The sequence below is a fragment of the Arachis hypogaea genome, chromosome 18 (genome assembly GCF_003086295.3).
Source record: "Arachis hypogaea cultivar Tifrunner chromosome 18, arahy.Tifrunner.gnm2.J5K5, whole genome shotgun sequence".
Lineage (NCBI taxonomy): Eukaryota > Viridiplantae > Streptophyta > Magnoliopsida > Fabales > Fabaceae > Arachis > Arachis hypogaea.
In genome coordinates, this window is record NC_092053.1 from 15,223,151 (window position 1) to 15,294,395 (window position 71,245).

The window sequence follows — 71,245 nt, forward strand, 5'->3', positions numbered from 1 at the left end:
GTTGCTTTTGTTAGCAACTTTCTTTAGAAAAATAAATGCTTTTGAACTCTTGAGGTCGACTCTCGGGTGACCTTCTGAGTCTTTATTATAGTAGCTTGGTTTCTTCTTGATGTATTTGTTTGTGATCTTTTGGAACTTTCAGGAATCTTAAGAGTGTTGGTGCTTTTGCTGTCCGACCTCTTTTTTGATTGCCTTTGTGTTTGTTTATTTCCTGCTTTGATCGAAGTGACCTTTTGAGGCTAGCCTTGTTCGATTTTTTAGTATTCTCATAGAACACTTGTGAATTGATTTTGGTGAGGTCGTGGCTTTCTTTGGGTCGAGCTGTCTCCCTTCTAGCACACGCCTTCTATCGGTCGACTTCTTTCGTTGAATCTTTCGAGTTGTTTCTAGTAATCCAGTTTTAGTTGGACATCGCCGGGTCTCTTTTTATGGATTTACTTTTTATTAACTCTATCGCTTTTGATCGACTTGGGCTGACTTCTTCATGTCGGTCCCTTCTTAGTTATTTCTAGTAATCCACTTTTGATAAGGGTTGATCAGGCCTCTTTCTGTGGATTACTTTTTATAACTTTGTCGCTTTGATCAGTCGGGTCTGACTTCTTCATGTCGGTCCGTCCCAAGTTATTTTTAGCAATCCATTTTTTCTCAGACCTCGTCAGGCCTCTTTCTATGGATCACTTTTTTTTATAACTTTTTTTGCTTTGGTCGATTGGTCTGACTTCTTCATGTCGGTCCGTCTCAAGTTATTTCTAGTAATCCTTTTTTTAGTCAGGGCTGGCCAGGCCTCAGCTTATGGATTACTTTTAATAACTTTGTCGATTTTGTCGTGATCGGACGGTGAATTTGATCTTCACCTTGCCGACCTGTAGCTTTGTCTTTGATCGAGCAGTGAATTTGGTTTTCACTTTTTGCCAATCTTTGTTGAAATTCGGATGATAAATTCGATTTTCATCGTGGTCGAGCGGTGAATTTGTTTTCACCTTGCCGACCTGTAGAGAGTCTTTCTAGAAGAAATCTGAAAAGTTTTATTCAAATAGAAAGTGGACATACAGGAGAAATATATATATATATATATATATATATATATATGTGTGTGTGTGTGTGGGATTTTACCCTCTTAAGTTAGGTCGTTTTGCAGATCTTGGCTTGGTGCCTTGTTAAAAAACCTTTTCAGGAAAAAGAGTGCACCTTTGGCCTAAGATCCTTTATTACTTCCTAACTATAATACCTTCTTAGGTTGCAGGCGTGCCATGACCTTGGTAGCTCTCGCCCCTCGAGTTCGGACACCCTGTAGTAGCCTTTTCCCAATACCTCTATGACTCGGTAGGGTCCTTTCCAGTTAGCCGCCAGTTTTTCCTTTCCAGGTCGACTTGTTCCGATATCATTTCGGATTAGGATGAGGTCATTGTTGGCAAAACTTCGCTGTACTACCTTTTGATTGTACCTTGAGGCCATTCGACGTTTTAACACCTCTTTCCTGATCCGAGCTCTTTTCCGTATTTCTAAAAGTAAGTCGAGCTCTTCCTTTTGAAGTTAGGGGTTGGCCTCTTCATTGTAGAAGATTGTTCTGGGGGACCCTTCTTCGATTTCCACTGGGATCATTGCCTCCATTCCGTAAGCTAGTGGTGCACGAAATTACAATCAAACTTTTGCAACTCCGCACAACTAACCAGCAAGTGCACTGGGTCGTCCAAGTAATACCTTACGTGAGTAAGGGTCGATCCCACGGAGATTGTCGGCTTGAAGCAACTATGGTTATCTTGTAACTCTTAGTCAGGATATCAATAATTCTCAGATTTGATTGTAAAAAGTAAAAGAACATGAAATAAATACTTGTTATGCAGTAATGAAGAACAAGTTGAGGCTTTGGAGATGCTTTACCTTCTGAATCTCTGCTTTCCTACTATCTTCTTCTTCATGCACGCAAGGCTCCTTCCATGGCAAGCTTTATGTTGGGCATCACCGTTGTCAATGGCTACTTCTCGTCCTCTCAGTGAAAACGTTCCAAATGCGCTGTCGCCGTACGGCTAATCATCTGTCGGTTCCCGATCATGTCGGAATAGGATCCATTGATCCTTTTGCGTCTGTCACTACGCCCAACACTCGCGAGTTTGAAGCTCGTCACAGTCATCCCTTCCCAGATCCTACTCAGAATATCACAGACAAGGTTTAGACATTCCGGATCTCAGGAATGGCCACCAATAATTCTAGCTTATACCACGAAGACTCTGATCTGAATCATGAGGCTAAGAGATATGCATTCAATCTAAGGTAGAATGGAGGTGGTTGTCAGACACGCGTTCATAGGTGAGAATGATGATGAGTGTCACGGATCATCACATTCATCAGGTTGAAGTGCGAATGAATATCTTAGAATAGAAGCAAGCATGATAGAATGAAAAACAGTAGTAATTGCATTAATTCATGAAGAACAACAGAGCTCCTCACCCCCCAACAATGGGGTTTAGAGACTCATGCCATAGAAGATACAATATGAAACGTGTAAAGTGTCATGAGGTACAAGATGAATCACTAAAAGTAGTTTTTATAGTAAACTAGTGACCTAGGGTTACAGAAAATGAGTAAGCTAGGGTGTTTAGTGTAAAAATCCACTTCCGGGGCCCACTTGGTGTGTGCTTGGGCTGAGCATTGAAGCTTTCATGTGTAGAGACTTTTCTTGGAGTTAAACGCCAGCTTTTGTACCAGTTTGGGCGTTTAACTCCAGCTTTTATGCCAGTTCTGGCGTTAAACGCCAGAATTCTTAAGCTGACTTGGAACGCCGGTTTGGGCCATCAAATCTTGAGCAAAGAATAGACTATTATATATTGCTGGAAAGTCCAGGATGTCTAATTTTCAACGCAATTGAGAGGGCGCCAATTGGACTTCTTTAGCTCCAGAAAATCCACTTCGAGTGCAGGGAGGTCAGAATCCAACAGCATCTGCAGTCCTTTTTCAGCCTCTGAATCAGATTTTTGCTCAGGTCCCTCAATTTCAGCCAGAAAATACATGAAATCACAGAAAAATACACAAACTCATAGTAAAGTCCAGAAAAGTGAATTTTAAATAAAAACTAATAAAAATATAATAAAAACTAACTAAAATATACTAAAAACATACTAAAAACAGTGCCAAAAAGCGTATAAATTATCCGCTCATCACAACACCAAACTTAAATTGTTGCTTGTCCCCAAGCAACTGAAAATCAAATAGGATAAAAAGAAGATAATATACAATGAATTTTAAAAACATCTATGAAGATCAGTACTAATTAGATGAGCGGGGCTTTTAGCTTTTTGCCTCTGAACAGTTTTGGCATCTCACTTTATCCTTTGAAGTTCAGAATGATTGGCTTCTATAGGAACTCAGAATCCAGATAGTGTTATTGATTCTCCTAGTTAAGTATGTTGATTCTTGAACACAGCTACTTTATGAGTCTTAGCCGTGACCCTAAGCATTTTGTTTTCCAGTATTACCACCGGATACATAAATGCCACAGACACATAACTAGGTGAACCTTTTCAAATTGTGACTCAGCTTTGCTAGAGTCCCCAATTAGAGGTGTCCAGAGCTTTTAAGCACACTCTTTTTGTTTTTGACCACGAATTTAACCGCTCAGTCTCAAGTTTTCACTTGACACCTTCACGCCACAAGCACATGGTTAGTGACAGCTTGGTTTAGCCGCTTAGGCCAGGATTTCATTCCTGAGGGCCCTCCTATCCACTGATGCTCAAAGCCTTGGATCCTTTTTATTCTACCCTTGGCTTTTGGTTTAAAGGGCTATTGGCTTTTTCTGCTTGCTTTTTCTCCTTTTTTTCTCTCTTTTTTTTCTTTTTTTTTTTTACATTCACTGCTTTTTCTTGCTTCAAGAACCATTTTTATGATTTTTCAGATCATCAATAACATTTCTCCTTTTCCCTCATTCTTTCAAGAGCCAACAATTTTAACATTTATAAACAACAATTTCAAAAATATGCACTGTTCAAGCATTCATTCAGAAAAACATAAAGTATTGCCACCACATCAAAATAATTAAACTGTTTTAAAATTCGAAATTCATGTACTTCTTTTTCTTTTTCAATTAAAAATATTTTTCATTTAAGAAAGGTGTTGGATTCATTCTCATAACTTTAAGGCATAGACACTTAGACACTAATAATCATGTAACAAGACACAAACATAAATAAACATAAAGCATAAAAATTCGAAAAACAAAAAATAAAGAACAAGGAAATTAAAGAACGGGTCCACCTTAGTGATGGCGGCTAGTTCTTCCTTTTGAAGATCTTATGGAGTGCTTGAACTCCTCAATGTCTCTTCCTTGCCTTTGTTGCTCCTCTCTCATAACTCTTTGGTCTTCTCTAATTTCATGGAGGAGGATGGAATGCTCTTGGTGCTCCACCCTTAGTTGTCCCATATTGGAACTTAATTCTCCTAGGGAGGTGTTGATTCGCTCCCAATAATTTTGTGGAGGAAAACACATCCCTTGAGGCATCCCAGGGATTTCATGATGAGGAATTTCCTCATGCTCTTGTTGAGGTCCATGAGTGGGCTCTCTTGTTTGCTCCATCCTTTTCTTAGTGATGGGCTTGTTCTCTTCAATGAGGAGTCTTGACCACAAATTCATAGAAGTGGTCTTGATGGACCTTTGAGATGAATCTCTCCATCTCCCATGACTCAAAGGTGGAAGCAATTGCCTTTCCTTTCCTCTTTCTAGAGGTTTCTCCGGCCTTAGGTGCCATAAATGGTTATGAAAAAACAAAAAAGCTGAGCTTTTCCACACCAAACTTAAAAGGTTTGCTCGTCCTCGAGCAAAAGAATAAAGAAAGGAGGAAAAGAAGAAGAGATGGGGGAGATGGAGGTGTGTGAATTGTTCAGCCAAGGGGGGTTTTAGGTGGTTATGATGTGGAAAAGGAAGGAGTGATGGTTTGAATTTGAGTGGGTGGGTGTAGGTGGTTTATATGATGGTTTTGGAGGAGTAATGGAGGTGATTGGTAGAGGTTATTTTGGGAAGAGTATTATGAAAAGGTGTGAAGAAGTGAGAGAGAGTGAGTTGAGGTTGGTGGAGATCCTGTGGGGTCCACAGATCCTGAGGTGTCAAGGATTTCTCATCCCTGCACCAATTAGGCGTGCAAAACGCCCTCTGCTGCCAATCCTGGTGTTAAACGCCAGGTTGCTGCCCATTTCTGGCGTTTAACGCCAGCTTCTTGCCCTTTTCTGGTGTTAAACGCCAGTCTGGTGCCCATTTCTGGCGTTAAACGCCCAGAATGGTGCCAGACTGGGCGTTTAACGCCCATTCTGCTGCCTTTACTGGCATTTAAACGCCAGTAGGCTTCTCCTCCAGGGTGTTCTGTTTTTCATTCTGTTTTTCAGTTTGTTTTTGCTTTTTCAATTGTTTTTGTGACTTCACATGACCATCAACCTACAAAAATCATAAAATAACAATGGAAAATAGAAATTTAACATAGATAAGTAAAATTGGGTTACCTCCCAACAAGCGCTTCTTTAATGTCAGTAGCTTGACAGTGGGCTCTCATGGAGCCTCACAGATACCCAGAGCATGATGAATGCCTCTTAACACCAAACTTAGAGTTTGAATGTGGGGGTGTTATTTGACTCTGTATTGAGAGAAGCCTTTCATGCTTCTTCCCTTTCCTGTCTGCAAACCATGGTGCTTCCTGAATGGCGAAGAGTTGCTCATCCAGAAAGGTTTCAGAGATCTCAGTAGGAGGGAGGGACGCCCCTGCTACTGGTTCTATCCGGGACAGGTGATCGGCTACCTGGTTCTCTGTCCCTTTTCTGTCTCTTATTTCTATATCAAACTCTTGCAGAAGCAACACCCATCTTATGAGCCTGGGTTTTGAATCCTGCTTTGTGAGTAGGTATTTAAGAGCAGCATGGTCAGTATACACAATCACTTTTGAACCTACTAAATAGGATCTAAACTTGTCAATAGCATAAACTACTGCAAGTAACTCTTTTTCTGTGGTTGTGTAATTCTTCTGTGCATCATTTAAAACACGGCTAGCATAGTAAATAACGTGCAGAAGCTTGTTATGCCTCTGTCCCAACACTACACCAATGGCATGGTCACTGGCATCACACATTAGTTCGAATGGTAATGTCCAGTCTGGTGCAAAGATGACTGGTGCTGTGACCAGCTTAGCTTTCAGGGTTTCAAACGCTTGCAGACACTCTGTGTCAAATACAAATGGGATGTCAGTAGCTAGCAAATTGCTCAGAGGTATTGAAATTTTTGAAAAATCCTTTATAAACCTCCTATAGAATCCTGCATGTCCCAGAAAGCTTCTGATTGCCTTTACATTGCCAGGTGGTGGTAATTTTTCAATTACTTCCACTTTAGCTTGATCCACCTCTATTCCTTTGTTTAAAATTTTATTCCCAAGGACAATTCCTTCAGTCACCATGAAGTGACATTTTTCCCAGTTTAAAACTAGGTTGGTCTCTTGGCATCTTTTCAGAACAAGTGCTAAATGGTCAAGACAGGAGTTGAATGAGTCTCCAAATACTGAAAAGTCATCCATGAAGACTTCCAGAAAATTTTCTACCATATCAGAGAAGATAGAGAGCATGCACCTCTGAAAGGTTGCAAGTGCATTGCATAGACCAAAGGGCATCCTTCTGTAGGCAAATACTCTAGAAGGACATGTGAATGCTGTTTTTTCTTGGTCCTGAGGATCTACTGCAATTTGGTTGTATCCTGAATATCCATCCAAAAAGCAGTAGTATTCATGACCTGCTAGTCTCTCTCGCATCTGGTCTATGAATGGTAAAGGAAAATGATCCTTTCTGGTGGCTGTATTGAGCCTTCTATAGTCAATACACATACGCCACCCTGTAACTGTTCTTGTAGGAACCAGTTCATTCTTTTCATTATGAACCACTATCATTCTTCCCTTCTTAGGGACAACATGGACAGGGCTCACCCAGGAGCTATCAGAAATAGGATAAATAATCCCAGCCTCTAGTAACTTAGTGACCTCTTTCTGCACCACATCCTTCATGGCCGGATTTAGCCGCCTCTGTGGTTGAACCACTGGCTTAGCATCATCCTCCAATAGGATCTTGTGCATGCATCTTGCTGGGATAATTCCTTTAAGATCACTTATGGACCACCCAAGAGCTGTCTTGTGTGTCCTTAGCACTTGAATTAGGGCTTTCTCTTCCTGTGGATTTAAAGCAGAGCTTATGATCACTGGAAAAGTGTCACCCTCTCCCAGAAATGCATATTTCAGGGATGGTAGTAGTGGTTTGAGCTCGGATTTAGGAGGTTTCTCCTCTTCCTGAGGAATTTTCAGAGGTTCTTTTATTTCCTCTGATTCCTCCTGATCAGGCTGAACATCTTTAAAGATGTCCTCTAGCTCTGATTCGAGACTTTCAGTCATATTGATCTCTTCCACCAAAGAGTCAATAATATCATTGCTCATACAGTCATTTGATGCGTCTGGATGCTGCACAGCTTTGACAATATTTAACTTAAACTCATCCTCATTGACTCTCAGGGTCACTTCCCATTTTTGGACATCAATGAGGGTTCGTCCAGTTACTAGGAATGGTCTTCCTAGAATGAGAGTCGCACTCTTGTGCTCCTCCATTTCCAGCACTACGAAGTCAGTGGGAAAAGCAAATGGCCCAACCTTGACAATCATGTCCTCAATTATGCCTGATGGATATTTAATGGAGCCATCAGCAAGTTGAAGACATATCCAGGTTGGTTTGACTTCTTCAGTCAAGCCAAGCTTTCTGATAGTGGATGCATGTATTAGGTTGATACTCGCTCCAAGGTTACATAGAGCTGTCATGGTGCAAGCACCCTCTAATGTGCATGGTATCATAAAGCTTCCTGGATCTTGAAGCTTTTCTGGTAAGCTTTTCAGAATGACTGCACTACATTCTTCAGTGAGAAACACTCTTTCAGTTTCTCTCTAATCCTTCTTATGACTTAAGATCTCTTTCATGAACTTAGCATAAGAGGGTATTTGCTCAAGTGCCTCTGCAAACGGGATCTTTATTTCAAGAGTCCTGAGATAGTCTGCAAAGGGGGCAAATTGTTTATCCTGTTTCGCTTGACGGAGCTTCTGAGGATAAGGCATCTTGGCTTTATATTCTTCAACCTTAGTTGCTGCAGGTTTATTCCCTACAGAAGTGGTTGGAGAAGCCTTCTTAGAGGGGTTACTATCAGCACTTGCAGGTGTCTGATCCCTCATTGGCGTTTGAATGCCAGGATTGGGTGCTGGATGGGCGTTTAACGCCAGCTTTTCCCCCCTTTTCTGGTGTTTGAACGCCAGAGTTATTCCTCTCTGGGCTCTTGATGTCCTCAGAGGGATTTTGGGCAGTGGTTTGGTCATCCTCTGTCATTTGTTCCTTTCTTGACTTTTTGCTACTTTGAGCTGAGTTATTCAATGTCTTCTCGCTCTTTAGTTGGATAGCTTGGCATTCTTCTGTTATCTGTTTAGATAGCTGCTGTCTTGTATGATTCAATTGTGCTTCTATATTCTTGTTAGCATTTTTAGTGTCTTGGAGCATCTCTTTGAATTCTGCTAATTGTTTTGTCATAAGGAGTAATTGTTGATTAAGTTCAACAATCTGTTCTTGAGGATTAGGATAAGTAGTTACTACCATAGCCTCTTCTTTTATGGAGGACTCACTATTTGAGTACAGATGTTGATTTCTAGCAACTGTATCTATGAGTTCTTGAGCCTCTTCAATTATTTTTCTCATGTGTATAGATCCACCAGCGGAGTGGTCTAGAGACATTTGAGCTCTTTCTGTAAGCCCATAGTAAAAGATATCTAATTGTACCCACTCTGAAAACATTTTAGAGGGGAATTTCCTTAGCATCCCTCTATACCTCTCCCATGCATTATAAAAGGATTCATGATCCTCTTGTTTAAAGCCTTGGATGTCCAGCCTTAGCTGTGTCATCCTTTTTGGAGGATAAAATTGATTCAGGAATTTGTCTGATAACTGTCTCCATATTTTTATGCTTGCTGTGGGTTGGTTATTTAACCACCTCTTAGCTTGATCTTTTACAGCAAATGGAAACAGTAATAATCTGTAGACATCCTGATCCACTTCTTTATCACGTACTGTGTCAGCAATTTGTAAGAACTGTGCCAGAAACTCAGTAGGTTCTTCCTATAGAAGACCGGAATACTGGCAATTTTGCTGCACCATGATAATGAGCTGAGGATTTAGCTCAAAACTGCTTGCTTTGATGGGAGGTATATAGATGCTACTCCCATATGCAGCTGTAATGGGGTTAGCATATGACCCCAGAGTCCTTCTGGACTGTTCATTTCCACTTATGTCCATGATGGAGAAAAGGGAATTGATATGAATTGCAAATAAATTATATTTTTATTTTTTATTTATTTAATTAAAAGTGACCGAAATTAAAATAGAATAAAATAAAATAAATAGAAAATAAAATAAAATAAAATTTTGAAAAAAAATAAAAGCAAATTGAAGACTAAATTAATTAATTAATTAAAAAGATTTTGAAATTAGCAATCAAAAAGATATGATTGAAAATTATTTTTAAAAAAGATATGATTGAAAATTATTTTGAAAAAGATATGATTGAGAAGATATGATTGCAACTTATAAAAAAAAAGATATGATTGAAAAGATATGATTGAAGAAATTAAAAAGATTTGATTTTGAAAAAGATTTGAAAATATCAATTTTTGAAATTAGAATTTTGACTTGAATAAAAAAAAGATATGATTTTGAAAATCTTTGACTACTTTAATGCCAAATTTCGAAAATTATGAGTAAAATAAGGAAAAGATATTTTTTTTTTATTTTTGAATTTTAATGAGGAAAGAGAAAAACAACAAAATGACACTAAACTTAGAAATTTTAGATCAAAACAAAGGGAACAAACAAGAAAACTTTGAATGTCAAGATGAACACCAAGAACACTTTGAAGATCAAGATGAACACTAAGAACAAATTTTTGAAAAATTTTTAAGTAAATAAAAGCACAAAAACACCAAACTTAAAATTTTTAGAAAATCAAACACAAATTTTCGAAAAATTAAAGGAAAACACAAAGAAGACACCAAACTTAAAATTTTTAGAAAATCAAACATAAATTTTCGAAAATTTAAAGGAAAACACAAAGAAGACACCAAACTTAGAATTTTTTAAAGATCAAGAAAGAACTAAGAACATGCAAATTCGAAAAATTGAAAGAAAATAAAAGCATGTAATTGACACCAAACTTAAAATATGAAACTAAACTCAAATAAAATACTCTAAACCAACAAAAATAAAATATTCCTAATCTAAGCAACAAGATAAATTGTCAGTTGTCCAAACTCGAACAATCCCCGGCAACGGCGCCAAAAACTTGGTGCACGAAATTACAATCACACTTTTGCAACTCCGCACAACTAACCAGCAAGTGCACTGGGTCGTCCAAGTAATACCTTACGTGAGTAAGGGTCGATCCCACGAAGATTGTCGGCTTGAAGCAAGCTACGGTTATCTTGTAACTCTTAGTCAGGATATCAATAATTCTCATATTTGATTGTAAAAAGTAAAAGAACATGAAATAAATACTTGTTATGCAGTAATGAAGAACAGGTTGAGGCTTTGGAGATGCTTTGTCTTCTGAATCTCTGCTTTCCTACTATCTTCTTCTTCATGCACGCAAGGCTCCTTCCATGGCAAGCTTTATGTTGGGCATCACCATTGTCAATGGCTACTTCCCGTCCTCTCAGTGAAAACATTCCAAATGCGCTGTCACCGCACGGCTAATCATCTGTCAGTTCTCGATCATGTCGGAATAGGATCCATTGATCCTTTTGCGTCTGTCACTACGCCCAACACTCGCGAGTTTGAAGCTCGTCACAGTCATCCCTTCCCAGATCCTACTCAGAATACCACAGACAAGGTTTAGACATTCCGGATCTCAGGAATGGCCGCCAATAATTCTAGCTTATACCACGAAGACTCTGATCTGAATCATGAGGCTAAGAGATATGCATTCAATCTAAGGTAGAACGGAGGTGGTTGTCAGGCACACGTTCATAGGTGAGAATGATGATGAGTGTCACGGATCATCACATTCATCAGGTTGAAGTGCGAATGAATATCTTAGAATAGAAGCAAGCATGATAGAATGGAAAACAGTAGTAATTGCATTAATTCATGAAGAACAGCAGAGCTCCTCACCCCCCAACAATGGGGTTTAGAGACTTAAGCCATAGAAGATACAATATGAAACGTGTAAAGTGTCATGAGGTACAAGATGAATCACTAAAAGTAGTTTTTATAGTAAACTAGTGACCTAGGATTACAGAAAATGAGTAAGCTAGGGTGTTTAGTGTAAAAATCCACTTCCGGGGCCCACTTGGTGTGTGCTTGGGCTGAGCATTGAAGCTTTCATGTGTAGAGACTTTTCTTGGAGTTAAACGCCAGCTTTTGTGCCAGTTTGGGCGTTTAACTCCAGCTTTTATGCCAGTTCTGGCGTTAAACGCCAGAATTCTTAAGCTGACTTGGAACGCCAGTTTGGGCCATCAAATCTTAGGCAAAGTATAGACTATTATATATTTCTGGAAAGCCTAGGATGTCTAATTTCCAACGCAATTAAGAGCACACCAATTGGGCTTCTGTAGCTCCAGAAAATCCACTTCGAGTGCAAGGAGGTCAGAATCCAACAGCATTTGCAGTCCTTTTTCAGCCTCTGAATCAGATTTTTGCTCAGGTCCCTCAATTTCAGCCAAAAAATTCCTGAAATCACAGAAAAATACACAAACTCATAGTAAAGTCCAGAAAAGTGAATTTTAAATAAAAACTAATAAAAATATAATAAAAACTAACTAAAATATACTAAAAATAGTGCCAAAAAGCGTATAAATTATCCGCTCATCAGCTAGTCGGAAGGGTGATTCCCTCGTCGTGGAGTGTGGAGTTGTCCGATATGCCCATAGGACTTGTGGGAGTTCTTCAGCCCAGGCTCCCTTTGCATCCTGTAATCTTTGTTTTAGCCCCGCTAATATGACTTTATTGGCGGCTTCTGCCTGTCTATTAGCCTGGGGGTGATCTATGGAAGTGAATTGGTGCTTTATTTTCAAGTCGGCCACTAATTTTCTAAAGCCCGCGTCTGTGAATTGAGTGCCATTATCTGTGGTAATGGAGTAAGGAACCCAAACCTTGTGACAATGTTTCTATATAGGAACTTTCGACTTCTTTGAGCAGTGGCGTTAGCTAGGGGCTCTGCCTCAATCCACTTTGTGAAATAGTCTACCCTTACGATGAGGAACTTGACCTGTCCTGATCCTTGAGGGAAGGGCCCAAGGAGGTCGAGTCCCCATTTTGCAAATGGCCATGGTGAGGTTACGCTGATAAGTTCCTCTGGTGGGGCGATGTGGAAATTAGCATGTTTCTGACATGGTGGACATGTCTTTATAAACTCTGTTGCTTCTTTTTGCAAGGTTGGCCAATAGAATCCGGCTCGGAGTACTTTTTTGGCGAGAGCTCGTGCTCCGAGATGGTTACCACAGATGCCACTATGTACTTCTTCTAAAACTTCCTTTGTGTTGGAAGTCAGCACACATTTTAACAGAGGTGTTGAAATCCCTCTCTTGTATAGAGTATTGTTTATGATGGTGTAGTATTGTGCCTCCCAATTTAACCTCTTCGCCTCCTTCTTATCTGTAGGGAGTGTTTCTGTTTTGAGGTAGTTAATTATGGGAGTCATCCATCCTTGATCTAGACCTGTTATAGCTAGGAGCTTTTCTTCTTCCGAGATTGACGGGTTCTGCAGTATTTCCTGGATGAGGCTTCTATTGTTCCCCCTGGTTTGGTGCTTGCTAGTTTTGAGAGTGCATCAACCTGAGCATTCTGTTCCCGAGGTATATGGCGGACCTCATATTCCCCGATTTGTCTGAGCTGTTCCCTGGTTTTGTCTAAGTACTTTTTCATGGTGGGGTCCTTGGCTTGGTAGCTCCCTGTTATTTGTGAGGTGACTACTTGTGAGTCACTGAAGATGATAAGCTTTTGAGCTCCAACCTCGTTAGCCAGCTTCAAACCAGCTAGTAGTGCCTTATATTTGGCCTGATTGTTTGAAGCAGGAACCCAAATTTGAGGGAAGTTCGATTTGGGTTCCCTGATCGCTTTCTATTATCACGCCTGTGCCACTTCCGGTTTTGTTTGAAGAGCCGTCTACGTAGAGATTCCATTCTGTGAGAGTTCCCGGAGTGTCAGTGTACTCAGCAATGAAGTCGGCCAAATATTGGGACTTGATGGTCGTTCGTGTTTCGTATTGAAGATCGAACTCAGATAGCTCGACTGCCCATTGTAGAATTCTTTCCGCTAAGTCTGTCTTCTGAAGAATGCCTTTCATGGGCTGATTAGTCTGAACCTTGATGGTGTGAGCTTGAAAGTAGGGGCGAAGTCATCGGGAAGTTAGTATGAGGGCGTAGGCGAACTTCTCTATCTTTTGATAGTTCAGTTCTGCCCCTTATAGAGCTTTGCTGACGAAGTAGATGGGTTGTTGCCCATTCCCATCTTCTCTGACTAGTGTTGAGGCTATTGCCCGGTTTCTAACTACGAGGTATAATACAAGTGGTTCTCCTTCCCGTGGTCGAGTTAGAATAGGTGGTTGTCCCAGGAACCGTTTGAAATCCTGGAAAGCCTACTCGCACTCCGTTGTCCATTCAAACCTCTTTCCCTTCTTTAAAGTGGCGTAGAAGGGGAGAGATCTTATGGCTGATCCGGATAGAAATCTGGACAAGGCTGCCAGTCTTCCATTGAGTTGTTACACCTCTTTGACGTAGGTCAGACTTTTCATGTCGAGTATTGCCCGACATTTATCCGGGTTTGCCTCAATTCCACTTTGTGTGAGCATGAAGCCCAAGAACTTGCCAGCTTCTACTACAAATGTGCATTTTGCTGGATTGAGTCACATACTGTGCTTTCTTATGGTGTCGAACACTTTGGTGAGGTCGGATAGTAGCGACTCTTCACTCTGTGTTTTTACTAACATGTCATCTACATATACCTCCATGAGTTTCCCGATATAGTCTGCGAATATTTTGTTCATTAATCTTTGGTAAGTAGCTCCTGCGTTTTTGAGTCTGAATGGCATGACGACATAACAATAATTTTCTTTTGGAGTTAGGAATGAGGTTTTTTCCTGGTCAGGTGGATACATTGGGATTTGATTGTATCTTGAATAAGCATCCATGAACGAGAGGTACTTGTATCCAGAGGAGGCATCCACTAGAGTGTCGATATTTGGGAGTGGATAGGGATCTTTTGGGCAAGCTTTATTGAGGTCGGTGTAATCAGTGCACATCTGCCATTTCCCATTTGACTTTTTCACCAAGACAACAGTGGCTAGCCATAGGGGGTACTTGACTTCTCTTATGAATACTGCCTCTAGTAGAGCTTGTACCTGTTCTTCCACAGCTTGGGATCTTTCCGGTCCGAGCTTCCTACGCTTCTGCTGTACTGGCCGAGATCCTGGGTATACTGCCAGTTTATAGCACATTAGCTTGGGGTCTATGCCCGGCATGTCTGTGGCCTTCCATGCGAAGAGGTCGACATTATCCCTTAGTAACTGTATTAAGGGCTCCTTTACCTCTTTCTTTAGGGTTACCCCAATATTTGTTGTTTGTCCGGGGTGTCTCCGATCTGGACTTCTTCAATTTTGCCCTCAGGTTGTGGGAGAATTTCTTCCCGACCTCGAACTCCGCCGAGTTCGATGGTGTGGATTTCTTCCCCTTTGCCTATGAGGTTCAGACATTCATTGTAACAGCGTCGCGCTATTTTCTGATCTCCTTTTATCGTAGCAATCCCTTCTGGAGTTGGGAATTTCATGCATAGATGTGGAGTTAAAACTACTGCTGCGAGCTGATTCAATGTTGCCCGACCTATCAGGGCATTGTAGGCTGAGCTTACGTTGACTACAATGTAGTCTATGTTGAGTGTCCTTGATCGGGTTTCTTTTCTGAAGTTTGTGTGTAGTGAGATGTATCCAAGCGGTTGGATTGGAGTGTCTCTTAGTCCAAACAAGTTGTTCGGATATGCTCTAAGTTCTTTCTCCTGCAGGCTGAGTTTATCGAAGGCGGGTTTAAACAAGATATCCGCTGAGCTTCCTTGGTCCACCAGTGTGCGGTGGAGGTTTGAATTGGCCAATATGATAGTGATGACCATAGGATCGTCATGTCCCGGGATGATGCCTGTCGCGTCTTCTTGGGTGAAAGTAATAGTTGGGAGGTCGGGTGATCCTTCTCCTCCCTCGACATGATATATTTCTTTGAGGTGCCTTTTGCGAGATAATTTTGAGATCCCCCTCCTGTGAATCCTCCATTTATCATGTGAACGTGTCTCTCTAGGGTGTGAGGTGGTCGTTCTCTTTGTCCGACCCCTTCGTCCCTTCTTCTTTTTCGAGGTTCATCCAATTTGTTGGCTAAATACTGATCTAGTCGTCCTTCTCTTACCAATTTCTCAATAACATTTTTCAAGTCAAAGCACTCATTGGTAGGATGTCCGTAGATTTGGTGATATTCACAGTATTCTGTCCGATTTCCTCCTCCTTTCTTGCTTTTGAGTGGATGAGGTGGTGGTATCTTTTCAGTATGGCATACTTCTCAGTAAACATCCACAAGAGACACCCGGAGAGGGGTATAGTTGTTGTATTTTTTAGGCTTCTCGCCATATTGATCTTCTTTTTTCTTGGATTCTTTATCCTTATCCCGGGAGGAGTAGGAGAATCCGGATTTTGAGGTCTCTCCTAGCCGAGAGTTTTTCTCCATGTTGATGTACTTCTCAGCTCATTCCTGCACTTCATTCAAAGATGTTGGATGTTTCTTTGATATGGGTGACTTAAAGGTCCTTCTTGCAGGCCATTGATGAGACCCATAATGGCTGCTTCCGTTGGTAGGCTTTGTATGTCCAGGCATGCTTTGTTGAACCTCTCCATGTAGCTACGAAGACTCTCCCGATCTCCTTGCTTGATTCCTAATAGGCTTGGAGCGTGTTTGGCTTTGTCCTTCTGGATGGAAAATCGGGCAAGAAATTTCATGGCCAGGTCGTCGAAACTTGTGATGGATCTTGGAGGCAAAGTGTCGAACCACTTAATTGCTGTCTTTGTTAGTGTTGTTGGGAAGGCTTTGCATCGAATAGCATCCGAGGCGTCGGTGAGATACATTCTGCTTCTAAAATTGCTGAGATGATGGCTTGGATCTGATGTGCCGTCGTACGGGGTAATGTCGGGAGCTTTGAAGTCCTTTGGGACTTTGGCTTTCATGATCTCTTTGGTGAATAGGTTTTGATCCTTGTGGGGGCTATCTTCATGACTGGATCGGGTAGTCTTATTTTTGAGATCGGCTTCAAGCTTTAGGAGCTTGTCCTCTAACTTTTGGCGTCGCCTAGTTTCCCTTTCGTAAGTCCCTCTCGGCTTCCCGTTGATGCTCGGCCTCTTTTTCGATCTATTTGAGACGATCTTGTTGAGCTTGAAGCGCCTCCATGATTTCTGTGCTTGGCGAATTCTTGTCTTTGTTTGGCTGAGAAGTATCGTTTGGTGTGATGTCCGTGTTCTTATGTGGTGTTCTGTTCCCTAAATCAGAATTGTGGTCGTTGTCAAGGTTGTCCGCCATGATGACGAGATGACTTCCAGGTTCTCTGGCAACGGTGCCAATGTTCCGAGGGTTACCTGAAATTGTAGGTCGATCTCGGACGAGATCTCTCGTACTGGTCGGAGCTGTTGTGTCCGACTTGATGATGGTGGTCGGAACTGCCGTGCCCGACTTGTTGGCTTAGTGGTAGTGCTGATCTTTCGTCACCGGAAGGTGGTGGTACCTGCAAGAGACTCCGATGCTTAAGTTAACAAGGGTATTAAGCAGGTTTTTAGTAGAATCAGAGTATGAGTTATACCTGGGTGCTCCAATGTATTTATAATGTTGTAGAGTGATCTTTTCGGGAGATAAGATAGTTATCTTATCTTATCTTTGAGTGGAGTTTTCTTATCTTTAAGGGAACCGCCCTTATCTTTCTAGGCTTGGGCTGCCTTTGGACTTGGGTCGTGTTCCTCTGTTTAGGCCCTTTTTGGGCTTCTCCTGGTGATTTGGCCGAACTCTTTAAAAAGAGGTCGGGTAATCCTGACCTGAAGAGGTCGGTCGACTTGTCGTCAATCAGCCCGGGTCATACAGCTCGATCCAGGGTATGAACAAAAAAAAATAGAACAATTTAAGGAACAGATCATGTCATACCAATATCAGAAAATACATTCACTCTCTCATGATTAATAAAGATCCCAACTCAATACAAATCTTACATTTTCATTACCAAATACAACTCACACATCAAACAAAACGCAACCCCCAACGCAATGGATAAAAGCAACACTCTAATTCCCCTAATTTCACCCCTAATTTCAACCTTAAATTTGTCTATCTTTCTCGCCAACATTGAGGGTGCTTGCTAATTTTTCTCAGGTTCAGTGATAGTGAATCCATCATCATGCCTTACATAAGAATGCTCCGAATGTCTTTTGGCTAAACATCTTGCTATTCTCTCCCATCCTTCTTCGATTTCATCAACCCAAACAAAGTATTTGCAATCTCTTGTTTGACAAAAAAAAAAAAAAAAAAAAAAAAACGCACCCATTAGTCAACTTAAATTCAAAGAAAAATTTTTCACCTCAACTCCAACAGCGTCTAGCCCTTACCGCCCATAGAGGATATCGAATGAATCATCTATTAGGGTTCATCATCGTGCCAGACTCCATCAACGCAACCTCTCTGCCACAGAAGCATCTGCCGTCCAGCTTCTTCACCTTCATCTTCTTCGAACTTGAAGAACTATTGCGACTTCTATCATTTGTAGCAGAATTAAATCTGCGCAAAGACATTCTGGGAGTTACGAGCTAATTCTTTCTGACTGTGGGTGTACTTCACACTATATGAGATTTAATAAGCATCGATTTTTGGGGATATAGTTTGAATTGGGGGAGAAAGCTTGCTAGGATTTCGATTTGATGCGTGCAACCTTCTCCCCTTTCACATACCAACGTTCAAATTCACGTAGATAGGGCTTTGAAAGGTTGGAGTGCCACGTAGAATCGGATTACCACGAACCAAGTGCAGATCCAAGACATGGTACTTTTGTCACACGGAGGGCATCTAACATGAGTACAAGTTTAGTTTCAAACTACTATAAATACAAATGTTAACATTTTTATCTTTTATGAGTACAAATGGTCATTTATTCTTTCTTTTAAAAAAAAAAGTTCTATATTCATCACTCCAAAACAAGCTCTAAAGATTAATTAAAAGTGACAAGCAAACAAATTAAATTCTCATGATTTTTATGGCTGCTTCTAACATTTTCAACATGTTGCGGCAAGCAGGGGGGGCCCTTTCTTTATGTCAATTTTTAATTTTGTCCGTTTGTAATTCAATTGAATATAAATTTTATATATACACAATTGCTGACGTACCAATTAAAATGCATTTTGATCATTTTTATACGTATTGATAATTTGATATAATTTGTGAAATTTAAAAAACTAAATTGTATAGTCTATTTTAATCATATATTATTAAGTCACATTTTGTAAATATATTACATATATACTTTAATTAGATGACAGAATGATACGATAAATAAAAAAATAACTTAATTTAGTAATCAAAGAACGTGAAAAAAATGAAATTTCATAACATAATATAAAAATTTTTAATTTAAAAATCTACAATTTAATTTTTATTGATGTAAAAATAAAAAATTTTAATATAAAATCAATAAAAAGAGAAAAAAAACATATTAAAAAAACTATAATAATTTTAAAATTAAGTTATAAAAAATAAAAAATAAAAATGGACGGTTACAAAAGAAACAAACGAAAGTAATAATTGGACGGTAGTCTTTATCATTTTCTTGCTATTCTTAATTATGTGATGTCTTGATATACATTTTGCGTGTGTATGGATTATGTATGTGTCATGCACCAGCTTGTTATTTACAATATTGCAATACCCAACGACGAATAAATAATTATTAAAAGGGAATTAACGTTGTAAATAAATTTAATTCTTATAATTTTATGCTTCATTCAAGTGTAAACACAAATATACTAGTATTTTTAGTTGTGTTATTATGAGAATATAAATTTTTTAAAATTATATTAATTTTGTTTTGGTAAAAAATTTATAAAATTAAATTATTTTTACAAAAAAAAAATCGTTAGAGACAAAAAGTCCATCGATTAAGAAGATTAGGATTTTCGTAGATAAAAAAAGTCAAATGATAATAAAAATTTTACTTATTATTTTTATGGAAAAGAATTTAATTTTTTACTAATAATTAATTTTAATATTTATTATCTAAAATTTAAAAGAATTTAATGTATATACTTTTACATTTGATTAGGTATTAAGTCTGTTACACAAATAGAAATAATTATTTTTTGTATTTATTATTTAAAAATAATATTTTTTTCTCTATGTATATAAAAATATAATTAGATATTAGCATAAAAAAAATTATATTGATAGTTATAAATTAACTCAATTTTTTTTTTTAAAAAACAATTGAATCTTGATTCTAACTTTTAATCACAACATTAGTATTCTCTTTAATTTATATGTAATAAATATTTGAAGAAGGAAGAGAAGTGAAAATATAGATTAAAAAGATAAGCAATAAAATTTTAAAATTAAATAAAAAAATATGCATATAATAATATCTTTTATTTGAATTATATTATGTTGTTATTAACTTTATTTTTTGTAAAATAAAAAGCTAAAAAAAATAGAAAATGAGAGAAAAGAGAGAGAAAGATAAAAAAAAATAATGAGAGAGAGAGTTTGTTAATTTTGAAAGATAAAATTTTATTTTAATTGTAATGAAAAATGTCTAATGATACATTTTGATTTGTTAAATTATTAATTTAAATTATGAATTATATATAGAGTAGGAAGGATAGAGAGAAATAGAAAAGAGAAAGAGGTAGATAAGAGAACGTAGGAAAGAAGTTTTTTAATTTTGGAAGAAAATATTTTCTTTCCATTTTAATAAGAGAGTGTCATCATATGACACATTTTGGCTGTTAAATTAGTTAGTAATATATAATATATAATATTTTAATTTTAATTTAATTTAAATACAATTAGAGATCAGAATGTCATGTTATATATTTTATTGTCAAATTTATAATTAATTATTGATAATAATAATAATATATAGAAGAGATAAAATAATATAAAAAAAGATAGAAGAAATAATTCTTTAATTAAAAAAATAATTTTAATTATAATAAAAAAGTAATATATAATATATTTTAATTATAAAATTAATAATATATAATACATACCTGCCATGGAAAAAGTTGATTTAAATGTTTAGCTATGAAAAAAAAGTTAGGTTGTGTGTTTAGGAGGGGCCGGGTGACCAGTGAAAATAACAAGGCACAAAATAGGCAAATTTAAGTAAATTAAAGTGTGTATAGAAATATTTTTTTTTTAGTAAAGTGTGATTCGAGAAGAGTCAAAGTATTTCTTCCTTGCCAATTAAAAGTAATCTTTTTTGTCTCTCCAAATTGGGTTATGTACATATATATTATATAGGGTTTGTTAGTTTGGGTTATCAATCTTTCATTATTTCACATGTGCAAATGGAAGATGGATTATACATTATGGGATTTAATTAAGTGATTTAATTAAGATGGATTATTTTAATTAGGTATATGGCCTTTTGGCTTGCTTGGGATCAGAGTTTCTAGAAGAACAATATAATCATTTTAATTATACAAAAAATTTACAAATTTATTTTATTGATTCAGCAGATCCAAGACTGAGATGTTAGTCAGCATTTCCCATGTGCTTAGAGAGTTAGAGAAGAAGCCAATTAATAGTTTCACTAACACAAATTATGATTGTTGTAAATCTATAATAATTGAGAGGTCAGGCTTCCTACTAGGCTTGGTAACCTCCTCTTACAATGATTCAAATTATTGGAATATATCATGAAATTATGTTTTCTAAAAATTTAAATTAATAAAAAAATTATATTTTTAATATATTTTTTTAAATAAATCTTCTTTTATTATATATATGTAAAACAAAGAGTAAACTTTAAATTTTTCAATTATAAAAATTCTTATATTTCACGTGAGTGATTTTGTCACATAAATAAAGACTTCAGGTGTGGACAATTTTTTTTCAGAATAAGAGTGGAAAAAAAAATAGAAGAGGAAATGAAAGATGAATATTATATATATTATTTTTGTGTATGTTTTTCTTTTACATATTCCAATTTTGATATTAAAAATTATAATTGATAAAATATCACTCTCTTATTATTCTTACTCTATATTGTATTAAGCTACACCTAATAAAGTTCACGGGAAATTCTACTATTTTTTGTCTCCTTAAGTTAATTAAATATTCATAATTAATTAAGATTACGTGATTGAGCAGCATGATGCTTTAGCTGAGAGAATTTGAGTAATTAAAATAAAAGACTTGACTAAAGATACTTATTAAAGTATTAATTAAAAAATTAAGAAAAAAGCTAAGATTGATATAAATACATAATAAGACACACTTTAACAAGTACTTGATGTTCATTATATTATTGTTAAGGAATCGAATAGGATGAGAATTAGGTTTCGTAAAGATTTTGATTTTAGACTAATTAATTTTTTTAAAAAAAAGTATTAATTTGATATTTTAGGATAGTATGTAAATGATAGACACATGATATTTTTTTATTAATTTATCAACTAAAATTTAATCAGTGATACATATATGTATTGTTAATTATTTTAACGGAAATGTTTGGTAACCAAAGAAAATCAGCCAAAAACAGTTATAACTTGCCTTATCTAGCATTCATTAATTGTTACGATAATTAATTAATGTTAAATAAGGCAAGTTCTGACTGTTTTTTTTTTGTCTACCTAGCATTATTTTAATATATCTATCTATGAAAAATAGGCATATAGTTTATAATTTTTGGAGTGAAACTTAATTTGTTTCAATAGGATTTGTGATAAATAGAGAGTAGCTAATAAAAGAATTAAGAATATATGAAAACTCAAAAGATAATAAATACTTCACTGTTTAAAATTACATCGTTTTTTTCATGCTCGTGTGACAATAACGATATATGCATCATTGTAAATAATGAAATACATAGACAATTATGTCTCGTTTCACACTATTTATTGATAGAAGGATATACATGTTTACTGTTTACTATTTTAAATAACCTAATTAATACCTTTTTTTATCAAAAACTAATTAATTCATGTTCAATATCTTTAAAAATTTAATTATTACTTTACTCTAAGAAATAATATTAGAAATTAAAGAACATTCGCCCCCAATTAAGCTTCACTAATACTTGATGGTGAATTATTATACTGATTAGGGATGGCTAAATCAAAGCATTAGTGGGAAGTTTAGTCCAACACAGAGAAAATTTGCCCAAATCTTTGTTGGCGCATACCTTATCTAATTAATAATATCTATATATCGCCGCAAAGGTCAAACACACACACACACACACACACACAGAGCCAAATTTAACTTCCCCAACTTGTATGAACTTATGACCCACCTTAAGATTCCAAAGTAGTTGTCGTATATTTCATCACATTTATCTAATATATCATTAGTATAATAAATTGAGTTGGAGTAGTAACTACCTCTTGGTCTCTGAAGACTAAATAAATTCTTTAAAGAATAGAATAAACCACTATCATAAAAAGAAAAAGTACTATTTTATATCATCACATATGCATATAATAATTCAAGTTATTATTATAAATAATGTCTAGAAAACTAAACATATGTATGTGTCATGAATCATTTTTTTTAAGTTTAAGATGTTTTTATTTTATGTTAAAATTCTATTTTTATTTTGAGGAATAAAAACAATAAGAATTGAATATTAATTTTTCTTTTATAAAACTTTTGACACCATATATACGAGTCATGTGATTGTTAAAACAAGGCTAATTCTTCTTTTATATTTATTTTTCTATAAACATGTAACTTATTATATAATAATATTTCTCCGCTATATATATGCTTTAATTTCTGTTATTGAAGACTTGGCCTCTCTTTAGAACTGGCCACCAAACTCCACAATCTCTAATTATACATCATTCTTCACATTCTCTATCTTCTTCTTCTTCTTTTCTTTCTTGCTTTCTTGCTTTTCTCACAGAGAGAAACGAAATTCAAAAACCTGGTGGGTTAATTAGCTCCAATAATGAGTTCCATAAGCGAAACCCCTTCTTCTTTTCTCACCACCAAGAACATAACCGGTGAAGATGATGATGAGTCACCAGAAGAGAGTGGTTGGACCACTTACTTTGAGGATTTCTTTAACAACAACAACAACAACCACAGCTATTGTTCTACAATATTGTCTAATAATAATAATAATTTATCTTCTAGTGTTGTTGATTGTTGTTGTTGTTCTTCTTCTCTTGTCTCTGATGCTGCTTCTTTGTATGCTACAAAATTTGTTGATGACACCGTGCAAGGTAATAATAAAAATAATAATAAGGAATTATCTACGACTATGAGATTGAAGAAAGGTAGCAGATCAGGTTCAATGAAGAGGAATAAGAACACCAGAAAAGGTTTTATTGATGATGCTTTGGAAGATACTGCAAGTTCTCCTCTTAATAGCCCCAAGGTTCATTTTGCTTCTTCTTAATTCTTTATTTCTTTCTTTCTTTCTTAGCTTGTTGTGACCTTTTACATTGTCATTTTTCCTTTAATAAATTTAGTTCCGGTTTTATTTAATTAGAATTTTATTTTAATACACTGAGTAAAACAATTTTATATGTACCCATAATATTCTATCAACAAAAATAATTACATTAATTATATAAATAGTTATTTAAAAAATAAAAATATATAATTAAATTATTGTGTAATTTACACCATTAGTATATTAAAATTAAACAGTATTTAATTATGCTACAATTTATTCATGATATTTTAGATTTTATATGAAGAGAAGGAGGAACAACACCTTTTTCACCAGGTTAGATTTCATCAATTTAATTTCTCCATTTACTTTGATGATAATAATAACCTCTCTTCTTTCTTTCTTTCTTTCTTTCTTTCTTTCTTTCTTTCTTTGTTTTATGTTAAAACAAATTTTAAAAAGATTAAATTTTAGCTACTAATTTATCTAGGTAAGGATCATCAAAAAGATGATAACTTACTATTTCTATTCTTTTCTTTAATTTCTTGTCTACAATAATATTTTGTTATTTTATACCGAAAAATGGTGCTATGTTTTTATTTCAGCGGCGTTCTATACATACATACATGCACATGTTGTTGGTAGCATTGGAATTGAATGATTGATGCATTTTCCAAAATAATCCAAATAACAAGTTGCCATATATTGGTATGTTTTTGGTTTTTTGTAGGAGAAAGGAAATGGCTCAGGAATAAGAGATGAAAGAAAAGAATTGGGTTTTAAGAAGAGGGATAGTGACTACACGGAACTGAATAAGAAGGGTTGCTTAGTTCCTTTGTCTATGCATGGTAATAAAGTATATCTAGGTTGACTAGTTTAATTTTCCAATGCTAAGAAATCGCTCTCAAATTTGCAATTTTCTCTTCTTTAATTAAAAGCATGCACACACATTTAATTTTTATCATGTTGAACAGCGAACCTAAATTATGTTGGTGTATATATATGAATTGAGCCTTTATTTATTTGTTTCCAATTATTCCACTCTTCCTAAGCAATATTGAAATTAAGAGTATATATATACCCAAATAATATATACGAAAGTGGAAAGAGTGAATGATTAAGAGGGTACGCCATTTTATTTTCTAAGGTAGGAAGATTCTCCAAGCCTTTTTATTCTGATAGAGAGCATTATTGCATATCAGTCATGTTGACTACTGCCATAAAAACATCTTCATATAAAAAAAAATTTATATAAAAATAATATTATGAATTTTTAGATAATTTTATTAAATATATTTATTCAAACATATTAAATTATTTAATAATATAATATTATTTTTATATAAAGATAACTCTATTAAGCGTGTAACCTTATAAGAAAACCTCCACAGAAAAGTGCTGTTGGTAGCCATAAAATTTTTTACAAACATGGATATCAAAGCATTTAAGCAATAAAAGTTTTTCTTTTATTATTGTAAATAATTATTTGTTGTCTGATTCAAGACATTAAAGCACATAGGATTAAGAATTTGTTTGGATAATGGATATGTTCATAAGTAATTTTTTTAATTTATAATAAGTTATAATATTAATGTTTGATATAATTTTTAAAATTAAATTATAATTTTTTAAAAAATTATTTAAATGTTTATAAAAAAATTAAAAAAATATATTTTTTTATAATAAAATTTTTTTATTATTATTTTTTAAAAATAAATATTTTTAAGATTAAAAAATTAAATATAAAATAATTTATTTATAAATTACTTTTAATATAAATATTTATTATTTATTTTTTTTAAATTTAATTAAATTATTTATTCAAATTTAACTTAAAAAAGATAGAGAACGGAAAAGAGATTATTATTATTGGAGTTAGAGATAATAATGACCAAATTATACTCTCTTTATTTTGCTTTTTCAGTATAAATACACAAAGCTATGTATATATAACAAGTAAGCAGTCAATGCAAATTTGCTCCAAATAAATTAAACAAGACATTTTGATTTTTAACATATTTTTATTAAGAAATATAAATAATTGTTTTTATTATTTTCTCGAGAAATATATTGGTTAAATAAGAATATATTTGACTCGATCGCATATTAAAAATTTTATTAAAAGTGATGGAGGGCCAATTTATTTTAAAGAAGTAACTATTAAAAATTTTTAGAATAATTTACAAAATAATTTGAATATTTATTTTCTTGATAAATATTAGTGCGGTTATATATGGGGAAGAAAAAGAAGCACACCAACAAATTTCTTAGGATGTGTGTGGTTGTAAGAATTATAAATAATTTCTAAAAATTTTAAGATGGGAATATCATATTCTCATATTTGGTTCAAAGTTTGAAAAGTTATTTTTAAGCAAGTTTGATTTCAGAGAATTAAAATACCATCATTTCAATTCCCACATTTTCCTTGAATATCTTTTATTTCCATGGGAATGAAATTTTTGTAATAAAGTAATACTTAAACTACACACATTCTTAAAGTCTTAAATTTAACGGGGTGTTTGGAAACCACTTAAATTCAATTTATATGAAAATTGAATTCAATTACAGTATTTAAAACAAAAATAATTAAATTAATTTAAACGAAATTCAGTTTGATTTTATTGTTTTTTCTTAAAATCAATTTCAACCCATATAGATCTAATTTAAAATTTTATTCTATTAGAATTTTCCTTAAAATTTAAAATATTCTTATAATCTAATTATTTTTTTATTTTTTTTTATTTACTCTTTTTCGACGCCTTCCAAACTCCCACTTTTTAACACACACTCTTTCTTCTCTCATTATCTTTATTCTTTTTCTTTTTCGTTCCTTCCACTCACTTAATATAATATATACCTTTTTTAAAAGATCTACTATATAAATCTAAAAAAATACCCTCACGTATAGATTTTGTGTTTAACTTAGATTAGTAATACCAAGCGTTTATCAGTATATTACATCTAAATATTTTAAGTAAAGTTATGTCAATTATGACACTAGTAAAATGTGACATAATTTTATCCCATTTTAATAACATTAATTAATTAGTTGTTATAATTTGTTGTTAATAACGAATTTTTTTTTACTTGTTATATCATGAGATCACTCAACAAATTAGTTTATATTTATTTTTTGTCGGTTGTTTGTCATTGAAATCAACCATGAAAAATCATTTAATTTTTAATAATATTTTTTAAATTTAATGTTTTTAGTAGATTAATTTAATTTTTATTTTTTAAAAGAGATGAACAAATTTTAGTTGAAAAAAATTTAATTGAAAAATATAATTTTTTAATTATTTTATATAATTTAATAAATAAATATATTTATTATTTAAATATAATATTATATTAATAAAAAATAAAATTATTTATTATGAAACTTTAATTTATTTAATAAATATTTTAAATATTAAAATTAAATTAAATTTTATAATTTTATTAATTTATTTTAAATACTAAAATTTAATTTAATTTTATACTGTTAAAAATTTTCAAACATACTAAGAAGAAAACTATCGTCTATGTGTTGGGCAGTTTCGGTTTATTGAATTCTAGTTAATTAAATGTTGGTTGGGTCGTTAAATCTGAATAGAAAAAGTATAGGGTATAAATATACTAGCTATCTGTTAATTTATTGTCAATAGTAATTAATATTAAAGATATCTTTATTAGAAGATATATATATAAAGAGACATATTTGGGAGACACATTCATAAAGATACTCTCATTAAACACAGTCATAAAAAAAATATTTTTATTAGATATATTTAGAGAGATATTTTCATTAAATACAACCATAAATAAAAGTTGACGGAAGTTGGTAGAATCTTTATTGATTATATAACAAGATTGATATGAATATATAGATGTATTATTACTGGTCTAGTATTATAGCTATATAAAATATATTAAATAATTTGGTAAAATTTTTTAAAGAAATTTTTATACTTTTTAAAATATAAATTTTATATTTTATATTTAGTAAATTAAAAAAATTATATACTTATTTTTGTAATTTTTAAAAGATATGAGTATTTTTAAAAACACATAATATATATAAAATTTTTTAAAAATAATTTATATTTATTAAAATTAAAAAATCTAATATAAATTTATATATCAACTAATATCTAAATTTAATTTTTATATAAATATTTATTATAATATTTTTAAATTTTAAAAATTATTTTACTAAATATACTTATAATTGTTTATATTTATTAAAAATATTTTTTTAATTTAATTTACTAAACATAAATATTATAATTTTTAAAAAATTATCTTTTAAAAATTAACTTTATAAACTACGTTTAAAACATAAAAACTTTATTGAACAAGCCATAATCTATCGTAAAGGTTTGTTTAAAAGTTTACTTGATAATAAGGACTTTAAGTAGGAAATTTTTTTTTATAAAAATTACTTTTTTGAATAATTTAGGCTAATAAGATAAAATATATAAATGATCATATTTTTAATATATTCTTTTACGTAATAATATCTTTTAAGTTTGAATGAATTTTTTGTGTAGGCTTTCTTTCTTTCTTTTATTGATTTTTTTGATATCTAATAAAAAGTAAATTTTAAATTTTTCTATCATAAAAATTCTGATATTACGTCATAAAATTTTTGCCAAAATAAAGTTATTACTTTTAAATTATACTTTCCAAAGGCCTCTATATATGACAAAAAAATTTATAATATCCCAAAATAAGTCATAGAATTTTTTTTTTTGTATAATGATAAAATATGTTTCTAAAGTAGGTCAGCTAATGTGAATTAGGCTGGATATATCTATCTCCAATAAATTGCCTAACAACTTATTTGAATTTTTTTTTATTAAATTATAAGAAGATAAATTATTTTTAATTCATATTATTAAAACATACATAAGTATATAAGTCAAAATTAAATTGAAATAAAATCGTATATATAGTTTTTTTTGGCTCCCATGCAAGCACTAACTATCTATAATTCAATAATGTAATTATATTTTATATTCGCCACAGTAATCATCAATTTCCAACTTCTTCACTATCATCTTATTCTACTCTGATGATCATATAAAGGGCATAATAACATGATATATATTTATTGATTAGGTGCCTCAGCTTGTTTCTTTCTCAACGATTATGGTTTAACAAATCGTCAACGTACAAAGCTAATTAAAGCCATGCAGATGAAAGAAAACCACGTTTGGCTGGTCAGATTCTTCCCTATTGATGAGCATCTTTGTATATTCAAAACCATCATTATTATGTTTAATTAAGATTACTATAATGAGAGAGTGTGTGTGTATAAGTGTATGTGTATGTATAATTTTATATAGTTTAATAATTAGTTCCGTGATATTCTAGAACTTAATTAGTTAGGCTTAATTAACCTACGTTCAACAACTCTATTTATTGCAATATATTCTATGAAACTAAATATACAGGAGGAGCTAGCTTAGGATGGTTGGAAAATATAATTAAATTATAAAAATATGAAAATACAAGTACCGACATATATGCACAAAGAGGAACAGCTAGGTATAACTCAATGGATGGGTCATGGGTAGGTATATAACAACATATATATTTTTTTGGGTTTGGTTCTTCCAACCAACCAAGCAAGAGGAGAGAGTGTGTGTATATATATTCTGATTATATATGCAGTAATCAGTAAATTAATTTCTAAATGAATTAAATTATTCTCTCCGTCTATATAATTTTACTAAATTTTTAATTAAACTTTTATATTATTTTAGTTCTTGTAATTAAATCTTTACTGTAAAAAAAATCATTAGAGTTAAGAGTAATATTAGGTAGACAAACAAAACAGCCAAAACTTGCTTTATGTAGTATTAATTAATTATCGCAACAATTAATAAATGCTAAATAAGACAAGTTATGACTATTTTTGACTGATTTTCTTTGGTTACCAAACATTTCTGTAGAATTAATACAGTATTCTTTCCTAAATTAAAGATACTCATACTTAAAGACTAAATAATTTCTAAATTTAAACATCTTATTTTTAGAATATTCTATTAACTATATAAACTTAATTATAAATTTAATAAAACTTTGTGAACTAACAGAATACTCTAACCTTCTATTTAATTAAAAAAAAAAAAAAAACTCTAACCTTCTATATGTACGACATATCTTAGCTAATAACTAGTTAGTTTAGTAATTTTCAAATGAGTTTGAAATTTTTAATAAAGAACAAGTATAGAGAATTATCTTTTAATTAATTAAAATTAATTAATTTGTTATTGTAAATTTTTTCAATTCTTTCTTTTGGAGAATTTAAAAATTAAGATTAAAAATTAAGATTTGAAATTAAAAATATTTTTTTAAAACTAATTGATATTAACTAAAAATTAATTTTTTAAATTGAAGTCTTTTTTAAATTGATTATCATTGGTTGAATAGTCAGTTCACTCGTCCGCTTAAGCAAGTGTCGGGGGTTCAAATTCCGCCTTATGCATGCAACAACTCATTGGCCAGCGATAAACCCTTAAATAGAGTTCAGATCCACGACAGATTAGTTCTTAACCTGTCGGGTTAAGGGATACCGTGAACAATCATGGTGTCAAAACAGCATTTAAATGAGTCCACCTACATATATGTGCTTTTTATTTAGCAATTACCGTTAGTTCTCCTGCCATTAGGGTTTAAAACTTTTAATAGGTGACCGCTGGGACTGCAAAAACGATTGTATTATTCGTTGGAAATAATAATAATAATAATAATAATAATAATAATAATAATAATAATAATAATAATAATAATAATAATAATAATGTGAAAATGTTATTTTTTTTCACAGTATATTTACAACTTAACAATTATATACACTAGCATCTTATTGGGGGCACTTTTATATATGTCTTACAAACCACTTCTTCTTTTCCTTTCCCAAAAGAAATTAATTTTAATAGTGATACTATATAATCAAATTATTTTGATAACTAAATTTAATTTTAATAAATTAAGGATTAATAAAAAAAAAAAAGAAAAAAAGAGACATAAAAAAATTTAATTAAACTTAGTTACAAGAATAACTCATTCAGCACTACAAGAAAAAAGGCCTATGGCCACGCTTTTTTTTTGCTACGCTTTAAAAGCGTGGCCAAAAGTGGTCAATGGCCACGCTTTTATATGGGTGGCGATTAATTAGAGATTTGGCCACGTTTTTTCTTGCTACGCTTAAAAAGCGTGGCGAAAGGGGTCTATAGCTACGCTTTTATGAGGGTGGCAATTGATTCGAGATTTGGCCACTTTTTTTTTGCTACGCTTAAAAAGCGTAGCCATAGAGAGAAACCGGCACGCTTTTGAAGCGTAGCGACAGAATTTTATTATTGTAGCGCTTTTAAAGTGTAGCTGTTTCTACAAGTCTTTTGGCACGCTTCAAAAGCGTGGCCAAAAGGTTCCCAAAAAAAGTTTCAAAGAACTCGCGCGCGCTTACTCCTAAAGACCTAAACTCTTTCAGATAACCCTTCAATTTGCCTCAGCCCTAACTCATTCAAAGACCCCTAAGCTCTTTCAGAGAACTCCTTCTTCGAACAGTAACCCGTTCAAAGAACCCAAACCCTAACAGTCTCTTCATTGTGCCTCACCCTCACCCTCACCCTCCGCTCACTTGCCGTCGTAAATCCTCTGTCGATGCTCCCTCCGCTGCCGCTCCCTTCCGTCGCTGCTAACCCCTAACCCCTCTGCTGCAGCTCTCTCTGGCACTGATCCCTTCCTCGTGCAGCGGCCTTTCCATCGATGCTTCATTGCTGGTTTTAAGAGCAGGTAAACCCTAAATCATTATCAGTGGTGATTAGTGAGTGAGGATTTGCGAGTTGGTGACGAGTTACTGAGTTAGGTTTTGAAAATTCGCTCATCCATGGCTCGGAGCTTGTCTCGTTCGCGTTCACCTTCCCACAGAAGAAGATACTCTCGTTCCCCTGGTTCTCACCGTCATGCTCACTCTCACTCTCGAAGGGATCGAACATCCTCAAGGTCCTCTATCAATCTTCTTCTTCTGCAATTCCATTTCCAATCTCTTGGTTTCTGTTTCAATTCTGCTTTTGAATCATGGGATTAGTTCCGAATTTTCAGGAGAAGAAGTCGATTCCCTAGCCACAGGCGCCGCAGAAGCAGAACGCGGTCACCGTCTTCGCCAAGGCGCCGCACAAGGCACAAAAGCAGAAGCACTTCCTCGCCCTCTCCTCCTCCTCCTATATCGCGCAATCCCTGTTTCAGTTGCGAACCATCACAAGCTCAGAAAAGACGAAGAAGAAAAGAGAAGGTAACTGATTTTTGTTATTTATCCCTTCATTTATTTATCTATTTTGTAGTTTGTGTTCGTGATTTTGTTCCTGAATTGGTTGATAATTTAGTGTGTAATGTTGGTGAGAAAATGTGAAACGAAGAGAATTCTAGGTAGATCTTTTGGAATGAATTTCCTTCTTCTCTGAGGGTAAGTGATGCCAATTTGAAAATGCAACAGGTTAATTTCATTCTTTGCTACTAGCTTTTCTGAAGGAAGCTACTGCCTTGTCCAACTTGTTTAATAGGATGAAACAATTGCTGCGCATTTATCTACTGTCCCACTTCAAACATTTTCGATTATGCCAAGCTTATTCCTTGTTGTGCATGTTAATTACCTTGACTTTTATTCCATTGCTTTACTTTCAGTTTTCTCCTTCTAATATATACCATATTTCCTCCTATTTTTGTATGAACGGCATGCAAATAATGTGTTTCTTTTTGATAAATAATTTTGATCAAATAATGCAGGGTTTCTTCTATAAAGACTGCTGAACCTACTGTTAATGGTATGAATTTGTTGTTTTTAATTATAATTTTTGATCAAATATGAAGTGTGTAGTTGAGTTGCTTAATTTCATTAGATAGAGAAACATTCTTGTGCCTCTTTATTCAATAGCTTTTGAGAGCTATGATGGTTCATGATATGGTGATATTCAGAACCTTTGTGATAAAGATTTTTAGAGTTTGATCCTTATTGTCCCAATCCTAAAATTGTATTTTAGCACAATATATGGGTAGACATCTGCATTGTCCATGCAATAAGCCCAAAATAAGTGGTTGTGAGGGGCATGCATATTAGATATACAAGTATTTACATGCCTCTACTGAACAACTTCAGTTTTTAGAAAAGTTGCTTCAATGATAATTTTTACTAGTTTGAATGAATTGATATAGGTATTTGATTACAGGCTTATGATAGTTGTAAGTTCTATTAGGCATTGAAAAAATTTGGTTTGGTTTTCGTTGTATAGGTGGAACTCATGCAATTCAAGAAATTCCAACAGGATTGGACTTGAAGAGTTATTCAGAAACCCCCATATCACCATCAAAGTTGTTTGAAGTAGTGCTGATGACCTGCAGACACTCAACAAAAATCTTCAATCGGTAATTGATGCTTCTTCGAAAAATTCATGCTGTGTTCTGTGTTTACTCTATGCTGAGATTGAACTGGAGCTGTTGCATTGCCTTTAACTTGACCAGAAAAAGATATGAACTCTGAATGAAATGAATTATATTCACTGTTCAATGATTCAACTCAATCAGTTCCCGCGTTCATTTTTGTTGACTTGTTAACTTTCATTGATGCAGATTAAGAAATCGCCTTGCTTGGATGCAAAATTATCAGACATATGCCACTGGCACATCAGCTGCACCAACCTATCTCCCTGCTCTCCAGTTCACCAATAAAGAGCCAAAAGGAAATGTGCATGAATTCAACCTCATTGATGGTGGTGTTTGTGCCAATAATTCGGTATATATTATTATTATTATTAGAGTTTATTTAATTTTAATATACTGATTTTGTAAAAAATTTTATATGGTCATCTATTTAGATTTTAATATTGTCCCCACAACCAAAAGAACGAGATAAAAATCTGAACTGGGAAGTTAACTCTTGTGTATAGTGGTTATTGTCTTGGCTCATAATCATTGATATTATTTTGACTTGTGCAAATTTGTTGTACTATTAAATTTATGCAGGTTATGCCCCAGCCAAGAATGACTTTCTATTTGAGAAGGTTTGTTTCCAGAAATGGTAAGGGTGGGGGAAGTCAATTCTTGAGGATTTTTCAGTGTTAGGTTGTCCCACTATTTTATTGCACAGATGTGTGGAAGGGCAGGGCGACCACCATTTGATGATACAGGCTTGGTTATAATCATGACAAGGAGAGAAACGGTGAACCGAGCTACATTTGCATGCATTTTTTACTGTCCTCCTTCTCTTAATCCTTTGAGTGATCACTTCTCTGTGTTATTGTCCTATATAATGCTTTTTTCACTTTTACTCTCCCAAAATTCAATTTACTCTTTTTATTTCAGGTTCATTTGTATGAGAATCTCTTAAATGGATGTGAAGTAGTGGAATCACAGTAAGGCTGCCTCTTTCTAAGTTGAAGAAGGATATGATGGCCATGTTGATCCTGTTATGTAAACACGCTACATTTACGGTGGTTTCTCATTATGATATTTTCTTCAAATAGATTGCTTCCATGTGTGACGGAACATTTACTTGCGAAAATAGTTCAACTGACAGTAACTGATATTACAAAAGCAATTGAGTGGTTGCAATGCTCATACTTGTATGTTAGAATGAAAAAGGTATGTAATTAAGAATGTCTTTCAGATTTACGATTGAGTTTCTCCAATTTGGTCTGATGAAAATTTTTATCTGCAAGCAGAACCCTGAGAACTATTCAATTAAGAAAGGAATTTCTGGTGATCGTTTAGTGAAGCATGTTCAAGGTGCAATTGTTGTCCTACAGTTGAGCTTATAACTTTCTATTTTTATCCCTCTCTTTCTCCAAGGTTTTTGTTTTCCTCCTATTTCCCTTCATTAATTATTGAAGCTATGTTATGTTAGATATTTGTGTTAAGAAAGTTAACGAGTTATCTCAGCATCAAATGGTAGAGATTGATGAAGATGGTTTCCTCTTGAGCCCATTAGGTATGTTATCTTCAAGTATAATTTATTATCATGCTATATTTACAGAAATTAGAATCCAAACTGGTTGCTGATATTTCCTTTTCTACTGCAGATCCTGGGAGGCTAATGACAGTATTATTTGAGATTTGATACTATGAAACAGATAATGAGGACACCTGAAAACTGCTGTCTAGAAGATGCACTTCATGTTATTTGCTCTGCAGAAGAAATTGCTTGTGCGGATATTCTCATTAACTGTTTTAGTGTCTAATGCAAATATGTTTCTTCATTAAGTATTGATATAGTGTTGTACCCGTAAAATGAAGGGATACAGCTAAGACGCAATGAGAAGAACTTTTGTCATTTGTTGCTGGATAATTTTAAGGCTGGGAGTATGTCCCATAGTTTTATCATGATTCTCCATAGAGCTTTGATTTCTTGTATGAATAGAGCTTTGTCTAGTCATTGTTTCATTCAAAAGCAAGCTTATTCTAATGAAAACCAACAAGTTTAGTCTCTCTCTCTCTCTCTCTCTCTCTCTCTCTCTCTCTCTCTCTCTCTCTCTCTCTCAGCGTAGCCATATAAACCTCTATTGGCACGCTTTAAAAGCGTAGCCATAATGTACAGTAGCATAAACAGCCACGCTTTAAAAGTGTAGCTGTATCTCACAGCTATTGGCACGCTTTAAAAGCGTAGTCATATCTCTTGCTATTGGCACGCTTTTAAAGCGTAGCCATATGGTATGTTATTGGCACGCTTTAAAAGCGTAGCCATATCTTGCTATTGGCACGCTTTAAAAGTGTAGCCATATTTGACACATTTGGCCACGCTTTTAAAGTATGGCGATCTTTAAAAATGTGGCAAAAAAAAAAGCGTGGCGATAGGTCACCAAAAGCGTAGCGATAGAGCAACCGACACCCTTGCAGTTGTGACCCTTTCAAAAGCGTGCCGGTAGCTCAAAAAGCGTGGCAAAAAATTATCGCTACGCTTTTTTGGACTTTTCGCCACGCTTTAAAAGCGTAGCAAAAAGCTTGTTTTCTTGTAGTGCAGCCAGCATTAGCATTAGCATTTCTCTAATTTGCATGTGCATAATTTCACCTTACCATCAGTTAAGGAGAAAGAGCTATAACCGTTAATATATAGGGTTAAGTACGATTTTGGTTCCTAATGTAGAGATCGAAAATTTATTTTGTTTTTTGTCTCTTTTTGGCTATAAAATGGTCCCAAAAGTTTAATTTAATTTTAAAATCGTCCTTTAGACGAAAATATCATTCCCTCTTCTTCCCCAAAATCAACCAGAAATAGAGGCGCAAAGGCACAAACAAAAACAAAAATAGAAACGGAAAGTAGAAGCAAAAAGCAGAAGCAGAATCAACAACAACGTAACAATAACAATGGATAATAGAATTAGAGCAACAACAAAAGCAGAATCAGAAGCAAAAGCAAAAACAAAAGCAGACAGAAGTAGAAAGCAAAAACAGAAGCAACACCAATGAAACAACAACAACCAGACCAGAATAACAACAACAACAATGGATCATGTATACAATTAACCATTTTCTAAAATCCAGTAACAGAAAATCAATATCCAGCTAAACTAATCCATAATCAAACCAAAAACAGAAATTGAAAGTAAAATGATAACCTGAATTATGAAAATAGAAAACAGAAAATGTTCTTCTTCTTCTTCTTCTTCAATGAAATCAGAAACAAAAACAGAAGAAATAGAAGTGAAACAGTATCGTCTTCTTCTTCAATGGAATCAAAAGCGTGAAACAAGTTTTCCATGGGCTCAAATTGTTCGCAGCGCCCAGCCCAAATCCACCGCCGAGACTCCGCAATCGCCGCCGCCGCCATCGTCTGCCTCTTCTTCCTCCCTTGCCGCCAGCGTCGCATCAGTCTCAGACCAGCTGCCTTCTTTAGATTCTTTGTCACCATAGGTCGTAGATGCCTCACCGCTGGTGGACAACAGGAGTGTATGTTGTGACAGCTCCTCGTCGGCGATGAGCTCTGGTTCGAGGGGGTTCGAGACAGGGAAGGAGAGAAGGAGAGGAAAGGGTCCCGGTGGCTCTGGGGTTAGCGCCAAGGGGAGAGGAGCAGCGACGGCGAGGAGCAGCGACGGTGGCCCTTCCCTTTCCCTTCCCCACCTTCCCTTTCCCCCTCTTCTGTCCCCTCTTTCCTTTCCTGAACCAGCGTGAATCCCTTCTCCTTTTCTCCTTTATTCAATGTTTTCATTTTTAGTTAGGAATATTTTTGGAATAAAAATTTTAAATTTGATAAAAAAAGGACAATTTTAAAATAAACTGGAATCTTCGAAATCATTTTGTAGCAAAAAAAAAAGTCAAAAATAAAATAAATTTTCGACCTCTACATTAGAAACCAAAATCGTACTTAACTCTTAATATATACTAGTATACTTTCTTTTACACTAATAACATTATAGAATTTGTTTTTGACAATGACAATAATGACAAAACCTAATCTATTCCAAAGGTCATTAATTATATATAATACTTACTAGCGTATAATGCATGTGTTTATTAGCTCACCTTTTATTTCTTAAATGTATATTAAAATATTATATTTGTAATTAGTCAAGATAAAAAACATTTTACAGTATAATTATAATATTTTATATTCAAATCTTAAAATTTGAAAATTATTTTTTATAAATGTGAAAAACATACATTTTAGAAGTAAAAAATATATGCGTATACAAAATATCAATCATTAAATTAGTTTAACTTATTTTTAATACATATTTTATATTTTAATATGTATTTTATATTAGTGGCCGATATTAATAATTGGGTTTAATGTATGTTTAACATAGTTGTTAGAATATTCATAGCATAATAAGGACAATTTATTTGTTATTATTGTTTAAAAAATATGATTTATACACCAAATATTCTTGACATATGTAAAAAAAACTAAAAATATAGTTATTATTAATTAATTTTTAATAACAAAAAAATAAAGAGAATATATTTTTAAATATTAAAAAATACTGATATTAAAACGGTATTTATTAATTATTATAAAGGATGTGAACGTGGGAAATTGTTGTCGTTTTATAAATTTATATAGAATATATAAATATAAAAGGTAATACAAATACCTAATTGTAGGGTGATACAATAATGTCAATATGATTGTCAATACTACAAACACATGGTAAAACTGTGACTATAACTAAATTAATCTCGCTACAAAGCCAAAGTACCATACTCCGATTTATTTAACCCGCTTCATTTTGTTCTTTCTCCCTTTTGAGTTTTGAAGAAATGTAAATTGGTATGTAGAGAAGTAGAGAACAGCCAAAATAAACACATGATGAGATCCATGGTCATGGGCATATTAAAAATGTGCTACACCTAACATAATAAATGGTCGGGGGGAATTGGCTTTATTATTATCACCAGAACAATGGGATCCACGTACAAATTAAGGGTAATAAGGGTTTTGTGTTTGTCTGTTTTCTTTCATGTATGCTCTGAATTTTTGGCGTAGCAGGTGCAAGCTAGCTAAGCTAGTTTCAAGTTGTATTATGAATGAAGCACATTCTATTTGGCATTCACACAATCACACCTTTTATGGAGGGTCTACACAGGACAGTGTTGTCTCCTGCTGCACACATATTTTGCTATGTCCAAAATTGGAATCAATGCCCTCCTAATCACATGCTTTTAATACTAAGTTATATTATTATGTGTGTGGTTTTTTAATTTTTAGATATAATCATATTTTTTTTAGTTTAAAATTTTGGAATAATTAATTTTATTATATTGTTAGAATATATTATGAATAATTAGCTTTTATTAGAATTATTTAGTAAATTTAAATATTTATTATAGGATATTATATCTTTATTATTTCGATTCTCTTAGCACCTATAAATACCTTTTTATATTGTATCGTTCCATACAACTTAAATATACACAAATTTTTTTCTCTACCGTTCTCTCTTACCTTTCTAACATGGTATCAAAGTCATGATGTCCTCCTTAAAAATGATAGATTATTTTTTTTCTAGTAATAAAATTACTACATTTTTCATACTTTTTTCAGTGCCATTTTTTCCCTTTTCTTTTTTCAATGCTTTGATGTTTTCTCACCTCACCGATTAGCTCATTAATTCACTACTTATTTATTCTCATGGAGAAATCATATGTTTTTCGTCAGCTTCCGATAGTTTGCCATTTCTTCACACTTTGTTACTTTTTAGTAGTTTTCCGACAGTTCGCCATTTTTTAAGCAGTTTTTCAGCAATTGGCCATTCTTGCGGTAGTTTCGTCTGCGCTTTCCTTACGGCAATTCCGTGTGCGTTCCCTTTCAACAATTTCGTCTGCGCTTTTCTTGCGATAGTTTCGTCTGCGCTTTGCTTGTGGCAGTTCCGTCTGCGCTTCCTTGAAGTAGTTCCGTGTGCTCTTCCTTCCGATAATTTCGTCTGCGTTTCTTTGTGGCAGTTCCGTCTGCACTTTCTTCCGGCAGTTCCGTCTGCGCTTTATTCCGACAGTTCTGTCTGCATCCGTTAGTTCTATCAATTTATGCAGTTTTTTTCTTTATTTCATTATTTTAAATAAGTTTCAAACTCAAGTTGTCACTTGAGTTTTAAAGGGGATGTTAGAATATATTATAATCAAATAGCTTTCATTAGAATTATTTAGTATATTTGAATATTTATTATAAAATATTATATTTTTATTATTTCGATTTTTTTAGAACTATAAATACCGTTTTATATTGTATCATTCCAAACAACTTAAATAGACACAAATTCTTTTTCAATAACTCTCTCTTATCCTTTTTAACATATATAATATTAAAAATTTTTATAATCAAAAGTCTAAATTTTAATATTATTAACAAAAAAACAAAATTAGAATTGTTTTTTAATGGCTAAATTCTTTGAGATATAGTTCGTCGTCCTCAACACTATAGTATATAATTTTTTGGAGCTAGATGAGATACACATTTGGATATCCAAGATCTGAGCGTGGATAATTTTAAAAGGCATTCTGACACTGAAGTTAATATATATGAATTTTTATGGGAATATTTTCTAGAAATTTAGAACTTACTTTCCTTCTTTTACATAGATCTTTCTATAAGTAAGAGTACTATCATGCCATTATAATTCGGTTATCAGTTAGGTATTAAGTATAATTATAAAAAAAAATCATTGTAATTGCAACCAGGGACGGATTCAGAAATGATATTATGGGGGCCAATAACACATATAATATTAAAAATTATGTAAAAAAAATTATATAATATAAGATGTATTATAAAAATATACGGATAGAGAATATATTTTAAAGTAAAAAAAATATGTGTATACTTTTTACTAACGAAGTGGTCGATTCTTCGTATCATAAAATTCACCAATAATAAAATTTGTGTCAAAATTTTCAATAATTTTCTTTTTAATATAATTAAAAAATAATTAGCAAGAAATTATCTTTTATTTTGTTTCTAAGTTATTTTTCACAATATTCATAGTTGAAAAAGATCTCTTAATTGTAGCAGTTGAAATAGAGAGAATTAATACCAAACGAATAAAAAAATGGCCACAAAAAAAAAGAATTCACTTTATAAGATTTAAAAATTTTTATTTAATTAAAAAATATTAGTAATAATATCTTTTTCAGATTTTTTTAATATTATTACTTATTTTTTAGATATTAAAAATTATTAATATTTAAATTAGACTGAACTTTTATTTATATTAGACTAAATACTAAATATTTTTTTTAAAAAAATTAAATTATACATAATAACTTATTACTATTAAAAAAAGTTGGAGGGGGACCGAGGCCGCCACTCGCCCCCTTGTGTCCGTCCCTGATTGCAACCAAGCTATAACGTTAAAGTTTGTCCGTTTATAATCTGAATTCATTATTCAGCCAAGTTATATAACATACGGATCAAATATAATACAAATTAAAAAATTATCCAAAATTTATTACTAAATTATATTACTGTGTGTTTTTTTTAGAAATATAAAAATTTATGTATTTCTTCGTATTTAAATTTTTTAGACAAGTGTTTTCAACTTTTCATGATAATTTTAACCGTTTTAGCATAAGAAAAAAACCTTATACAAAATTTACTATTAAGTATTAAGTCATATTATTGCATTTTTTTTGGTTAAAAATTTAAGAAATTTATGTGTCTCTTCATGCTTAAATATTTTTTGTTTTCGGACAAACAAATGATTTCATCATAGTTTTAACCAATTTATGAAGAAATAAAAGAATAAAAGAATAAAATTATTAAAAAGAAACCTAAAAATGATACCAGTTGCGCATCCGGGGAATCGAACCCCGGTCAGTACCGTGGGAGGGTACTATGATACCACTACACCAGATGCGCTTGATGTCCTTGGTTCAGATAGATTTTATTAAGATTAAATTTGTATCTCTTGTTTTGGAATTGAAAATAATAGATGTTTTATTTGTGTAATAATATTAATATGAGATAAACATTTAATATTTTCTTCTATATAACTAGAAGATACGATCTTATTTATAAGTTATTTCAAACATGAAATTATAAATTTGATTTTTATAAACTACAAAAAAATTTATACTGATGACATCCAAACATAAATTTTTATATTTTTATTTGTCTATTATTATGTAATACAAAGTTTTTTCATACCGTGACAAATAAATATTAAAGAGTATGGTCCGTTACTGAAGCTAAGCTATAAGATTCGTCATTAAAGATGAATATACTTCGATTTTTATTATACGATGATCCACAATTTAATTTAGTTTTATTTAACTTAATTTTGAGTTTGTAAAAGACAAATTTAATTACATCATTGCTGATTTAATAATGACCAAATGGTTATAACATTAATGTTATCATCACTCTGATACTTACATAAGTCATCTTTTATCTCTCAAATAAAAAAAAAAAACCATCAAATTCTAAAAGTTATATCTCATCTTTTATATTTCTATATTCTTATTTCTAATATTCTATATTCATAAGATTATCATATCTTTAAAATATTTATTAATTAATTTTTAACTAAAAACTCTTAAATTAAATTATAACTCAAAATTACCATTTAACCTTATATTTTCTTTTAAGAGCTATATGCATAAAAAAATATTAACACTAGAATACAGTAATATGTAACTTAATATAGATAAATGAGAATCTGTATTTTTTAATTATTTATTTTGAGTTCAATATTTACTAAAAAATAGGAATGCATCATTTTGTGTCTCTATAATATTGAGAGGTTAGTCATTAAGCTTTCGGCATAATGTATATCTGATTAGAAAAAAAAAAAGAATACAGTGATAATACTATCCTATAACTTACATTCCTGACAAAAACCGTTCATCTATTCCAAAATACACCATGCCCCATTGCCTCTTATAGAATCATATGAAAATGCAAGCAGAATCTTATTAATTCTTTATATTTATGTGTGTGATCATTTCTATATAATATTTGCATTCTGTCTTCACTTATTCGATTATAATTTAATTCTTAAAGACGAGATGGACTCAAAAGTGAGATAGTTATAGTTTTACACTAATACTAATAAAAAAATAAATAAGATTAAAAGAAGACTAATATAATATTACATAGTCAGAGCAGTAGTAGAGAGTGAGAGCGGAGTTTTAGTTAAAAGGTTCGGAATACTATAACTTAACACCGAATAGTGTATGCTAACACTTGAAGGAAAGAAAGCTTAGCTTAGCTCTTTCGATCTATTACGCTACCTTTCTCCCTTTCAATTCTCAAATCTCATTCTCTGAGATTTGAGCTTTCTTCTCTCCTTTTCTTTTTCTTTTTCTCTCTGAATTTTCAGTTCCTCGTAAGTCGCAGCCATGATTTCCTCAAGCAAACTCAAATCCGTTGATTTCTACAGGTAAGGATCTCATTCATCATTTTAGTTTTTGTTTTTCTCATTTCGTTTATCCGCATTATTGCATTTCGCGTTTGAGCATCACCAGGTTCATGTTATGTCGACGTGAATGCATCGTTTCGTGTTGTTCGAGTTTCAATCTTCGGTTACAATGCCGTCAATTTTACCGATTTGATCGCAAATACGTGAATGTGAATTCCTTGAGATTTTCGTTATAATCCATTGGTGCTGGTTTTAAGCTTCTAATGCAAGGGTTTGGTAGTGTGTTTGTGTTTTAGCTTGTAGTTGTAATTTGGAATGTTGTTCGTTGCATTTTAAAGCTCCGTTGAGTGTGATTCTTGCGAGATGAACTGAAGAGAATGAGGATGTGGTGTTTGTTCTGTTTCTGTGTTTACATGCAAAAATGGAAGGCACAAATATATAAGTGAATGAAGGATTTAACTTTGATTCACTTCACTTCAGCGTGTGCTGTTTACTATCGTCAATTCGTGATTTGGCACTTTCTTGTAATTGAAAATCTCAGAAGTTTTTAACCGACAATTTATATATGAAGTGTAAAAACGGTAAAAGAAATGGTGGTGTGTTATATAAGTCTCAATGAGTGGTTTAAAATTTTAATAATAATCGTAATTTATGATTTGTGGATGCAAATGTGACATTTTCTTTTAGCTGATATGTAAATTACTCCAATGTCTCTATTCTGTCTACAGAAAAATCCCTAGAGATTTAACTGAGGCATCACTATCTGGAGCGGGGTTATCCATAGTAGCAGCTCTTTCCATGATCTTTTTATTTGGAATGGTCAGTGGTTTTACAATTCCAGCTCAGGTCTTTGAAATGTTTAGTAAACGTGTTATGTATGCATGATTGCACATGTTGATTGTGTTCTCAATTGATATTTAGGTCCTATGCTTCACAATTTGGTTTTGAAAAGTTTGATCTTGGAATTGGTGTTTGATGTACATCATGCAACCTTCATGCAGGAACTCAGTAATTATTTGTCTTTCAGCACCACTACATCTGTGATTGTTGACAAGAGTTCTGACGGGGAGTTTTTACGTATAGATTTCAATATCAGGTAGAAGCCTAAATAGGTATTTTCTATCTTTGTTATAATATATGATGTTTCTCTAAGGCATTTGCTCGAGTCTGTGTATACTATTGGTGGCTTCATGGTTTTCTTCACCTAAGCTTGGTATTCTGCAAAGAACTTGGGATTGTGTCTTGTGTCAGCATGTATTTGTAAACTGTACTTTTCATATTAACAACACTCCTTTCTTTCTCGTCAATTCACTTTGAAATTAGGGAGTGTGGATGTGTGATGGAGGTGTTGAAGGACTGGTTTTTCCAATTTATATTTTATGTATAATGAATGATTGTGAGATTGGTATTAATCAGGGATGGCCAACATGATAGTGTCTTGTGATTTTTCTCTTTCAGTTCATTTACCAACTGTTATTCTGTTTTTCTGAGTATGTTCAGTTAATCCCATAGCCATTTATCCTTTTTGCTGTCTATCACTTCTTGCTGATTGCTCCAAATTATCTTGCAGTTTTCCTGCACTTTCATGCGAGTTTGCATCAGTTGATGTGAGTGATGTGCTGGGAACAGTAAGTTTCTATTCCATTTTTCAGTCTGATCATTTCTAGCAAAACATATTTGTGATTGTGATTTTAGAAGTTTTTCTTTGGGTTTTGAGTACTTGAATGCATCATAGACTCTCTACATGGACCATAGTGTGGGTTCAGGTGCAGCACAAGAAACATCAATATGTCTATTTATCTATTATTTTCATTTGAAGTCATAAAATCTTTAAATTAGCTCAAGTAGACCTATTAATGGAGATATTGTTTAAAACTAAGTGACCAGGTGAAGCCTAAACGTGAGGAACCTATTAATTCAATACTTTTTACTATATTGTGAATTCATACCATAAGAAACCTCTAGTTAACGGCTAGATAATGTCATAATGGTATTTATTTGTCCTTCTAGATTTCCTATATTGTTTTATTCATTAGTACTCTTCCAAAATTGTGCGTGATGTACTTATCATAATTGTCTCTGAAGTGTAAAATCAGGATACTAAAACATAAATAAGTACTTGAAGTAGACTAATTTTATGTTTGCATTATTCTTTATATTAATTATTAATATAAAATGTTCATTTTCTCATGCATGTTATGATTTACTATGATATCATACCATATCATAGGTTACTTTTATCCCTTGTCCTTAATTTGTGACCTCTTGTTTTCAGAACAGACTGAATATAACAAAAACAGTTCGCAAGTTTTCTATTGATACAAATTTAAGACCCACTGGGGCTGAATTTCATTCAGGGACAACTGCAAACATCATTAAACATGATGAGCTAGTAGAGGAAGAATCAGTTGAAGGTTCTCTTACACTTACATCACGCAATTTTGATAAATATTCTCGTCTGTAAGTGGGTCAATTATGTGATTCATTCATTTGGTTTTTATGTGTTTAAGCTGAGTATGAGTTGAATAGTTCTTTTTCCAGATGCATTTACACAATTTTGGAAAATTTTTTGTCAGGTTTCCAATTACAGTTGTAAATTTTTATGCTCCTTGGTGTTACTGGAGTCAACGCTTGGTAATTATTTTACCTTAGTTTCTGATTTCTTCCTCAATTCAGAAAATAGGATGGTTCTTGGCATCTTTTTTTTTCCCCTTCATGTTATTTTCTAAATAGATCTTATTTACTGCTTATATATCAACAATTTCTCATTATTCCCTAAAAGCAAAAAAATTAAGTACCGAGTAGCATTGGTAAAGGCTGATTTGAGCGTCTAGTTTAACCTCACCAGCATTTATTTATATATCAGTAATGACTAATGTGATGTCATGATTCAGAAGATTGAATGATATGGCATGCAGGGGTAAGATCTACTTAACATGTGCCCACGTTAGTTGGCTATTTACTTAGCCATGATGAGAAATTATGAAGAAGTTCTTCCATTTAATAATTGGTAGTTTATATATATATATATGACACTTTCATCTCTTTCCCCTCAGAAACCTTCATGGGAGAAAGCAGCTAAAATAATAAAAGAGAGGTACTTTATCTTTTAATGTGCTGTTCTCACTTCCTAGAATTTATACTTTAGAAGTCGTACTCTTATTTATCTTTTCTATAACTACAAGTTACCTTAACATCATTTTACAAATTCAATATCCGTTATGTACAATTACATTTGTATGCAGATATGATCCAGAGATCGATGGCCGTATTGTTTTGGGGAAGGTAGATTGCACGGAAGAAGGAGATTTATGCCGGAGGTACTATTAAAATTCAAAACTTTTCTTGCTTTTGTTCCCCTTCAAAAACAAAGATTCAGCTAATTTACTTATCTCCTTCTACAATCTTTCTCTTTTCTTAATTTGTAATTTAGTTATCTCCTTGTTCACAAGATGGACATGAACTTTTATACTTATACTTTTTCAAGTTGAATATGAATTTGAAATACATGTTCTTTATTGTAATGTGATTTTTTCTTATGTCATTTTTGTTAGTTTTTGTGTTTCTGTAATTTCATTTGGCATCCTCATGTTTACGTTTTGCCATTCAACCATATTTTTCATCAAATGCAGCCATCACATACAAGGGTATCCATCAATTCGTATCTTCCGTAAAGGAAGTGATATCAGGTAATAATACAAATATTTTTTTTTATTCAGTTTTTGAGCAATAATAAGTAGCTTATCTCTGTATCCCTTTAGATATTATGTACCTTTTATGGTGCTTGTTTATTTTCTAGATATTGCATTTCCCATGGATATGATATTACTGTTTTGGTGCCTCTAAAAGATTATCAGAGTGGTCCTAAAACTCTGTTTAGAATGGGAGAAATGATGAAAGGCTGAGAGTAATGACAGAAGCAGTAAGAAAATGTAAGGTTGCAAGTGTTAGTGTAGATCGATTTAACATTGAAAGAAGGCTCTTAGGGGATGTGTGTCCCGACACATGTAATGGTAAGGAAAACTTAGATGTTGAGGGGATTTTCATCCATCAACTTTCCAATTTTACATGTAGACAATTTCTATTCTATTTCAATATGTTGTTATCCCTCATTCCCTCGCACTTAAACCTATGTCAATTCATTTCTAACAAAATCTACATGATCAATATGCATATCTTTTTCTTTTTCTTCCTTCTTCCTTTTTTTTATGTGCATCCTACCTGAATATTGCAACTCTTTGGTCTGTGTCTCTGTGATTAGTTTTAGAGATTTTGGATTGAATATAAGTTTAAAAATATGCTTCCTATTTCAGAGATGACCATGGAGATCATGATCATGAGTCCTATTATGGAGATCGTGATACAGATAGCCTAGTCAAGGTACGTATTATATTTTCTTTTTCTAGTAAATTTGAATTAACTTCCTGTCTGGATGATGATTTGAAACGTAATTAAACATATCCATTGAAAAGTGAAACTTAGCTGATATAAAGTATTTCACTACAGACAATGGAGAAGTTAGTGGCTTCTCTCCCTGCAGAATCTCAGAAGCTAGGTTTGGAGGATAAATCCAATGGTACAGAGTACAGAAAAAGACCTGCACCTTTAGCTGGGGGATGTAGAATTGAAGGATATGTGCGTGTCAAAAAGGTAAACTCCCAGATGGCTAAAGCTAGCCTAACACAGTGATGTAAAGCAAAATTTGCTTCCTAGTTTTCACTTTTCAAATATGAGCATCATCTAGGATTTCTTACATTGCTTTCCAAATAACTGATGCTTTTGATTCCTTGCTTGTTTTTACACTTGTCTTTTTCGTCCATTGTATTCTTTTGTTTATATCAAAAGAAAAATAGTAAACTAAACTGGGAATTTGACCTATCTTTACTGAAAACATTATAGATTTTAATATTATGCTGAATGCAAGCTGTTTCCAACTCTGCAGGTTCCAGGAGATTTGGTTATATCAGCTAGATCTGATGCCCATTCTTTCGATGCTTCTCAAATGAACATGTCACATGTCGTACACCATCTATCTTTTGGACGGAAATTGTCACCTAGGGTTTTGAGTGATGTGAAGCGCTTGATACCTTATGTTGGTAGCAGCCATGAAAGGTTGAATGGCCGGTCATTCATCAATACGCGTGATTTAGGAGCAAATGTTACTGTAAGTTGATTCTAACTTGGCTTTCAACTTTCCTAATTTGAGCATTTAACATTTTATGCATGGCATCGACATATAGTACCTTAGACTCTAAATCGTTCATTAGAATATCAGTATATACCATACACCATTATGGAACATTGGCACGTAGCTTAGGGCTTTCCCCTTTCTCCTTCCCTCCCTTGGCTGTCAAGCAAGTCAAAAGGATGAAACCAGTTTAAGCAACAGTCTTAAATTTTCTAGTAAATAATTTTGATATGTTACAGGTGCTTCTGCAATCTGCAATGACCAGCACATAAATTGATGAGAGTTTTGCTCCCTATATATGTTGAAGTTGCATTCAGTAAAAGACCTCCTTATATTCTTAATCTTTGCAACTGTTAGTCTCACACTTTAAAATTTGTGAATTACTTGAAACTAAATTTGATCCGGCAATTATTTTTTTTCATATGTATCAGTAATACCTGTTTGAAGCACCCAAAGGCACAAATAGAATGAAAGCCACATGGAATGGAGGCAATAAATCCATTTAGAAGTCCCCTTATTAGTTTTTGGTTTCAATTAATCTAAAACAACTAATCAGTTACAACTGATACAATATCTTTCATCTGTTGATGCCTCTGTTCGTAGTAATTTCTTTCTGAATGAATGCTGATAACTAGAGAAAGATGAGTGTATTGCAGCTTTATTCAACCATACAATATATATCTGCAGATGGAGCATTACCTCCAGATAGTTAAAACAGAGGTGATTACTGGAAAAGATTATAAATTAGTTGAGGAGTATGAATACACAGCACACAGCAGTGTAGCACAGAGTGTACACATTCCTGTGGCAAAGTTCCATCTTGAGCTCTCCCCCATGCAGGTATTCGTATGGAGATTCATAGTTTTGACTTGAGCTTATTGCTTCCTTTTTAACCGGTAAATTATGTTTTTATGTGCAGGTCTTAGTAACAGAAAACCCGAAATCTTTTTCACATTTTATAACAAATGTCTGTGCTATCATTGGGGGTATTTTCACGGTTTGTATCAGTCTTCTCAGACAGAGGCTTTACACTTGTACTATTCACTAATTTTGTTGTTCACAGTCTTCTCTTTGGTTTCAGGTAGCTGGAATTTTGGACTCGATTCTGCACAACACTATTAGACTAATGAAAAAAGTTGAGCTTGGCAAAAACTTTTGATAGATAGTTCAAAGTTGTTATCTAGAGTAGGGCTTTTGATTTTGCTAAAGCCATTTTAACTAGGAGGCCTTTTAGCACATTGTTCTCTATAGATATGCTACAAAGGCATAGAAGTGTAACTTGAGTTGTTAATTCGGTCAAATGATCATTACAGGGATTGCGAGCTCCATAAATGTATCCTGGGCTTTCTATGTTTAAGGGTCGTGTCCTGGATTTCTGCTTACACCAAATTTTTTGTCCTTGTTCGTATGGTTGAGAAAAGACTCTTAGGATTAACATGTTACTTCATTCATTCATTTATTGTTTATTTCAATGTTCTGTTAAATTAAAGTAGTAAAGCCTTCATGGATCACCATTGCTCCAGTGTTTTCATACGAGCTCTTCCTTCAGCTTTCGGCAATTTGATGATCGGTTACAGGGTGATTCTCTGTTTATTCCTTTATTTCGTTCTTTCCTTTTTTCCTTTTGGCAGCAGAAGGGAGCATCATCATCAACATTGCAACTAAGGCATAACTTGGTGTCATCTGAGTTTGAATAAATTCACTACTATAATAGAACCATCTGGCATATTTACAGTGAATTATAAAATGGTTTTATTTCAAGTTCGACTTATTGAATATTCGTGTAGCATCAAGTATGAATCACACAAAAGGGTGAACATTGTCACCTTATTACCCATGTCCCACAAACAAATGCCAATGGCGTCCCCACTCAACGTAGAAGCAGCCATGGAAAATATGTAATATACATATGCCGAGGAAAAAAATAGAAAACTAAATGGCTCATATTCTCCACTTAGAATGATAAAACCAGAATAGAAGCCATGAGTGCTCCAAGAGAGCCAACAAAGCTGAGAAAGACTGAAGAAGCGGCATTAGGAGGAGGTTGGCTGACAGGAGCAGAAGTTGGGTTTGTCAACGAAGTCCCTGGTGGTGGAGGTGAAACTCCTTGCAGAGGAGGTGGAGTCCCCATAGTCCCGGTTGGTGTAGGTGGTGGAGCACCTACAGTCCCTGCTGGTGTTGGTGGTGGCGCACCGACAGTCCCTGTTGGTGGAGGAGCACCCACAGTTCCTGTTGGTGGTGTAGGGCCAACAGTCCCTGCTGTTGGTGGTGAAGGAGCAATTGACTCTGTTGAGAGAGTGGGCAATGGAGAAGGAGAAGGAGAAACAGCAGTGCCTGTTTGGTTGGTGTTTCTGTTGGTCCTGTCAGCCATCACAATCACCACTAGTTTCTCATTCTTGGCACAGTTGTCTTTGTTTCCGCTTATGAAATAGTGTGGCCCTGATTGCTTCAGCTTGATGACTGTATGGCCGTCAGAGAATTTTTCAGAAGATCCATCAGTGTTGCAGCTTGCATAGTCTTCACTACTTACTTGAAGCACCGAGTCTTGACCAGATTGGTAATTGAACACTGCAATTGGTATCAAATTGAATGTTGAACTATGTCAACGTACCATTTACTTATTACAAAGTTTCACTGTTCTAGCCATATTAGCTTTAGATGTAACACTGAAAGTATAGAGGTTCTTTATTTAAGAAGAGGAAGAAGGTGTTCTCTTTACATCCAATTCATACCATTATCCTTAGAGTAGTTGTGTTATTTGTTTACTTGAAATAGATGCTTATAGTTAGGAATTTGATGTCAGAGTGACGATTAAACTAAAATTTAAAAATGATAAAAATGAGTGTTAATATAGTATACAAAGAATTAAACGTTTAAATACGCATTTGTTTAAATAATACTACAACTATAACATAGAGTAAAATTATATATTTTCTAAGAAAACAATTACTTTCACTAATCATACTAAAAATATTTCATGTTATTTAGAGCCATATTATTTCAAATCTTCCCACTTCTATTCCATACCTTTGACAAAACCAATGATAACAATATATACCATGTGATTAAAATAAGAACTCACCTAGGGAGTCTCCTATTTGAAATCTGTTCTTTTCTGCCCATTGATTGTAAGAATTGGAATTGGGGTCACTTGGAACACTCCAACCCTTTTGACCCCCTACTACAAACTCATAAGCATTACCCTTGTTTACCAAGAGCAATAGACAGAACAATCCCAATAAGACATGACCCACTTCATTAGACCTTAAAACATTGGTAGTAGCCATTGTATAGGGTCAAGGAAGAATTGAGAAGATGCAATGGGGGTGCTGTTGCACTTGCAACAAAATAATGCTTACTATGTTGAAGCTAGAAGGGTGCAATAAACTGAAACATCATCAGGGTTTATGTAGGTATGAGAATAATGCATGTATACTTCACAAACTGTGGCTATGAAGGTTTTGTAACTTTTTCTTATTCTCCCTCTCTTGGGGTTTTCTTTGATTCTAGAGCAAAGCATAAGTTCTCTTGAATTGTTTGGACTCTTGAGTCTCTTTGAAGGTTGAATGTTCGGATTTCATTACAATAAACTTCGTGCTTGGATTTATGCTTTGCTTCGCTGCTATGAGTTTTTTTAAAATAAAAATTTAGGTGGTGGTTGTCTCAAGTCACATTCTTAACCTTAAAACCTGCAGTCTCATCATCACTAACTTTGAGGTCTAAAAAGCTTAAAATATTTCTAATACGATGCTTTTGTTCTGGTGAATGTGATTTGTGTCCATTCCATTTTAGTGCCACGCATGTATGTGGTATATTTTAATGAATTATTTTATATATTATGATGACTTGTTCGAGCAGTATATCAATTCCTACCTTTATGCTGAGAATCTGAGATATGGAAAAGAGTGACAAGGAAAGGAAAACGAAAGGAAAAGAAGAAAGTGATGCAAAGATTACCATTTATTTTGGTAGATAATTATATCTAATGGCGGAGCTTGAAACAAAATTTTGAAGGGGTCAAAATTTAACATAAAAATTTAATAATAATATTTATATTAAAATAAAATTTATGAATATAATTATTCTTTAATTTTGTTACTAATAAGATAATAAATAAATAATTCTACAGATAAAAAACAGAAAATAATTTATAATAGTACTCTTTTTCTTAAATATTAGTATTTCTCTTAAAAATACATTAATTTTTTAATTTTTTGTATCATTATTTTATATAAAAATTTAAATATATATCCTATAAAATTTGTAAAAAAAATTAGAAGAATAAATATTAAAATTTATAATATTTATTGAATTTTTTTATCATTTTATATAAATAAAATAATATCAATACTTATTGAATATTTTAAATATTTTTATCATATAAAAAATTAAATCAAATAAACAGTAAAATATAAAATAATATTAAATTAATTAAATAAAAAATACCTATTTTTTTATATTTGAACTCAAAGGTAGAAGGAGTATTACTTGTTGAATAGAGAACTGCGAAATGCGAATAGAGAAGCTGCTAGCAAAGCAGCGTGTTTTTTATAATGATAATTTTTATCTTTTATTTTGTTAGATGATTTTTTTTATTCTTATTTTTTTGTTAAATAACTTTTTTATTTGATTTGATTGTTAGATGATCTCTTTTTATGTTTATGTTTTTTTTGTTAGATAACTTTTTTATTTGATTTGATTTTATTTTTTAATTTTGATGTGTTGTGAAAGCCAACAAATCACAATCCAACAGGTTTTTAATGTTTAAAATTAAAAACTATTGTGCAATAAAAGCAAAATATTTAAGCCAACTAAACTATTTTTTATTTTTTGAAGAAGTACTACTAATTTTTTTATAACAAGTTGGGGGGACCATGGCCCCCCTTTGTCTTAACTAAGTTCCGTCCCTACTTATATCCTAAATATTAAATTTTAAATTCTAAATACTAATTCCAACTTCTAATAATTTAAAAATAAAATATTGGCAAAAAATATTAGATAATATTTAAAAGATTGTTAATTTCCTAATATTTTTTTGGTTAAAAATTGGATTTAATGTTTATTTATTAAAGAAAATAAGACTTTAAATACATTCCGTAAGATAAGCTATTTTTTAATTTAAGCAATAAATTAATTATGTTTCATTGTAATGTCCAATTTAGTCCTTAAAATTCCTAATTTGTTTCAGATTAATCCTCCACTTTTTAAAATGACCAAATAAATCTCCCACTTTCAGAATCGTGAATTCTCGTTGGTCCAAAAGTTAAGAGACGTTTTAACGGCGCTGAGGTGTACAACGCTGATGTGGACACACAATGAGTTCAATTCAAATTGGTGTCTCAAATTTGATTAAAACACCCAATTGATCCATTCATACTTATAAAATCCTAACCCAAATTGGTGTACTACTTGAGTCTGTACAAGATGCCAAAGGCAGTGGCAGAAAAGTTGATATCACTACAGTGAAGATTCCTGTGGAGCAAGGAGGAAGGCAGAAATGGTCTGGCGCTAGTTAAGTGGGAGGTGGTTCAAGTCTCCAAAAAATTGGGTGGATTGGGGATAGGCGATGCCGTGGTTAGAAACACCGCACTACTATTCAAGTGGTGGTGGCGATTTTCAAAAGATCCATTATGGAAGAAGATTGTGTGCTCTTGCTATGAGTTGAACCCCCGTGTGATGTTATCAGCTCAAACATTACCTACTAGAGGGAGTCCATGGAAGGATATCTGTCAAATGCAGTTCAGGAATAATGCTGTGAAAGATAAGATGATTGCGGGGTTGTCTATGGAGGTGGATGACGGAAGGAGGACTCGATTCTGGGAAGATCTATGGTTACAAAGTGGTCCATTAAAGATGAGTTTTCCGAGGCTTTTCTCCATTTCAAACAAAAAAGGATCAGTCATAAGGGATTGTGGGTTTTGGGATGGGCTAGAGTGGATCTGGAATTTTCAGTGGAGGCGAGATTTATACCAATGGGAGTTGGATCTGGTGGTTCAATTTACGACCTGTAAAGCTGGCACATGATAAGCCAGACAAATTTTTTTGGAAATTTGACAAGGAAGGTATATTCTCAACTAACTCTTTTGTGCAGGTAGTACAGTCAAAATCTCTCTCGGAGGACATAACTAGCTACAGCTTCACAAGAACCTTATGGAAAGGTTTAGTGCCGCCACGAGTGGAGTTATTTATCTGGTTTACTCTGATAGGAAGAGTGAATACTAAAGAAAGACTGGTTAGATTGGGTATTATGAGTCAAGGTGATAACATGTGCGGATTGTGTAATACAGAAGTTGAACATAATAATCATTTATTCCTGGGTTGTGAGTTTACTTGGCAGGTGTGGTGTCTATGGCTATCTGAATTTTAGAGATCGTGGTCTTTTCTGGGCTCCCTAAAAGAACACTTTGAGAGTTTGACAGGTGCTGCCAACAGGAAGATAGAGTGTAACAGGTGGCTTATGTGCTTCTTCTCGATTATTTGGAACATTTGGCTAGAGAGGAACAGACAGATTTTTAATAATAAGAAAAGGAGTGCAGAGGAGGTGTTTCAGCAATCTTTAAACAGTGTTAGAGAATAGAGTAGTCTAGATCCTTTTTGTTGTTGATGGCTATGCCGGAGATGACATAAAGGAAGTTTTTTATCTACTTATTTATGTTGTAGGGTTGGTTTGCTTGTCGCTCCACCTTATTGTGTTGAGCTCTTTTGTTCAAAAAAAAAAAAAATTCTAACCCCTCAAATGTTCATCTTTGTTTTTCGTCTCCACTCCTCTCCTCCTCGTTATTGTTGTTCATCTTTGTTCTTCATCTCCACTCTCTCCTCCTCGTTGTTGTTGTTCATCTTGTGAAACTCTGAAAAGTCACTCTTTTGGGTGAATCATGAGGGGCGGTAGTGATAGAAGTCAAGAATGCTCAAGTAAGAACAATTCCAGTGGGAGAAACTACAGTAACCGAAAAATTTGAACCAGGAGTAAGAACGTTGTATTATGCAATTGTGGGTTGCGTACGGTGATTAAGTACTCAGCGACGCCAGAAAATCCAAGAAGACCTTTTCATGGGTGTCCCAACTATGAGGTAAAATTCTCTATTTAATGGAATTGTTAAGTTAATACGGGCTTAAAAGGATGATTTGATAATTGTTAATTCAATGTTTCTTTTTGAATTATTGTAGTTTGGAGTTCACTGAAATTTCTTTCGTTGGGCTAATGGATATGAAGAATAAGGTGTGGTTCACGTTGTAGAAGAAGTTTTTAATGAACTCAATTGCATAATAAAATTTTTAGAGAGTAGTATTAGCACATTGAAGATGCTGCTGTCATGTATTGTAATAACTATTGGGTTTGGTTTTGGTATTTAGTTGTTTTGGTTTTTAGTTAAAAAAAAGTTAGAGTGTGAATGTGTCCATGATCATTATGTAATGATTTATGATTATAAATGAATGAAGTTAAGTTTTCCTCGACTTTGTATCTTATTAACTTGGATATTAACTTGGATGAAGGATAATGTAATGACAAAATAAAGCTAATAAATATACACCTTTAACTAGATTAACTTGTAATATATCATTATAATTATAATAACTATGACAATGGTGTTGTCTTAACAAAAGCTCATAATAATGTTAATTAAGCAATAACATAGTACAAAATACAAAATATAAAGTAAGCCAAAATTTTATAGCTAGGGCCATACCACCATGAACACCTTGAGCCAGTAACACCTTCTACAATAGTACCTTGTTAGGGACTAACTTTATCACCAACTTGATTATCAACTTGAGCATTTTGTGGGGCTTCTTCACCATCTTCATCATCAGCTTGTTCTGCAACTGTTGCTACCTCCTCTGCCCTTAACTTTTTTGCAACTTCGCACCCCCTTGTGTTGTAACTAATATCGCCACAAGTTCCACAAGTGAACTTGCCATATTGCCTCTTTAATTTTGTGGACTTTCTCTCTTGACTGTCTCTAACAGGAACTTTATGTGCATCCTTCTTTCTTGCATAGAACTTTGGTCTCCCACATGATTTTGGTCTTGTTGGGGGTAAGCAGTGAGAGTACTCAGACTTGTCCCACATATCTTCTCCTTTGACCAGGTTGATATGAAACTCATATGTCTTATTGTAAGATCCTATTGTCAATCATACATGAACATAGTTCTCAGGCCGACCATTCATACATGCAATAGCCGCAATGACATGACGACAAGGTAATCCTAAAAGCAAGATAACTAAGTGAATATGTTGCAGTATCTAGAAAAATAAATCCAAAAAATCTACATGTCTATTACCTGATAGCTACCATAACCTGCAACTGTATGTGTGATTTTTCAAATCAACTACCACATTGTGGGGATCACCATGAACTTCAAACATGACTCTACAGCATCACCAGACCACATATGTGTTTAGTATCTGCTAGAATATCTCTCCTTTACAAGCCTATTCTGTTGTATGGGAGGTAAATGTCCAATATGACTGGCCAGCTTGAGTTTATTTCTGGCCATACTTGTCATGACAATCCTCCTAATTTTCTCCAATAGTGTAAGTATTGGGTTTGATCTGTATGACTTGGTGACTGAATTGAAGACTTCACACATGTCGCTGCATACATTGTCGTTTTGTAGTGCGCTTTGGTCCAGGATTGTCTGGGGATCTTGTCCAGATACTCCCATGCCTTTACATTGATAGTCTTGAGGGTTTGCATATTTTTATTAAATTCTGGAACTGTCTGTGCTCTAACACATGCCCACAACAATGATTTTAGGTGCTTGTCCTTCTATCGCTTTTGGAAGTTATGCCACAAGAGCCATGCACAAAATCTGTGATGCACATTAGGTATAACCTCCTACAGTGCCGATATGAATCCCTGCAATTCACAAGTGAAAATGGTAATAGTTTAGAATGACCATGAGAATGATACCAGTTCAGAATTCACAAGTGCCTAATGCTCAAAATATACCCTGACTATACATTCATTAAATCCAAATATTTCCTAACAAAACTATCATTAAATCTAAACAGTCAAATATATCATATAGCGTGCTTCTATATAGTACATTATACGTACCTTTTGCATGTTACTCATGAAACACCAGTTATGCTCCTGATAGTGACCGATGTCTTCATGCAAAAATTTCAAGAACCACTTTCAAATTGTTGTGTTCTCAACAGAAACAATAGCTCATGCTATGGGGTAGATGTGATTATTTGCATCTTGTCCCACGATACAAATCAACTATTCTCCATAGAAAATCTTTAGAAACGCTGCATCCAAACCAATCAAGGGTCTACATCCATGCACAAATCTTTGCTTGCAACCATGAAGACACACATAAAAATTCTGAAAGATAGGGTCTCCCTCAGGCTGTGCATTCACACCTAGTTTCATAGTAGATTCCGGATTTGACCTCAACAATTCCTCTGCATAATCCATAGGCTCGGCATACTGGGCTGCTTCATCACCTCTCTCAATCTTCATGGAATCTCCTAAAGATCTTGTAATGGTGGTCCTAGACAATTGAACTCCAGTTTTTCTCTTGAAATAGTCAAATACCTCACAATGCCTGAAAGTAGGTTGCTTTCTTATCTTTTTTATTGGATTTCAGAAACCCACTTCCTAGTTGCACACCTATTTTTTGTTTTTCTCTCACAAGTATGGTCATCATTAAATGCCTTAATCTGTCAGCATGCATGCATCTTGTTATAAGAACAATAGATCAACCAAGGACACTGTTCATTTCTATAAATAACTCTAGCTCTAGTAGCGTCATTCTTTGAATATCTTACTCTTCTTCCCTCTTCTAGAGTATAGTTTGTAACAACCCTCTTGAAAGCTTTTCTAGTTGTAAATTTCATCCATAATTCTAACCTGACATAGCCAAATTTGACAACATCATTAAAAATTAGATTCACAACCGGATCTGCCTCATTATCATAATTTGGTGGAGTTCTCAACTCATCTGACTTCCAAGAGTCACCGAAAAATGAGCCTGCTTATCAAATTACACTAAATTAAATAAATAACTCTAAACAAACATGATTTAGCAAATCATATATTATATTAAACTAAACTAAATAAAATACAATAAATAAGTATAAACAAATATGATTTAGCAAAAGAACATAAAGTACACTGAGTTAAATAAATAAAATGACTCCAAATAAATATGTATTACCAGATCATAGATTTCACTAGACTAAACTAAATAAAATGACTTCAAGTAAGTCCAAACAAATGTAATTTAGCAAAAGAACATGAATTGCAGTAAACTAAATAAATAAAATGACTCCAAACAAATATGCTTTAGCAAACCATAGATTACATTAAACTAAACTAAATAAAATACAATAAATAAGTCCAAACAAATATGATTTAGCAAAAGAACATGGAGCACACTAAACTAAATAAATAAAATGACACCAAACAAATATGCTTTAGCAAACCAAAGATTATATTAAACTAAACTAAATAAAATACAATAAATAAATCTAAACAAATATAATTTAGTAAAAAAAAATAGAGTACAACTAAATAAATTATTAAGACTGCATTTATCTGATTCATATCCTCCATCCTTCTCAAAGTTTGAGTCATCAGTTGGGGGGGGGGATTAACTCTTCTTCTTGTACAACTTTTTCTTTTTTCTTGTTTTAAGTATTGGCACCTTGCTTCTTCCTTTTTTTAGATGTTTTTATCTCAGATTTAGTGCTAGATTCTGAAAATCCAGGTGGTAGATGTGGCTTGTAAAGGCTATCTTCTGCAGATTCATATGAATTAGATAATTCACCATCAGCCTCAATGATTGGCTTTCGAGGTGCCTTCTTACCAGTAGATCTAATCACAAGTTTTCTAGGTAACTTTGTTGAAGTGTTAAATTTGAAGTCACCAAATCTTTTTGTTGGTTTGGTGGTGAAATTTCTCTGAACAATTTGTATAATTTTGTGTTTATTTTTCTGAGTTAGGAGAGTGGGTGTAATCGGATTTGGTTGAGACAATGGCTTTGTACTGATGGAATTTTTTTTGGGAGCAATGGGATTCGATTGTGATAAGGGAATGCTGATAGTAGGCTGTGGTGTGGGCTTGGGTGTGGGCTGTGGTGTCGGCTGTAGTATGAGCTTGGGTGTGGGTTGTGGTGTGGGTTGTGGTATGGGCTTGGGTGTGGACTATGGTGTGGATTGGGGTGTTAGAGTCTCTTGCTCAATAGGAGCACACAATTGGCTTAGAATTATGTTGATTTTTTTAATACAATTATGTTGCTGTAAGTCATTCTTGTCACCTCCTCCACCAACACATCCATCATCATCAGACAATTCCATATAATCTATAAACTCAGGGACAGAAGAACCATGTTCAAAATAGATATAGATGACATTACTATTTTAGAAGCAGAAGCTAACCATATCCCTTAGATCCTGGTCCAATTTTAACCTCCTCAAACTGTATTCTAAATCATCTTTAGAGTCTAAGTACCAGCAAGCATCGGCTTCATCATAGCCCAACTCCTTGTAGTAACCAGTTATGACAAAAACATCCAGATAATCTGCATCAACTCTAAGCCATTCATCAGTGTGACTTGATGTGTATACAAATCTACCATCAGAAATTTGGGTCTCAAACCTTCCTCCATGGTGAAAAATGAGCCTCAGCCGATCACTCATATGAAGAAACACAACAAAATATACCATAGTTTACCATTACAAAAATTTTTAATTTTCAAAAAATATTAAACAATCACATACTAACAAATTATTAACTAACAAATTATTTATTACACACTATCACATACATTTAACTTTGCAAGCCAGAATATCACCACAAAAAATTAGCTCTATGGCCAAAACAAAAATCCTAAACTCTAGAACACAACCACCAAAAAAATGAATAACAGAATATATTCAAAAAAGTTAAATGCAAATATCAGAATCATAACATACCATGGTAATCACCCAACTAACATCAACACAGTAAAAAAAATAAAAATAAAAAAAACCTAAATTCTTACCGTTCCCCGTAGAAAATGTTTGAGGCTGATGATATTGACAGAGATAAAGAGTTTTACTGATCAAATGAGAGGACAGTGGATGACTGTCAGTGAGCCACAACGACGCTAACCTAAGGAAGATGAAGAGGTGATGAGGGTGACGAGAACGTATTGCAATTTTTGGTGGGAAGGTAATGGGGGACCATTTGAAAATTTTTTAATTGGGGAGGATAGATTATGAGGACATAACGGCGTCGTTTTGCTGTAATTAGAGGTTCATCACTAAACAACGTTATTTAGTTAAGTGCCAACTTGGCACTTAACTGTACACCTCAACGCCGTTAAAACATCTCTTAACTTTTGAACGAACGAAAATTCATAATTTTGAGAGTAAAAAAATTATTTGGTCATTTTAAAAAGTGAAGGACTAATCTGAAGCAAATTGAAAATTTCAGAGATTAAATTAGACATCACTTCTAGTTTATACCATTAGAATATCAATTAAAATTATCTTATTTAATTTAATATTTATAATTTTATATAAAATAAATTATATATTTATTATATTTAATATTATATATTTAGTCTAGTAATAATTAATAAATATAAAAAAAAATTATGACATGACTTTTAAATTTTAGCCTCAAATATTTTTATTAAATATATGATGAGTTCAATTAAATCTCAGAACTTATAGTTTAGTTTTTTCTGTAATTAAATATTATAACTTAAAAATAAGATTAATCACCTTCCAATCTAGAGAGAGAGATTTTTTTAATTCCATTAAATGATTGACAAGTCATACTTGTAAATTATACTTTTTTTTAGAGTAAAACCCTTCCCCAATTCCTAACCATTTACGAAATTGACCTGGCGCCCTTCACCATTAGAAATTAACAACACGGCCCTCATCGATTCTCTCCGTGTGACCAAAAGGACCCTCTTGTTAGTTTACAGGTAAAAAGTAACCGGAAGATCCTACCTGTACCGGTAACTATTATATGTGGACTGAGTGTTGTTGATAGGATAGAATCCATGTACACAGTCATCAAAAATGCTGCAGTTTTGATTCCAGTTTTTAATAAGAGTAATCCCAAATGTTAATATGAACCCTAGATATCAAATCTCACATTGCCTTCAGTGATGAACACAGAAGAACATTCATCAGGTTCAATCCGTCGTTCATGGAAAGAGAAGTCGATGGGAAGCGACAACTCTGGCAATGTTGGCATGGCAAGGAAGAAGTTCACACATCCAAGCTGCTATTGTGGAGCTTATGCGATTCTCTTTGAATCCACCACATCAAATAACCGAAATAGGTTGTTCTTTGGTTGCAGTTATTTTAAGGTACATTAGGGTGTATTCCATCTTACAATCTTCTCTGTAATTAGGTTGATTAAAAAATAATTGTTCATAATTATAGACTCTTTCAACGCATTGTAAATATTTTAAGTGGATGGATGAGCTGATAACTGAGTCTGGCTATACAGTGGTAGAAGTCTAGAAGATGAAAGTTCATGGGAGATTGAAGGAGTTGGAGGACAAAATTAAAGAGATGGAGATTAAGCTATATGATGGAGTTCATGGAAAAAGATACACAAGACAGAATAGATGTATTATCATGGCATTTATCATTGCCGTTGTTGTTGGATTTTTTATTACTGCACTTCAGCTTAATAGGATGTAAAAAAATTGTAACTTATTTTGGATGTTGATGTTATGAACTAGATGCACATTAAGGATGGTGACTGTGATGTTAAATTGTTGAATTTCAATGATGGAAAGATTGTTGTGATTTAAATTATAAGTAACCTTGTGACATATGGTCTTCTAGTATTTTTCACTGTTTTGAGTTGAAGTGACAATTTCTCAGTGTTTTGTTATTTGAAATATGTTTTCATACAATCTCATTGAATCAAGAATAAACCAAATCTAGTATGCAATCAAAATCTTTAGCCTGAAATACAAAATATCATAATATATAAAAGTTGGAAAACACCTATATGCCATTACATATTATGCCTTCGTAACTAAACAAAACAGATAATCTAAAGTGTTCAAGTACTAGAAGTTCCAAAATACTAGACCAATGTTAGGCATAGTTTGCAATCAGATATAAGTTACAAAATACTATCCAATATACTAGCTATAACTATCTAGTCTTCATTTTTTTTCTTGGAGCTTTAAAAGGGGGTGCAGTGGAGTCAAATTCTTTAAAGCTTAGTGGTGCTCCGAAGCTTGGTGCCTTGATTCCTTGTTTGAGTCCTGGTGTTGGGATGAATTGGAACAACCTAGCTGCCGTGCCAGCACTAGTTGCTGCATGTGTCTTGAGAGAAATGCCAATGGATGTAGTTGATCTTGTAGCCATCCTTGGTTGGGTTAATGGGACTTAGTTTGTGGGCACAGTGGGTGAAAGTAACGGCCTATGAACTTGAGATGTCAATGGCTTACAAATTGGCTGTTTCTTCCGGAATGGTGCAGGAATCTGTGGATCATTCATCATATTTTGCAAGCCATGGTTGGTTGCAGTTGTGGTTGGGCCTGGGGCAGTTGGACTAGGTACAGTTGGGTTTGGTGCAAGTGATTCATCACCATTTTCACTACTTCGTCTATTGATGTCTTGAGCCTGTTTTTTGACCAACGATAATGTAAATTAGATTCTGTACAATACACTAAAATTTCAGCCACAATGTTATATTTGTCACTACTATTACCTCATTCGTAGGAGCAGATTGTGACACTGGTATTTTTTCTCCTGTTTGTGGAAGTGTCGCTAGAGTAACATTTCTTGGTAACTTCTTCTTATGCTTCCTTGATTTAGCCTATAATTTGTGCACAAAACATGGGTTATCCTATTTTAAACCACACCATAATTTGATAACACAAATTAGTCATCAACTTACCACAGGATCTATAACTACAGAGGGAGCAGCACCAGATTTAGGTGTAACATTAGCTTGGTTATCACCCTGTAATCAATAGTAAGACATTTATGACATATAAACTCCTCATTAAACCATTTATGAGACTCATAAACCCCTCATTATACAATTTCTAAGACTCATAAACCTCTCATTAAACCATTTTCAAGACACATAAACCCTTTCGATACTCACGTTAAGAGACATTTAAATCCCTGTAACTCCTAATACTAGCTTAAGTATTATAGTGGATATGCACATTATAGTCCTCTTTCATGTGCTCTAAAGCCTCCTTAGGTGATAGCTGCGGCTGTGTGAGCAACCTCTTCACTAGCTTGCTTGTAACCCATGATCTACTTGCCATGTTGCTTGTCAGATTTCTACCACAAGTGTGCTCCTTAACATATGTTTTGATTTGAAAACACAGTTTCTGGCTGTTCCAGGAAGTTAGGATTAGCCAAAGACAGCCCTCTTCCGCACACTTTGCTCTCACTCTATGCTTTTCATTTTTTATATACTCTAACTCTTTTCCTTCAAAAACAAACATGTCCTTGAATGCTTGCTTGAATTGTGCCATGGTGTCAAACATTTCTCCAACTTCAAAATTCACCTCACCATAACCAGTGTCATCATCAAATTCATGAAATTTAGGCTTTCTACCCTCATCATCCGAAGAAATTGGAGAGTTGAATGCTTATGACTCATACTGATATGGCTTGTCAATGTCAGAATCTAGCTCTTCCACAATAGGCTCATCATTGTCTCCTGCTCCATGCACTACATTTGGGCTTTCATTCTCACCCATAGTGTCATTACAATTTGGGCCCTCCTCTCCAGCCTGTTGCCCTTGCCTTGGCCCATTCACACCCTCATCCCTATCCAACATATGCCTTCTTGTCCTCCCCACATACCTGTTATTTTTTTCTTCTTGGTTTTAGGAGATAGGCCATCATCATCATTAACTTTTTTCAATCACAGGTGTCACAGTTTTCTTCTTAGGAGTTGCTTTCTTCTTCTTAGGTGTCATTGTCTTCTTTATGGATGTGTCCTTCTTACTCTTATTCTTTGGCCTGTTCCTTGACCTTAACTCCTCACTACTACTGCTACTTAGTGTCTCATAACCAGGTGGGGGAGGCTTATAAGCCTCATCTTCAGCGCTCTCATAGCCATCATCAGTGGAGGAATCATTCAAGTCTACAGGAGCAGCCCCTGCTTTATTCACAACTGGCTGGCTCACAGGATGCTCAAAATACACATGCAACTCATTAGTTTCTAAATTTGCCATTTTGTTATCACACATCTGGTTAATTTCTTTGTCACCTTTTAAAATGTGGAGGCCAGCCTCTAGGCAAGGGGCACTGGGGTCTTGCCAATACATAGCCTTGTACTCTGTATATCCTAACCCTTTGAACATCTCCTCTAAATCCTTAAAATTAACAAAGTCAATGTCCAACTTGGGGAATCTCTCCACCTTACCATCAAGGTAGTTGAGCATTCCATTATCGTCTCTCTCAAACCACCCCCCATAGTGAAATACTGGTATAATCTCAACAGCCATCTGCAATATATAAACTTTACTCAGTAACTCAGAAATAAATTATTATTAACAAACATTAATATACTCAAAACAGACAAAAAAACTTTACTCGAAGTAATGATCCAACCCTAGTGAAAGTGACTGTTCTTCACAAATGTTAAAAAAATACACATATCATACTTTATGGTGGTCCATGGTAAGAATACTTCCTTCAGATAAACAAATGAAGGACCATAGTGATGTCGTTTACAAACGGTTGTACAAACTCACCTCTAAGAATGGAAGTGTGGCTCCGTCAATAGCACGTCACCACATCCGTCAGCAAACACCACGTTACTGCGCAGTTACGTCGTCCTCGCCAACTCTCCTTCGTCGTTGTTTCTGACGGGAAGCCTGACAGTCTCTAGGGTTTACGGTAATTCTTTGTGTGGATGAGGGCAAAGAGTGAGAGTGTGTGATACTTCAGGGAGAGAATGAGGAATGTATGTTAGAATCTGATTCCATCGTGCATCAAAACGGCAACATTTTTGCTGATTGTGCAAGGACCTAATTGTCTCATCAAATCGTTTGAATCCACGTCAGATAGTTACCGTTACACGTAGAATTTCTCGGTTACATTTCACGGAAGAACTGTTACAGGGTCCTTTTGCTCACACGGAGAGAATCGATGAGGGCCGCGTTGTTAATTTCTAATGGTGAGGGGGCACCAGGTCAATTTCGTAAATGGTTAGGGATCGGGGAGGGATTTTACTCTTTTTTTTTTAATCATGGGATCAAATTAAACTTGAGATCTTTCATTGAACCCAAAAAAAAGTCATACTTACAGATTCCATCATATTAGGAAATTATATCCCAAAAAACAAAACAAAACACCCATTATATTTTTGTGTGTAAATATTTTGTATTTGAATGTCTTCTTGTGGTGTCTTAGGCCCCGTTTAGTTTATGTCCGTATCTATTAGAGATAGATGGTGTTTACCCAAAAAAATAAAAGATACGGTGGCATATGTACACTGTTTATTTATTGAAATATAAAATTTTAATAAATACAATCACACACAGATATACATAAAAAAACATATATTTAATGTTATTTTTTTAAATGATGACACTAAAACACAATTTATAAAACATAAACTTTTTTAATTTTGTCCTCGGCTGTTTTTTAAAATTTTAATCTTGTCTTTTATCCTAACACTCATAACCTCCTCTTCTTATCCCTTCATTAGTTCCTACCTTTCTTCTATCCCTGCCTTCTCCTTTTGCTATTTTCGTCGTTGGTATCGCCATTGTCTCCCTTCTTTGTCCGCATCTCCTCCTCTCTCCAACCTTCTCTCTCTCCCCCCTTCACCGATGCTTTTGCCTCTCTCTCAACGTTGTGGTCGTCGCCGTCGTCGTGTATTTGGCCACCTCTCTTCGTTCTAGGGCAGTTAAAATAGGCAAAATCCATTGGATTAGCCCATTTACCCATTTAAATAGGCGGACTTTGCCTCTAAAATTAAGCCCGTTTAAATTTTGGGCTAAACAGATTGAGTCCAATTAACCCAAAAAAAATGACGGATTAAACGGGTTAGTCCACGAGCTAAACAGGTAGTCCGTTTATTTTTTTAAAAAAGTTGCACTTTCAGCTGATATTTCTCCTTACCCGACCCAAAAATTTGACCAATCAACTAAGAAAATACGGTTTATTTAAGGTTTTGGACCTAAAAGTGATAATTTTTTGACAAAATATTTTTTAAAAAATAAAATAAAAGGGTAAATGGGCCAACCCATTTAACCCATCGGGCTTACCATAAATGGTCTAGACTGATAAATTATGGCCCGCGAAGGAAGCAGGTTTAAACGGGTCGGGCTAGCCCATTTGACAGCCTTACTTCTTCCTTTGCTTGCGTCGATGCATCCTTCACCTCGCCTCCAGATCTGTATTATGTCCTCTTTTGCCAGATTCATTTACCACTACTACCTCTCCAAATTTGCAGAACCATCACTGTCGCTGCCTCTTTCAGAATCGCAGAACTCCTCACTTTGCATATACTAGAACCATCACTGATACTGCTTCTACCAGAACCACCACTACTACCTCTGAAAATCGCAGAACTGCCGATGTCACTTTTACCAGAATCGCTGGCGCCGCCTGTACCAGAAATGCCTCCACCATTATATTCTGCCAGATCTATTTTTTTACTTCCACCTCTATTCTTAACTACTATATCTCCTCCCTTGATTTTTTGTTTTTTAACAGAAAAATAAAAATTATATATTTATTTTTTTTATTTAATTGAATCTTGATTTGTGTTTCTCAGATCTTATATTGTTTTGATTGAAATTTTTTATTAATTTAAGAGTTGTTAATGGTAATAGAGAAGTGGTGGTGGTAGTGATTGTTTAGATGGCGATAGAGAAGAAATAGGGTGGTGGTATTTTGTGATAAGAATAATATTGATATTTTTATGTGGTTGTAATTTATTTTCTATCTCTGTACTTAGTTACCAAATAACATAAAAATTGTGTCTTATTATGTTTATGTCTTCAGTGTACATGTATTTGTGTCTATGTCTCAGTCCATTCATGAACCAAACATAGCCTAATGAATTGGATGTGTTTGGGGGCCTTTTAGGAGGAAAACGCAAAAAAAAAAAAAAAAAAAACTTGTATCTATATTTCATTATGTTGGTGTGAATTGAATTTTGACCAAAAATTTATTTGAGGCGAGCATGATAGGAAAGATCTATTAGATGAAGTTAGTGTCATATTTGACCTAAGGGTGTTGTGTTGAGCATTAAGAGCAAAAGAGAAGAAAGTCTAAAAAAAAGGATTCTAGATCCATATACATGGTAATTAACGAATCCAAAGTTCGATTAGTTACAACAATAAGAGTCAAAGTAACAAGACTTTATGGTTCCATATTAACTATGGGGATTTATTTCTTGATTTATCGACAACAGTTGGAATGAAACATTGAGATCTTCTAAATAAGTCCATAAAATGCAAATTAAGACTTGGTGTGAAGTAACAAGTAAACTAAGGTGGTAATCAAGTTGGATTGGTTTACTAGTTAATTTACTAGTCTGCTTATATAAATTTCAGAAATTTGAAGTTTGTATTATGTATGTAGTAATTTATTGGCCAATAACAAACTCTTAAATAGAACTTTGATTGATGAGAATGAGTTCTTAGTCTTTTAAGATGAAAAATACAGTAAAAAACTAAAAAAAAAAAAAGTAACTTTAGATAATGGTATAAGATATATTAATATGAGTGGTAGTCGAAAAAGCAGTAAATACTTAAAATGTACGGAAGAAGTGATGGATAGATTTTAGAAAAAAGTGAAGACCGACAAAAATATAAGTTAATCATAATTAAAATATGTTAAAATATAAAATGTGATCCTATAAAATAACTATAATGAATGTGGAGTGATTTACTTGAACACCAAATAGAAGCAGGATATGGATGAATTTTTTGGAGGTTAAATTTAAGTATGAACGTGGAGATAATTACTTAGTGACTAAAAAATAAGATTCAATATTAAAGACAATTGCCTATAAATAGAAGAATCAAGGATTAATGAAGAATTTTTATTATGCAACTCACTTGCACATTGAAATTTTAAAAAATTTTCAGTCACACTGATGTCAAGAACAACAATAAAATGCAAGTATATATAAATGTTTAAAAGACATTTTTTTTTTTTATCTTTGTTAATTCCATTTTATTTTCAGTTTTTTCTTCTTGTCAATTCTTTAGGTTCTATTCTTCGTTTAGCCATTCATTTTTCAATATCCAAACATTTAGTTTATCTTCAATTTTAGTTTTATTTTAAATTACATGTTTGACTTTTATTTTTCATAAGAACACTTTAGAATTTTTTTGTAAGATCTCATTCAGTCAATAACATAATATTTATATTCATTTTGTACTATTTTAAAATTTATTTCGATATCCATAATTGATAAATTTTTTAAAGTTGAATTTTAAAAAAAAATATATCTGTTTTCTAAATTAAAATATTGATACAAAACTTAGTTGATATCTTTTTAAAAACAAAAAACTCAAAATTCAAGCCAATTACGTTAATATCGTTATTCAACTATGTTGTTCTAAATCAAGTGGCTGAGCATCCACATTAGTGTTTTCCAAACTAAGATTAAAAATATTGAAAATGCTATTTGTCTTTTAAATTTTAGTTTTTAGTGAGTTTTTAAATTTAATAATATATTATTTTAATTTTTTATACTTATTTTTACAGTACTGATTATTTAAAAAATTCAAAAAAATATTTATTATTTATTTTCTCTCTTTTTTAAAAAAAAAAACTGAATAAAGAATAATTTTTAAAAAATATCTAATTATACTGTAAAAATATCTGGTCAACATAGACTCCACAACATGCTTAGTCATTAAGTACAACTGCTCATTATTAATTTATCATGTTACCGCGTAAAAGCTTGGACAAGATCATGACCATGTCTCTCTCCCATCTTAGAGCATGGTCGGTCTTTTCCATATACAATTGATCAACTCAATTCTCGTCCATTCTCAATTCAGTACCCCAAAAAAAGAAATGCAGATATATTGATATGGTATGTTTAATATTCAACAAAATTTTTAAATATCTCACATTACATTTGCATCCAACAAAAATCATGTTCCTGTTAATTCGATACACCCCTCCAATTAGATTTGTTATTTGCACCCTGCAATAATATCTTTTAATTCAAACAAATTTCACTCGCATTTTGCGTCTGACCGAAAACAAAATAGTTAAAGCTTACATTAAATACATAATGCTTCGCGTTAAGAAAAGTAAACTGATAAAGAAAATATTTTGGTAATATTCTCATCTGGAATAATAAATTCCAACTACCAACAAAAAATAGAAGATAACATAACATTAATATCTATACATGTAACAATATAATTAGGTAAAGCGTCTAATTCAATTATTAATTGTCTCGATAGTACGACAGAAAACACTCGCATAAACGACACGATTTCTAGCAAAATAACGCGTTAAACGGCGAGTGTTAGGGTCGTGATTCGTGAAGTTAAATAGTTAATTAATCTCTTCAATTTCTTGTTCGACCCATTTGACAAGGCATTGCACTTTCCTCAATCACCATTTTTCACAAAACACTTCTCAACTACCATACCCCACAACACCATAACACATTCTAACTAACAATTAAGTACGAAAAAACAAAAAAGATAGCAGCTTTCTAGTTTCTAGAGCTGGATCTCCATTGAATTCTTCTGTTGAGAGAGGATTTTGTTTCTGGGTTTTCTTGATCTTTCCAAAGGGTATCAGCTTCTGTGTGCTAGCATTGATCACTGGTACCAGAATAGGCAAAAATCGTTGCTTTTTAGTCCCTTGATGATCTTTGAGATGTGGGGAGATAATGGAGTTCCTGCTGATTCTTTCTATCAAATTCGCCCTGAGTGCATCAACGATGTTCCCGTTTCAAGATTTAAGATCAAGGTCTGTTCCCTCCTTTTGGGATTCCTTTTTTTATTTTTTAAATTTGGTATTGATGAAGAACTAATATTATTAGGTAGTTGGAAAATTTGTGCTGGGATTTTTATGAGCAATGCACGTGGGTATGAATTTGAAACGGTTATATGAATGTATTAAGTCATTTGAGCTGTATTGAGCTGGATCAGTTACTTGTTCATTTGGAATTTAAGATGATTGAAAACCATACACTCGGATAAAGATGTTGAGTGGGTTGTCAACAATGGTTGTGATAATGGTGTTTTTATCCATATAGCTTTCATGTATAACCAAAACTCTATCTAATAGCTTAAGCTTTTTGAATAAATGGTTTCACGACATATAGTTCCATGCCTTAGGGGTATATTCATTTAACTATTTGTTATTTATTAATACTACATATGGACTAGACTGCTAGTTTTAATAGGTTGATTGCTTTGCTGATAAGATTAAAACTTTTCTTTTAAAAAAAAATGTAAAAGAAAGTTGAATTTGAGTGTGATACCCTTGGTAATTTGTAATGGATCATGACAAGACAAACACAAAATTATTGTCCTTGTTGGGTTTCATTCTTGTGAGACATTAAATAACAAATGAACTACATGATTCTGCAACTGGATACAAAGTCATACTCTATGTATATTTTGATTGCCAATCTTGATACACTGATATGATTTTCTTTTGTTTTTTACTTGTCTTTCCAGCCCGGTAAAACACTGAGTCCAAGAAAATGGCATGCTGCTTTTACTGAAGAAGGATATCTGGATATAGGAAAGATTCTAAGGCGAATCTACAGAGGGGTAAGTCCATATTTTTAGTTAAAATGCTTGTTCACTGTACTATGCTTAAGATATGAAATTACGATCCCCTCCTACTTTCAGTTATATTATGTCTGGTGCTATAGGAAGCTATAGCTGGTAAGAAAAACATGGGGTATTTCTCTTTTTATGCAAGTTAGGTTGGACTAACCATATAATATAGTTGAAAACTTTTATTTCCTGTTTTAGTTTTCTTTAGAATATGAGATCCTATTACTATGGCTGGCATTGCAGTGTGTACATCAATCTAAGTATCAGTTTTCTTCTTACATAAATCCGTGTTCATTCATGAAGGACAGACAGATGATAGTGATAGAAAATTCGTTTCCCAATGTCTGGTTTTCTTCATATTGAATTTTTTCTTCCTTCATGATCATGAGTGTGCATGTAACAGGTGATCATATATTCATATTACTATTTCTTTTATTTTGGCTAAAATCTTCATCAACATAGGTTTGCTTTGTGCACAATCAAAAGAAACGAACAGGTATTTCTCTTTATATGCGACTAGGGGGGTTGTTTCTTACTTTAAAATGTTTATTGAATCAGGGAATCCATCCATCAATTAGGGGAGAAGTTTGGGAATTTCTACTTGGTTGTTATGATCCAAAGAGTACATTTGATGAACGAGAACAAATAAGACAGCGTCGTAGGTAATCAAGTTTTCCCATTTCATGATTATATTTGATAAGACTTCTTTTTGTTAACCTTTATTATAATCACAGTATCCTAAAAATATAAAATATTTATGAAAATGGAATGTCTATAATGTCACTGA

General features: G+C 33.4%; 6 protein-coding genes and 1 non-coding gene across 15 annotated transcripts in view; 5 read left to right on the plus strand and 2 right to left on the minus strand.

Moving 5' to 3' along the window:
* The first annotated feature begins 23,092 nt into the window (after positions 1 to 23,092).
* Positions 23,093 to 24,728, plus strand: LOC112771538 (uncharacterized). Of its 2 annotated transcripts, XM_025816307.3 has the most exons (3): positions 23,093 to 23,688; positions 24,001 to 24,042; positions 24,437 to 24,728. In XM_025816307.3, exons 1-3 carry the CDS (start codon positions 23,257 to 23,259, stop codon positions 24,575 to 24,577), a joined length of 615 nt encoding a protein of 204 aa, XP_025672092.1. In that variant the 5' UTR covers positions 23,093 to 23,256; the 3' UTR covers positions 24,578 to 24,728. The 2 variants fall into 2 exon arrangements, with proteins under 2 accessions (XP_025672092.1, XP_025672091.1); XM_025816306.3 differs by lacking the exon at positions 24,001 to 24,042 and having other exon boundaries at positions 23,098 to 23,688.
* A 6,446-nt stretch (positions 24,729 to 31,174) lies between these two features.
* LOC112772316 (uncharacterized) lies at positions 31,175 to 35,175 on the plus strand. Of its 8 annotated transcripts, none has more exons than XM_072225519.1 (11): positions 31,197 to 31,701; positions 31,801 to 31,990; positions 32,482 to 32,519; positions 32,985 to 33,117; positions 33,322 to 33,484; positions 33,715 to 33,910; positions 34,054 to 34,103; positions 34,215 to 34,332; positions 34,413 to 34,495; positions 34,595 to 34,678; positions 34,770 to 35,175. In XM_072225519.1, exons 1-6 carry the CDS (start codon positions 31,662 to 31,664, stop codon positions 33,811 to 33,813), a joined length of 663 nt encoding a protein of 220 aa, XP_072081620.1. In that variant the 5' UTR covers positions 31,197 to 31,661; the 3' UTR covers positions 33,814 to 33,910; positions 34,054 to 34,103; positions 34,215 to 34,332; positions 34,413 to 34,495; positions 34,595 to 34,678; positions 34,770 to 35,175. The 8 variants fall into 8 exon arrangements, with proteins under 8 accessions (XP_025673019.1, XP_072081620.1, XP_072081618.1 ...); XM_072225517.1 differs by having other exon boundaries at positions 34,413 to 34,476; XM_072225515.1 differs by having other exon boundaries at positions 31,197 to 31,491; positions 31,565 to 31,701; positions 34,054 to 34,332; positions 34,413 to 34,476.
* Positions 33,839 to 34,807, plus strand: LOC140181254 (DExH-box ATP-dependent RNA helicase DExH17-like). The gene is made up of 6 exons (XM_072224780.1): positions 33,839 to 33,910; positions 34,054 to 34,103; positions 34,215 to 34,332; positions 34,413 to 34,476; positions 34,595 to 34,678; positions 34,770 to 34,807. Exons 1-6 carry the CDS (start codon positions 33,839 to 33,841, stop codon positions 34,805 to 34,807), a joined length of 426 nt encoding a protein of 141 aa, XP_072080881.1.
* Positions 35,176 to 40,964: 5,789 nt separating the features above from the next.
* Positions 40,965 to 41,035, minus strand: TRNAG-CCC (transfer RNA glycine (anticodon CCC)). The gene has a single exon. It is a non-coding gene; the product is annotated as a tRNA-Gly (tRNA).
* A 1,316-nt stretch (positions 41,036 to 42,351) lies between these two features.
* Positions 42,352 to 49,188, plus strand: LOC112772210 (protein disulfide-isomerase 5-4). The gene is made up of 15 exons (XM_025817110.3): positions 42,352 to 42,557; positions 43,265 to 43,355; positions 43,538 to 43,632; positions 44,107 to 44,164; positions 44,812 to 44,996; positions 45,113 to 45,170; positions 45,593 to 45,633; positions 45,782 to 45,856; positions 46,169 to 46,225; positions 46,850 to 46,916; positions 47,043 to 47,186; positions 47,479 to 47,700; positions 48,412 to 48,564; positions 48,644 to 48,721; positions 48,806 to 49,188. The coding sequence occupies exons 1-15, from the start codon at positions 42,517 to 42,519 to the stop codon at positions 48,881 to 48,883; spliced, it is 1,443 nt and encodes a 480-aa protein (XP_025672895.1). The 5' UTR covers positions 42,352 to 42,516; the 3' UTR covers positions 48,884 to 49,188.
* A 264-nt stretch (positions 49,189 to 49,452) lies between these two features.
* LOC112772211 (early nodulin-like protein 9) lies at positions 49,453 to 51,158 on the minus strand. Its single transcript, XM_025817111.3, has 2 exons — positions 50,807 to 51,158; positions 49,453 to 50,292 (listed from the first exon to the last, which is right to left on the minus strand). Exons 1-2 carry the CDS (start codon positions 51,009 to 51,011, stop codon positions 49,679 to 49,681), a joined length of 819 nt encoding a protein of 272 aa, XP_025672896.1. The 5' UTR covers positions 51,012 to 51,158; the 3' UTR covers positions 49,453 to 49,678.
* Positions 51,159 to 68,608: 17,450 nt separating this feature from the next.
* LOC112771363 (uncharacterized) overlaps positions 68,609 to 71,245 on the plus strand; it is a 5,697-nt gene continuing 3,060 nt past the window's right edge. The window contains exons 1-3 of the mRNA XM_025816086.3: positions 68,609 to 69,637; positions 70,354 to 70,449; positions 71,017 to 71,120. Coding sequence (XP_025671871.1) covers positions 69,533 to 69,637; positions 70,354 to 70,449; positions 71,017 to 71,120 — 305 coding nt within the window. The 5' untranslated portion in view covers positions 68,609 to 69,532. The remainder of the gene's footprint in view (positions 69,638 to 70,353; positions 70,450 to 71,016; positions 71,121 to 71,245) is intronic.

Bases quoted from the DNA above. Each gene is read 5' to 3' on its own strand.
- LOC112771538 (XM_025816307.3), top strand. From the start codon at position 23,257: ATGAGTTCCATAAGCGAAACCCCTTCTTCTTTTCTCACCACCAAGAAC. The intron at 23,689-24,000 runs GTTCATTTTGCT...ATGATATTTTAG, and splicing joins CTCCTCTTAATAGCCCCAAG to ATTTTATATGAAGAGAAGGA. The intron at 24,043-24,436 runs GTTAGATTTCAT...GGTTTTTTGTAG, and splicing joins AACAACACCTTTTTCACCAG to GAGAAAGGAAATGGCTCAGG.
- LOC140181254 (XM_072224780.1), top strand. From the start codon at position 33,839: ATGTGTGGAAGGGCAGGGCGACCACCATTTGATGATACAGGCTTGGTT. The intron at 33,911-34,053 runs GTGAACCGAGCT...TTTTTATTTCAG, and splicing joins TCATGACAAGGAGAGAAACG to GTTCATTTGTATGAGAATCT. The intron at 34,104-34,214 runs GTAAGGCTGCCT...TTCTTCAAATAG, and splicing joins TGTGAAGTAGTGGAATCACA to ATTGCTTCCATGTGTGACGG.
- LOC112772316 (XM_025817234.2), top strand. From the start codon at position 31,662: ATGCTCACTCTCACTCTCGAAGGGATCGAACATCCTCAAG. The intron at 31,702-31,800 runs GTCCTCTATCAA...CCGAATTTTCAG, and splicing joins AGGGATCGAACATCCTCAAG to GAGAAGAAGTCGATTCCCTA. The intron at 33,485-33,714 runs GTATATATTATT...AAATTTATGCAG, and splicing joins GTGTTTGTGCCAATAATTCG to GTTATGCCCCAGCCAAGAAT.
- LOC112772210 (XM_025817110.3), top strand. From the start codon at position 42,517: ATGATTTCCTCAAGCAAACTCAAATCCGTTGATTTCTACAG. The intron at 45,857-46,168 runs GTACTATTAAAA...CATCAAATGCAG, and splicing joins GAAGGAGATTTATGCCGGAG to CCATCACATACAAGGGTATC. The intron at 48,722-48,805 runs GTTTGTATCAGT...CTTTGGTTTCAG, and splicing joins TCATTGGGGGTATTTTCACG to GTAGCTGGAATTTTGGACTC.
- LOC112772211 (XM_025817111.3), bottom strand. From the start codon at position 51,011: ATGGCTACTACCAATGTTTTAAGGTCTAATGAAGTGGGTCATGTCTTA. The intron at 50,293-50,806 runs GTGAGTTCTTAT...TACCAATTGCAG, and splicing joins TCAAATAGGAGACTCCCTAG to TGTTCAATTACCAATCTGGT.